The sequence below is a fragment of the Rhipicephalus microplus genome, chromosome 8 (assembly GCF_043290135.1).
Source record: "Rhipicephalus microplus isolate Deutch F79 chromosome 8, USDA_Rmic, whole genome shotgun sequence".
NCBI classification, from domain to species: domain Eukaryota; kingdom Metazoa; phylum Arthropoda; class Arachnida; order Ixodida; family Ixodidae; genus Rhipicephalus; species Rhipicephalus microplus.
This window is the reverse complement of record NC_134707.1, coordinates 71,124,978-71,197,066: the sequence shown is the minus strand read 5'-3', so window position 1 is coordinate 71,197,066 and position 72,089 is coordinate 71,124,978. Positions and strand designations below refer to the sequence as shown.

Below are 72,089 nucleotides of genomic sequence, written 5' to 3'. Positions count from 1 at the left end.
AGGAAATAAAGGCCAAGTATGAGGTCATGAGGGCAGCAGGCTAGCACGGCAAAAAAGAACACGCCGTGACGACCGGCCATGCTGACACAAGCAGTGCACATTCCAATTACTGGTACTGTACCACCATCGCAACACGTATTGCCTGCGTCGTAGATGGCGTCATAATCATTTGTAAGCGGCGGCGTAGAGACGCGCTTATCAAAGACAGGTGCGCACCTGTGTCAATGAGGGCGGTCACAGGAACATGGTCGACGTACTTCAAACAGGCTGTGGTGCGCGGGAAGCGTCAGTAGAGAATTTTCGGCCGTCATTGGTATTGCAGCTTCATCTCTATAAGCTGCAATATCTAGTTTTCCTGCTGCAGTTGTCCAGAGAAGCTCGGCGATGAAAAGCGCCAAGGTGGCGGAGAGTGGGTTGGCGCCGTAGCAGCGACGGGGAGCGAGAGCTGCGGCGACCGGACGAAGAGGCGTCAGTGTAGCGGCGACCAGGCAATGGGACGTCGGTAGAATGCTCGTAAGATGACGACGGATATAAATAGAAGGGTGCGGCGACTGAACTTCGAGGGGTCGTCGGATGCACGTGCGCCGAGGTAGAGAAGGTCTGACGTGGTTGGTTTGACCAACGGCGGTGGCAATAGTAAGAAAGGTGCCCAGGCTGGTGGCAGGAAAAACAAATAAGCTGGTCTTCGGGTGTTCGTCATTCCGAAGTGTTACGGAAGAGCTTTGTTGGAGGCGAACGAAGAGCGTGTCCTGGGGATTAAGACGGGACTTCAGGGCGAGTCAAGGGACATGCTGATGGAAGGCTGAGGTTTGCAAACTCCTGCCTCACCACAGCTACTATTAACGCCACTGACGGCTGTTGTTGGTCAGAGGCGAGCGTTGCGAAAACGGGTGGCTGAAGAGGAGCCGGACAGGTGGCTCCGATTTCCCGACAAACAATGCGCGTGACGTTGTCATACGTGAAGGACTGGCGGGCGGCTTCACACGATGAGGTTGTGGCCGTGTTGGGCAGCCGGGTGAATCGCTGAGTAATACGGCGGCTCTTGGCTTCTTCGAACCATCGCCACTCTTTAATTATGCTGTCGACGGTGGCAGCGTTGTTGTATGCTAGAAGATTAAAGGCATCGTGTGCTATGCCTTTCAGCACAAGGGCCAGTTTCTCAGACTCATGTGCTCGTCAATCTGGTGGCATACGGCGATGAAGTCGTGAATGTACGCGACGTACGACTCCATCAACGTCAGTCCACGAGTCGCCACGTGATTCCGCGCAGCGATCTGCCGTGCATCGATGTCGCCCAAAAAGGTCGCAGGTCTTCTTTTTAAAGGAGTCCCACCTTGTAATATCTGCTTCGTGCATGTCGAACCACATGCGCGGTGGGCCATCGAGGTAAAAAAAAACACATTGGCAAGCATAAGAATCGGATCCCATCTTTAGCTTGCGCTGACACGTTCGCACTAGTTGATCCATTTGTCGACGTCAATGCCATCCTGACCGGAAAATTCACAGGGATTACGAGCAGCAGGCAGAACGACGTATGTAGAAGTCACGGAAGGGGCAGGTGGTGAAGACGTTTGTTGTTCAACCTGTGACATGGCTGGACCTATGATGATGTGGTCGTTGCGGAGCTTCGTGATGAAGATAGGGAAATACCCAGCACCTCCACCACAAAGATGCTACGTAAAAATCACACGAGGCGTGTCTATTCAGAATCTTAATTTAAACTAATGCGTATCATCATCATCAACTTCTTCTTCTTCTTCTTCTTCAGCCTGGCTACGTCCACTGCAGGACAAAGGCCTCTCTCATGTTCCGCCAGTTAACCCGGTCCTGTGCTTGCTGCTGCCAATTTATACCCTCAAAGTTCTTAATCTCATCTGCCCACCTAAACTTCTGTCTCCCCCTAACCCGCTTGCCTTCTCTGGGAATCCAGTTAGTTACCCTTAACAACAAGCGGTTATCCTGTCTACTCGCTACATGCCCAGCCCATGTTCATTTCCTCTTCTTGATTTTGCTTAACCCCCTTTGTTCCCTAATCCACTCTGCTCTCTTTTTGTCTCTTAAGGTTACACCTACCAATTTTCTTTCGGTTGTTCGCTGCGTCGTCCTCAATTTAAGCTGAACCCTCTTTGTAAGTCTCCAGATTTCTGCTCCGTAGCTAAGTACCGGCAAGATACAGATGTTATATACCTTCCTATTTAGGGATAGTGGCTATCTACCTGTCATAATTTGAGAGTGCTGGCCAAATGTGCTCCGCCCCATTTTTATTCTTCAAGTTACCTCAACCTCGTGGTTCGGCTCCGTGGTTATTACCTGCCCTAAGTAGACATAGTCTTTTACAACTTGAAGTGCACTTTTACCTATCTCGAAGCGCTGCCTTTTTTCCGAGGTTGTTGTACATCCCTTTCGTTTTCTGCAGATTCATTTTAAGACCGACCTTTCTGCTCTCCTTGTCTAACTCCGTAATCATGAGTTCCAATTCGTCCCCTGAGTTACTCAGCCATGCAATGCCATCGGCTAAGCGCAGGTTACTAAGGTACTCTCCATTAACTCTTATTCCTAACTGTTCCCATTCTAGGCTTCTGAAAACCTCCTGTTAGCACGCGGTAAATAGCATTGGGGAGATGTGGTCCCCTGCCTTACACCCTTCTTGATTGGTATTCTGTTGCTTTGTTTAGGAAGCACTATGGTGCAGTTGATCCCCTGTAGATTTCTTCCAGGATGTCTTTATACACTTCATCGACGCCCTGATTCCGCAGTTGTCTGCATGACGGTGAAACTATACGCATGAAACTGATGCGTATAGCATCGACTAAGATGGAGGACAGCACGCACAACTGACAGACCACTTCTCGCTGTCGTATTCTGACCGCTGATATGTCAGCTACGTAGCAATATAAACTAAGAACATTAATAGGCCAAGTACAGAAACTTACGTGTACTCCCGAGTGAACATCCAGTGTATTGGGTATACAATCATTAACGGCAACATACTGTTTTCTTGAGGACAAATAAAATTCTATTCAATAAATGATATTGTGTTCGATGCCCATAGAAGGTCGTTTGGTTACAAAATTAGCATGCAGAACAACATCAAACGCTTTAGAAGAGTGCAAATACACTGCATCAATTTGACCCCTAATGTTTACAACTCTCAAAAGGTCATCTATTATCTCAGCTGACTGTGTTATTGTAGATAAACCAGACATGTTGATTTCCATGAAGTTATTATCCTCGAGATGCGTCATAAGTGCTTTACATAAAACATGTTCAAGCAATATACAAGCTGCGCATGTCAAAGAGACTGGTTTGTTATTATTTATTTCTAAAGAGAACGCAGATTTGTGCATGGGAATTATTCTTACAGAGCGCCAGTCACCAGGTTCCACACAGGTTTCTAACAAGTTTTTCTATATTATACATAAATACACTGATACCCAGCTTGCATACCTGTCGAGGAAAACATTCGATATTTCGTCCAGACCTGGTGAATTTGGAATGTCTGAATTGTGAAAAAGATTGAAAATGTCGTTTTTGCTTAAATATAATTCAGACGTCGGTTTAAGGAGCGTGTAAGGCTGTAAGTGTGTTCGATGCTTCCAAAGTAAAATTTGAAAGAATGCGTTGAATTCATTTGCGATGGTAAAAGGATTGTCAATGCTTATGCCAGACGTTCTCATTTTTGAGATGCCACTTCTCTTTTTAGACAAATATCGCCAGCATTTTCTTGGTTGTTCCGACATGAAATAAGTCAGCGTGCAAGAAAACAACTGGTCTCTTGCAGCCCCCACTTATTCCTGAAAAGTGCGCACTGAACTTGAAAGTACCCTCCTGCTAACACATTTTCAAAATCGCTTTATCTTGTGTTTCGGATGTATAAGAGCAAGATTCACCCACGGGTATTTTTTATTGATACGCTTTTTTTAAAGGAACTTACGCATTTCCACAATAAATATTCATGTCTTTAAACTGTGACCACAGCTCACTAACATCATTTAAATTAGTAAAGGAAGGGAATAAAATTACCATGCAACTAATGACCGAAATATCATCCACATGCGTATAGTCTCTCGCGATTGTGTCGGTAGGCTTAACATAGGACCGCACACCAGTATTAGAACACTCTCGAACTAATTACTGATAATCAGATATGCCATCCATAGCGATGCGGAGCAATCTTGAAGCGAGCCACTTGCAATTAAAAGATCAGGTAAGAAGATTTGCATATTTTGTGGCATCAGATACCAGCTGGGTTAAGGAAAACGTAAATGCGGTTTGGAGCAAGGATTCTGCCTTTTTGAATTTTTTCGCCGTCATGATAAAGGCTGCACCAGTTAATACCAAGAAGGTTGAAATCACCTGTTATGAGAATGTTGAAGCGTGAATTCATATTTCAGTCGATGTAATCATATAATCAATCTAAGTATTCCGGAGGGGCATTGGAGCACGATAAACACCTCCATGTATTATAGTTTTACCCAAATTTTAACTTACACCAAATGCTTTCGTGATCACTGATGTCAATAGGGCGAGTGAACTTAATGTTATTCTTAAGTGCGATTGTAACTCCGCCACCCCTTGATCCTCTGTCTCTACGTATAAGAGTGTACAAAAGAGACACTATTTCTGAATTTTGTACATCTGAATTCAGCCAGTTTTAAGTGATCACTACGACATGCGGTTGATAAGTCAAAATAATATGTTTGAGGCTCTGTATCTTATTCAGTACACTGTGAGCATTTAGCAAAACAGGCCAGAGCGTCTTGACGGATTCACGTTATTCGTTATCGCTTTTACGTGTGTTCACACGCCTGGAACGATAAGATGATTGTTTGGGTTGCGCAGGAGCAGTGGGTTCCGACAACGCCATTCTGCAATCACGCATTGCATCCCATGTGTACAGCTTCATTCTATGTGTACAGCTTGCAGTCGACTCTGAGCTTATCTAAACGAAGCGAATGTTAGAACCTTTTTTATTGCTTCTTTCTTCAGCAGCTGAGTGCCATAACTTCAATCGAATGTCCCGAACTTTTGCTTGAAAAATCTTCTGATAAGGCTATATCTGTGCCCTTCGATTTGAAGGAGACTGACATAACCTCATTTTTGTCTAAATAAAAAAAATCTCAAAATATCTCAAAAAATCGAAAATCTCAAAAAGTCGAAAAATCTCAAAATATTAGGACGATGGCAATGTTCATATTTTTGTACGATTTGGCGGATACGCTCTATGGAGTTAACTTCAACGCCTATATTTTTTTAATTTCTTCGTAAAATTTCCGCTCTAGTTCTTTCGAGTCCTCCAATCGATCTTTCTTTTAGTTCATACACTACAAATTTGTTGCGACGACTTCCATTTTCGAGATCATCTACCTTTCCGGCTAACTGGAGAACTAGTTTGTTCGCGCTACTGCAAGCTTCATCCCTTTTACGCAACCTTTGCTTAGATTCCCGCGGTCGAAAGTATCCATGTCCTTGGACTAAGGATTCAGGCGAACCATAAGAGTTCTGAAACTCTTGCTAGGTTGGAAGCCAGTTCTAATCAGGCATGTCACCTCATCAGACGAATAACAAACAGGCATGCTGGGATGAATATGGCGAACCTTCTTAGATTAGTGCAGACCTTCATAAGAAGCAGGAAAGTGTACGTAGCACCTTATTTAAAATTAAACCAAGCGGAGCGGGGCAAACTCCACACCATTTTCAGGAAAAGTGTGAAAGTCGCGCTCGGTCTTCCCCCAAACACGTCAACTGACAGACTTATGAAGTTGGGGGTATCTAACACGCTCGATGAGCTAATTGAGGCTATTGTGACTGCACAACATCAATGACTACTCGGATCTAAAACGGAGAGAGCAATATTAAAGAGATTGGGCTATTAGCCCACGCGTGAGCAAGTGCGTTCAAAAGACATACCTATACAGATCAGGGATAGGATAACGATACCTCCGCTACCCAGAAATATGAACCCTACCTTTCATGAAGGCAGGCGTAAAGCCAGGGGAGAGGCATTACAATCCAGGAACACCGGTCGACAGGCCGTCGCGCATACAGAAGCTGCGGAATATGAAAGCAAAGCGGCACACACGGCGGTGGCGGTCAGGGAAGATGGTGGCCTGACTGCGTGCTGCACTGTCCTTGGTGTCGAGACTATAGAGGCTGAGGAAGTGGCCATAGCTTTGGCCATCAGCCAAAAGGGGGTCAGGGTGGTCATCAGCGACTCCAAAAACGCTGTGAGAAATTATGAATCGGGAAGGGTGACGGAGACTGCCGTCCATATAATAAACATGGTAGGAGTACCCAAAGAGCAGGTTCTGCTTGTCTGGGCTCGAGCTCACCAAGGACTTAGAGGGAACGAAGAGGCTCATTCCGTCACCCGAGGTCTCACCTACCGGTAGACTCCTGGAACCTCCCAAGTTACCGAACAAAGAAGCGAGTATATGCGCACATACCATGAAATTGTCGCACACTACAGGCTGAACTGGCAAGTATACCCGAAAGCGGACAACTCACTAAGTAAGAAAAATGACGTTTTGGGGCGAAAGTTACAAACAGGGGTTTTTCCAAACCCCGCACTTTACAGCAAGTGGCACCCCGCAGTTTTCCAGTCCCAGTGTAAATTTTGTGATGAGGTAGCGAATTTCGTCCACATGGTGTGGACATGTCGAAGTCAAAACGATGGTTCTCACACTGTAGAATCCTGGAAGGTCCTGCTCTGCAGCCCAGATCACAACGTCCAGCGTGACATCATCAGTCAAGCCCTTGATACTGCCGCGTCCCAAGAGATTCCGGCCGACAGTTAGCGGCGACGGGCCATGCCTGAACAATTGACTGACTTTTTAACAAAGTTTTCTCTCTCTCTCTCTCTTGCTTACATTTTCCATTCGACACAGATTATTCGTGATCCTGATTTGAATATTTTTGACTGATGATTCTAGCTGTGCCAACTTTGTAGTCAGTGAAGCCCGAGTCTTATTTGTCTTGGTAAACTTAATTGACTGGTAAACTGTGTATCAGACTCCGAGTCAGAAGAGAGGCCATGGTTCAACCCTATGTCACCGCACGTTAGTAGCCATAGCCTAATCAGATGCAGACAGTCACACAATAAACCAAGCAAACACTGTGTGTCAAATTTGTAGTCAAGAAAGCCAGAGTCTTATTTCTCTTTCTTTTCTCTCTCAAAATTTTCTGAAGTAATTGGCTGTTTACCTTTGTCTCAAACTCCGAGTCAGAGGAGAGACAAGGGTCCAACTCCATATAGCCAGACGTTAGTACCAATAGCCTAATCACATGCAGACAGTCACACATTAGCCTGAGCAAACACTGTGAGCTTGGAAACACCGTCAATGTTACACAATCATCTATAATAGAAGAAATCAGATGATTGTCATCAACCTGTACAAACAATTGGAAGCTTGAATTGAAAGATTCAAGCTGGGAGGTCTGAGAATCATTCTCAAGAATCAGAAATACTGCGATGCGAAAAGATTATAAATGCCTGCCCGGAAACCATAACGTAAAAGCACAATCTAGGAATATCTAGCAAATGCCAGTTAAGTGGAGGTAGGAGATAAAGTGAAATATTGCGGTGATTTGAAGGTTTGAAGAAAGGGAAACGCACCTCCTTCGGTCTCCTTCCTATGTTCGCTCGGCGACCTTCGAATTGCTGCAACAAATAAAGTCTCAGGCAAGTCTTTACATAATTCTAATGCTTGTTCTTATCGTGTGGCTCAGAGCATTCTTTTCTGTCCTGTTTCTTATTACTGCATTCAATGCCAAGGTGTTATGTTTGAAGCTCTGCTAATTTGTATGCTTGTACAAATAATTTATACAGGCGGCCAGATCGTGAGGCGCGGGGGATTGAAAGGGCCACCTCGTGTACCGACGCGTCATACTGCACCTACTCCACCTCCACGTACGTATCAGTTTGGTCATTTTACGCGCGATTATATCGAAACAGATTTGTGACAACTCGTTAACGTCGAATGTGTCTACGAATTACAGACAGGTTAGTGTGGGCAAAATGTAATAATATGACAGTCAAGAGATCGCATCCATGAATATTTTACAGCGAAATATGTTACAATATTCCAAAAAGGGTAGTTTCTACCATTGTTATCTGCCGCCATCTTCGGTGTTCGTAACCACTATCGCACAAAGTGAAAAAAAAACAAAACATCAAGGACACAGAAAAATCCGACCCCGAGTACCCTTCGTGCCAGCCTAGTACTTCACCACTGAGCTACGCTGGTGCTTAGAACTCTGTGGTCAACTGACCCAAGGCATGCTTCATGTCGGGAAAAAAATGAATTATAGCGTAAATAAAATGCCTTTGAACAGCAAAGGAACAGCCAGGCCTCACACAATGCGAATTGCGTAAGAGTAGGTCGTCTATCGGTGCAACCTCCTTCACCTTAGCAGTAGCCATAACTCTCCATCTTCGTCAGCTAGAGCATTGAAAAATTTCACAAAATGTGTTGCAAGTGCGTAGCAGATACCACGCCTAACAGAGGAAACACAAAAGAAGGCATAGCCAATGCCTCCCTACTATTCCAAAATGATGATGGTTTATGAAATAGTGGGTACCCTGCAAGTGTGTTTGCAGCAGTTACCAGAATTGTGTTTAAAAAAGGGTCTGAAAGGTTGCTCTTGTACTTTTCACTGTGAATATGCAGCAGGTTCGGCGTAGGCCTGACGTTTCTTGTGTTTGTCTGAATTAAAAGAAAACGCCACGCTTTTAACAAAACTAAATGCGCAAGGTTGGACTTGAAACATTATCTGTGAGATACAGATAATATAAACATTAATTCAGAACGGTTGCAACAGGATGCGATGATTATGAATTGAACCACACAGGATTTGTTAGGTTGTGTTTATTTACAAGCGGAAGAATGGCTGGTTCACGACTGTGTCCATATTCGAACACACATGATTCGAAATGTTATTTCTGTGAGGAAACCCGCCAGTAGCATAAACAATCTGCTTCATGAAGTGCATCGACTCGGTGAACTTTCATTGAGAAAAATTTTATTCACCTACTTCAAGTGGAGAATAGCTGCCAGGGGACCGAGGTGTGTAGTCGCACCTGACATGGGCTCCTGCCCTCATTGCTACTTTCTGTGAAACCTTGCCTGAACACTGCTCACGTTTGGTGACCTGGGATTGCTCACGTTGCAGGGTATCGTTTGACACCAGACTAATCACAGTGAGTGTATTTTTACATGATACTGAGCTCGTAACATAGTTTGCCTGTTCGCTGGGACGCAACATCACCAAGGAATCCAGAGACCGCACTGCACGCGCACACCGCTGTTGCACGAGGATGGGCCTGCGAAATGAGCTGGACACCAGCGGCTCGTAGGTGCACGAGCACGCTGCTCGCGCAACACACAGACACAGCGTACGAGGTCAAGGGCTAACGCTCTCATGAAAACGCTGACGTTTAACCCATGTCAAGAGGGCCCGAATACAATGCAAGTGTACAAGATGGAGGTGATTCAAGAAAGGACATACTCGACGTTTGATGAAAATAGTGGCAAAAGCGACAGGAAAAGCACACATTGAGTGGCTACAAGCTGGCCGCAAAGGCATGTCAGCAAAAGAAGACAAGTCAGCCGAAGAAGGAGTTACACAACTTGTCAAGCCAGACGCCGAGTGTTAACCGCAGCGTCAACGCAGAACTAGGATGTGGCTATTCCCTACTGATGACTTCAAAATTGTATTCCGCCCGCAACCAGGACTAGATCTTTCAAAGCGAACACTCATCAAGGTTACACATTGCATCGGAAGATCCAGCGACTTGGCCCAGCAGGACTTCTATGCTCATGTGCGAGTGCAGGTGCAGAAAGTAGAGAATATGATAATCGCAAGCACATCCAGTACTGAACGAGCTTTCAAACTGCAAAGTATAAATGCTATACAGCTCGGTGGAGTAATATATCAAGTAAATCCGCTCATACGACACCCCGATGATGTGTGCCGTGGAGCGATCTATGGCGTCGAACCAGGAACAAGCCCCAAGGAGATTTTCGAAAGACTTCGCGTAGACCCAAGATATGACGTCCTTGGTGTGCGCATGTTGAGATCTTCCACTGCTGCAGTTATCATTTTTGACAGGCAGCATGTTCTTTTTTAGGTAATGTGCCTCAGTGGAGACTACCGATGCAAGCCTTACCGGAAGTCCAACCAATATTGTTACGGGGAATAAAGTATACACTGGCGAGCAAATGCGTACTGTCGAATATACTGTCGAGCAAATGCGTAAAACGCTGCTGAAGTCCGAGCACGTTCACATTCAGCACTTCGTCGTCGTCATCCTCAGGCATCTACTTAGCCCGTGACATTACCCGCCGGCGGCAGAAGCACCGTCCCGGAGCGATCAATTCTCGAGGCGTGAGTAGTATGGTTTAAGCCGTGAGACGTGCACTATATCGGTCGGGACTGAAGCTGGTACTGACGTGGTATAGAGTGGAGCTATCTCATAGGTCACGCTGGTGACCTTGCGTATGACGCGGTAGGGGCTAACGTAACGGGACATCAGTTTTTCGCAGAGACCAACACGACGTGATGGTAACCACACCAAGACGAGCGACCCCGGGGAGTATTGTACGTCACGGTGCCGGCGATCGTAAGCACTCTTTGAGTTCAGCTGCGAGGCACACAAACAATCCCGGGCCACTCGGCGGGCGATGTCAGCTCGGGCCAGGGCATCACGAGCATAAGCAGTCGATGAGGGGGCCTCAGATTGGAGCATGGTGTCCATGGGCAAAGGCGGGTCAAAACCAAACAGTAGGTAAAAAGGTGAAAATCCAGCTGTATTATGACGTGAACTGTTGTATACGAAGGTAACGAAAGGTAAGTGGATGTCCCAATCTTTGTGATCCTTGGAGACGTACATCGCTAACATATTCGTCGGAGTACGGTTGAGGCGTTCCGTGAGGCCGTTGGTTTGCGGATGGTACGCTGTAGTGAACTTGTGGGGGGTAGATCAGGATCGCAGGAGCTCGTCGACTACTTTAGATAGAAAACAGCTGCCGCGGTTGGTGATCAACTGACGAGGAGCACCATGACGCAGAATGATGTCATGAAGAAGGAAATCAGCTATATCAGTAGCGCAGCTAGTGGGGAGGGCGCGTGTAATGGCATACCGCGTTGCGTAGCCGGTAGCAATAGCAATCCACTTATTACCGGTCGGCGACACGGGAAAAGGTCCTAGAAAATCGAGGCCGACTCGGAAAATGGCTCATCTGGTACTTCAATGGGCTGAAGGGTACCAGCAGGTCCCAGAGCAGGTGTCTCGCGGCGCTGGCGGAGGTCGCATGCCGCAACGTACTGTCACACAGAACGGTAGAGGCCATGCCAAAAGAATCGGCGGCGAATGCGGTCATACGTGCGTGACACCCCTAGGTGTCCAGCGGAGGGGGCATCATGCAGCTGGGCCAAAACGTCTGAGCGAAGATGCACAGGAACGACGAGTAAAAGCTCAGCACCATCAGGGCAGGCGTTGTAGCGGTGCAAGATGTCGTTGTGAAGAACGGACAGTTGTAAGGAGTGGTCAGGGTCGGGATAGTGCAGACCATTGATAATAGCACGCAAAGAGGGGTCGCGGCGTTGTTCAGCAGCTATTTCGGTGAAGTCGGTAATTGAAAAAACGAGGGCCTCTAGTCCATCTTCCACCGTGTTAGGGGGATCGACTGGGTAACGGGACAAGCAGTCGGCATCCTTGCGAAGTTGTCCGGATTTATAGGATACGGAAAAAGTGTACTCTTGTAAGTGCAGCGCCCAGCGACCAAGGCGTACAGTAGGGTCCTTGAGTGAGGAAAGCCAGCAAAGCGCATGGTGGTCCGTAATAACTGAGAATGGTCGGCCATACAGGTATGGTTGGAATTTCGCAATGGCCAAGACAAGAGCTAAGCACTCGCGTTCTGTGATGGAAAAATTTTGCTCCGAGCACGACAACAGTCGGCTTGCATACGCGACGACGCGGTGCACGCCTTGTTGCCGCTGCGCCAGCACTGCGCCTATGCCGTGACCACTGGCGTCACTACGAAGCTTCGTGGCGGCAGATGGGTCGAAGTGTGCTAGGACTGGCGGATCGGTGAGAATGTCAACGAGCGACGAGAAGGCGTTTGCTTGCTGTTGGCCCCAGGTGCATGCGATATCCGTTTTGAGGAGGCAGGTTAGAGAACGGGCTACTTCAGCAAACTTCTCGACAAAACGACGGAAATAGGAGCATAATCCCAGAAAACTTCGGACGTCCTTGGCTGAGCGGGATGTGGAGAAGTCGCGAACTGCTCGGACTTTCGCAGGGTCTGGTTAAACGCCCGCAGCGTTAACAAGATGGCCGAGTACGCAGATTTGGCGTTGCTCAAAGCGGTATTTGGACGAGTTAAGTTGCAAGTTGGCACGTCGGAAAACATCAAGCACTGTGGACAGACGAGTAAGATGGTCGTCGAAAGTAGTCGAAAAACAAGAACGTCGTCAAGATAGCAGAGGTAGATGTTCCACTTCATGCGTCGAAGGAGAGAGTCCATCATGCGCTCAAAAGTCGCGGGGGCATTGCATAATCCAAAAGGCATCATCTTGAACTAATAAAGTCCATCAGGAGTCACGAAGGCCGTCTTCTCTCTGTCTTTGTCGTCCACAGCGATCTGCCAGTAGCCTGAGCGAAGGTCTATTGAAGAGAAATATTTGGCACCGCGCAAGCAATCGAGTGCATCATGTATGCGCGGTAGGAGATAGATATCTTTCTTGGTAATATGGTTGAGATGGCGATAACCAACACAGAATCTTCAGCTATTGTCCTGCTTTTTAACAAGTACTACTGGTGAGGACCAGGGACAATATGAGGGTTCGATTATGCCCTTATGAAGCATTTTATCGACTTCTCGCTGTATAATAGCACGCTCTGGGGCTGACACACGGTAGGGTCGTCGTCGAATGGGTCGAGCGTCACCGGTGTAGATGCGATTGGTTACCACGGATGTCTGGCCCAAATTACGGTCGCCGAAGTCAAAGATGTCCTGATAAAAAGCAAGCACAAGGCAGAAAGCAGAGACTTGTTCAGAGGTGAGCTTGTCAGATAGAATTGGCTTGAAAAGGTCGGAACAGGAACGTGACGAGAGCGACGTTGATGAAAAATCGGGTGGCAAATCGGTGGTTGGGGCGGAAACTGTGTGGTCGACCAGTGGTGTCAGATGCGCAAGTGACATGCCGCGAGGAATAACTTGCGCTGAGAAGCCAAAATTGAGGACGGGAAATGAAGTTCGGTTGTCCTTAACGGTAACCACCGTGTTGGGGAGTGCTATATTATGTGTCATGGCCACGTCAGAAATTGGGGCAGCAACATAATCACCATCGGGTACTGGAGGATATGGCGAGAGTTGGACATGGACTGCGGCTTGCGGCGGAAGTCTGTGGAAATCGACGCAGCGTAGACGAGGTGGGCTGGTAGAGACGGTCTCTGAGAAGAATGGTAGTTCGAGCCGAAGAAGACTTTTGGAACAGTCAATGAGCGCAGCGTGTGAAGTCAGAAAGTCGAATCCAAGGATGAGGTCATGAGGGCAATTTTTCAGTACAGCGAACAGAACTGAAGTTTGATGCTCAGAAATTGTTCATCGCGCAGTGCACATTCCAAGCACAGCAGGAGTACTGCCATCCGCTGTACGAGCGGTAGGTGCAATAGCAGGCGTCAGAACTTTGTGGAGGCGACGGCGAAGGTCTGAGCTCATCACAGATATTTGTGCATCGGTATCAATAAGAGCAGCTACAGGTGAACCATCAACGAGGACTGTAAGAAGGTTGCACCGCTGTTCGGGAGTAATCAGAGGATTTGCAGTCCGAGTCATGTATGCAGTGTCACCTCCGGGGGCTGCAACGGCTAGTTTTCCGAGCGACGTTCGTAGGGAGACCGAGAACGGGGGGGTTGGGGCGAGCGGGACTGACGACGCACGGGCGATGGCGAGCGGCTGGTCCGACATTCTGGATTATGCTCTGCACCTGTCTCAGCACGGTAGGACGGGGCATAAGGTGCACGTTCGGACCGAGGCCCCCAATCATAGAAGCTCGGTCGAGGTGATGAGGTCCAACGGCTGCGGCAATGGCGAGCGATGTGTCCTATTCGATGCACGTGAAACATATGGGCCGATCATCATGAGTGCGCCATTCAGCTGGGTTTCATCGTGGCGCGAACGTGCGGTTCGGAGTGGCAGCCGCAGCGACTGGAGCCGAGCTGGAAGTAGCAGGAACGCCCATATTCGCGATCTCTTGGCGAACCATGGCCTGTATCATTGACACAGTATCGAGGTTGTGTCCTGGCGCGCTGACGCTAGACATAGCGGGTGCCGTAGCCTCGAGTTCCCGACGGACTATTCTGGTGACGTTTTCCGGCGCTGGTGGTTGATGTAGTGTGGGCAAATCTTTGCAAGAAGACGTAGCCGCCGTGTTTGGAAGGCGGTCAAATTGGTGAACTATGCGCCTACTTTTTGCCTGTTTGGAGCGACGACATGCTTCGATGACCGACTCCATCGTCGAGCAGTCCTTGCACAGGAGCAAATTGAAGGCGTCAAGGCGTCATCGGCAATTCCTTTCAGGATGTGTCCGACTTTGTCCTCGTCGAGAATGTCCTTGTCGACCTTGCGACACAAAGCCAACACGTCCTGGATGTACGCGATGTATGACTCTGTGGATGTCTGGGCACGAGTCGCAAGCTCTTTCTTTGCGGCCACTTGACGTCCGATGGGTTTCCCAAATAGATAGCGCAATTTCTGCTTACAGACGTCCCAGCTAGTCAACTCTTCTTGATGTGTCTCGTACCATTGTTTTGCCGTGCCATGCAAGTAGAAGATGATGTTCGCCAACATAAGCGTCGGATCCCAATGTTTGCTGCTGCTGACGCGCTCATATCGAACCAGCCAGTCATCGACGTCTATGCCACTTGTGCCGTTGAACGGGCCTGGGTCACGAGGTTGCACCACAACGATCGGTCGCGGGGCTGACGGATCTTATTGATATTGAGTAGCCTGGTCAGTAATCGTGGTAGTTGCAATGCGCCGTCCGCTGCGAAGATCCAGCTCGTTGGGCTGTATAGCGAGTGGTACCCAGCCCCTCCACCAATGATGATGCGGGGAATAAAGTGTACACTGGTGAGCAAATGCGTACTGACGAATATACTGTCGAGCAAATGCGTGCAACGCTGCTGCAGTCCGAGCACGTTCAGATTGAGCACTTCGTCGTCGTCATCCTCAGGCATCTAATTAGCCCGTGACAATATTACCGAACTTGTGGCACCATATGTCACCGACAAGACATCTACCCTCAGCCGAAAGTGAACTTCTGCTACAAATGCGGCCACGACAAGGACAAAGAACCACACGACTGCCCACCGATAGGCAAGATCTTCAGAGAATACCATAAAACTACTGAAAAGGAATGCAAAAAGAAACTCTGCAGCAACCTCCCCCCCTTATTAAGTGAGACGCCAGCAGCTCGATGCACACGCGATAATCGCTCGAGTGCTCACATCAATAATTTATCCGGGTCGGTTAGCACACCAAAAATTTCACAGGCCCCCCTCTTTTCACCAAAAGTCTGACCGAAGTGGCTCTCACTCTAAGAAAAAAGGTCGCTCTGGATCCCACACGCCATCACGGTCTCACTCCGTTAGCGGAATCAGTTACGTTACCACGGTGACCAGCAGTGACGGGCCCAGTTCTCTAAATACTACAAGTGCCTTGACCATCTGATCTGCTCAGACAGCGACCATCCGGGCTCTAAAAAATAAAGTCCAATATCTACTACGAAGGATACAACAACGCCCACCAGCCAAGTGTAGCACGCTAGAACTTGACGACAGCATACTAAAACAGACGCAACCTAAAATAATGAAGCGCGTAGAATAAAGACTGCAAGCACATGAAACAAAAATGCTCGACCTCGTCGAACGACGCTTTGAAGCTATTCAGGAAGCCCTCACTGCGAAACTTCTCGCATCCATAGACAACCATTGATAAAGTGGTTACTAAAGTTATGGAAAAAGTACACCCACTGATCCGTTCATAAGCACGCTCGATGCCAAGCTTGATGGTTTCATGGCACAACAGCATAACTTCATTACATATGCATACAAAAATTTCGTTACGCATGAGCAGCTGGTGGAGCAATCAGGAACAAAGCAGAAAGAGCGAAAGACTTTAGGAGGTTAAGCTGCAGCGGAAATTCGATCGACAGCACCAAACGACCGGCATCAGGCGAAAATCAACTGACAGAATGCAGCTCCCGCACGTAGACAGTCTCAGCCACTCCCCACTCTACGAATTTGGCACTGAATTTGCAAAGCCTACAGACCTCGTTCTGCAAACTTGCAAGAATATGTTAAAACAAATATACCAGATATGATCGCGTTGCAAGACACCTACCCAGAAAAAAATCAAGCTCCCTGGTTAAGGCACTGTCACGTGCGCACGCCGCACCACAATTCTAGTCAAGTATGATTCTAACCGCACAGACCAAAGATATTGAAGATATTGACATCGAACACACCATCGTGGAGATAATCCCTGCTCGGAAGCTCAACAGAGCTTATACCTGGCCAACCTTTACAGCCCTCGGTGAAAGCAGTTACACCAATACGACCACTTCGTGTACGAGCTCCATCAAATGATTAATGGCAACTGACTCGTCTTAGTTGAGGGCTCCAATGTTCCACATGCGGCCTGGGGCTAAAACAGCACCACCTAGAAAGAGGCGCGTGTTGACGACGCTGCAAATCAACACGGTCTGACACTGTGAAATGGCTTGCTCCATCCAACCCAAGTAGGTAACAGTGTGTCGAGGGATACTGATCCTCATCTCACGTTCACTAGAGACGTGCACACCGCAACGTGGACAAGGCTACCAGACACTCTAGGGAGCGACAATCACATAATTCAAATAGAGGTCGAACAGGCTCACCGCTCACTCAAGACAGGAAAAGCTCGGCTCACGGACTGGACTATATACAAGAATGACCTTGATGATGACTCGACTATCCAAGACATTGAAGCCTGGGTGAACAGTATTGCATGTGTTTCTGACACTCATACCAAAACGAACGAGGACAATCCAGCAGTCGTTAATCATCTCCTTCACCTACGGGAAGCCCAAGATTGCTTATTGAACAATGGCAACGGCAAAAGCTCAACCGCAAGCTGAAGCACCGCATCACAGTAATCACCAGGCAGGGACAGGAGTACGCAGAAAACCTTGTGAGCCAGAACTGGCGGTCCTTCTGCGACAAACTTCAAGGGACATTGATCACAAAGAAGATTAGGCGCAATCTTTGAGGCCTGACTGACGACACCCACACCAAAACTAATTAAAGTAATACAATTCAGCAGATTATGAACAACTATAAGGGCACAGAGCACCAGTTACTCCAAGAACTTCAAGCAAAACTGCGTGGCTCTGTTAACCAGCAAGCTAGCTTCTTCAACACTTCGACATCCAGGGCGTACCGAGGAGCATCGAAGAAAGCACTAGACCAGCCTTTCACGCAAGCAGAGCTTCACGCGGCCCTCGCAAAGCTTAAGCGCAACACGAGCCCAGGAAAATACAGAATGATCAATATGCGCCTACGGCAGCTACCACCCCGGGCATTGACGGCACTCCTTCGGCACTATAACGACTGCTAGAGGAAGGGCGAGCTACTAAAAGCCTTGAAGCATTCGGAGCTGATCATGGTGCCCAAGCCAAACAAGCCAATCTCGATTGCGAATCTTCGTCCCATTTCCCTTATATGTTGCGCTGGGAAACTCTTTGAGCACAAAATAAACGAACGGCTCACCATACTCCTCGAAGACAATGGTCACTACCCGAACACCATGTTCGGCTTCTGCCAAATGCTCAGCACACAAGACGTCCTCTTGCAGATAAAGTAAAATATTCTTCTCCGCTTAGGCAAGCACAGTAATTCATCCAGCTCTGGACGTAACGGGTGCATCATTTGACAATGTGAGCCACGAAGCCATTCTGCGTAGCCTGGAATATGTCAGCTGTGCAGCCAAAACATACGCCTACATGCTGGCTTTCCTCACCAACCGCACAGCGACTGTTGGAATTGCCAATATCCGGAGCGAGCTTTTGCAACTCCTTAAAAAGGGCACGCCGCAAGGCTCAGTGATATCACCACTGCTTTTCAACTTGGCCCTCCCTGCGGCCTCCAATGTGCTCCGGTAAAGTTGAAACTGTTAGTACTTGCGACACGCACCCGGGGTAGACCACCACGCTACAACGATCCTGACCCACTAGTCTTTCTACAGGGAATCAAAATACCACAAGTTGACACGCTTCGAGTCCTTGAAATACATATACATAAAGATGGGTCTAGCTCCGCTGCCCTACTTTGGCTGCAAAACCCTGTGACACAGCTCATTCACCTTATCCGAAAGGTGGCTAACCAACGCAGTGGCTTCAAAGAGCATGAAGTATTAAAAATGGTAGAAGCTCTTCTTTACAGCCGCATAACGTACGGAACTCCCTATCTCAACCTGAAGGCAGCGAAAAACAAAAACCTAATCTGCTGATACGAAAGGCTGCAAAGCTTGCCCTAGGACTGCCGCCAGCCGCCTCCATGAGCGACCCTTTTGCATGGAAGTTCACAATACGTGGGAAGAACTCACCGAAGCACACATCATAACCAGGTCGAGAAACTCAAACTGTCATTCACAGGGCAAGCGGTCCTTCGACGCACAGGATACGAGACCACCCTAGAACCCAACGAAGAACGCAAAGGCAAAATATCGTGACAGCTCCGAGAATGCCTTGAAATTCAGCATATCCCTCGGATTATGCATCCTCCACATCACCGAGCAAGGTGGCTCGCCAGGGTTAACATGATCCGGATAAGCCAAGACAATGACCCATAGGCGCGATACGTGGACGCAGCCAAATATCCGGGATGTAACGCCTTTTCGATTACCGTCGCAGATTACAAAGGTGTGGTACTGGCATCAGTGACTATCCTCGTGAAACTTGTGGAAACAGCTGAAGAGGCTGCTATAGCACTCGCCACCTAGACGAGTGAGGGTCCACTTGTGGTCTTTACCGACTCACAAACAGCGCCACGGAACTACCTATTTAGTAGCCTAACCTCCACGGTGGTGATTAGGCTACTAAAGCTCATGGACAATCCTCCTCCCTACACATGCTTCGTGTGGATTCCGGGTCATGAAGATCTCGAGGGAAATGATGTGGCATACACCGCAGACCACGAATGCGGAAACTGGGCATTCTCGTACGAGATATGAGGCATCTCCCACTCAACAACAGAATAAGAGGTAAGAGAACCCCTACCACTAACGTACCATGCATTGCTGCAACAATATCGGCTCGGACGCAGGTCATACGCTCGGCCCCATTCAAAACTCACAACAGACGAAGGCGCTGACTACAGGCGTCTTCAAAGCAACACGTTCACCCACGGCGTACTATTGCACCGTATGAGGTCAACATCTGTCTTCACTGCAATATGGCAGGCACTCTGGCGCACCTTCTACTGCAGCGCAAAGTAAGCGTCCCAAGTCTAGAAGCAGCATCACCAGATGCGGACCAAGACCTCCTCAGTGAAGCGTGGGAGGCTGCGATCTCCCAGCCAGACCAGGTCGAGCAGCGTAAACTCGTCGCTCGAGCCCGGCGGGCTGTCCGAGCCAGAGGGTTCATGGTATAAGGGACCCTCCTGCCTTCACTCGCAAGCTTCATTCAATCAATGTTTTTCTTCCTCTCTCTACTTCGAGTACTTGGAGCCCTGTAGAACCAGCAACACATTGTCTAAAGAACTTCTACTAGGTCACTGAGGTTGCTGCTAGGATACAAGTTGACACTAAATGGGGTTCTTTTTGTCGTGTTAGGTTCACTGGTTGAGTGAAAGCGGTGCTGTGCTATGCATGCGTGAATAGCAGTGAGTGCAAGCACTTTGCCGGTCTGCGCATTGCAGAGGAGTGACGCAATAGCCGTGGCAGATGAATTATGACCGTACCCCGTGGTTCGTGCACATTGAGTCACGCTCATATCCCTGGTTACGTCTACCACGGCGTTCCATATATAAATATATATATATATATATATATATATATATATATATAGCGTAATCTTCGGCAGTATGACAAACCTATCAATAAGGAGTGCAAATTATCTGCTTGATGGCAACTAGCGTTTAACATCCCCAAACCACCATAGGATTCCGAGAGACGCCATTGAAGAGGGCTCCAGAACTTTCGACCCTCAGGGGTTTTTTAACCGGCACCCAAATCTGAGCACATGGGCTTACAGCATCTTCGCCTCCGTCACAAATGCAGCCGACGCAGCCGAGACTTGATCCCGCGACGTGCGGTCAGCAGTTGAGTGCTTTAGACACTAGCCGACCACGGCAGGGCGAAATCGCTGCTCGGCGGCGTCGAAGAGAAAATAAGCTTAAGTGATCGGATGTCGAAGTAGTTGTCTAATCGCGGTTCGGAATATAATTAACAAACAGTAGAAGACTAAACGTGCTGTGATGGCACTGGAGCTAAGGGAGTAACTTAGGCGGATAAAGCTCTTGTATGGTGAAACTTACCGAAAGTGCCATCGCGACTTGGTTCTTCGCGATGGACTTCGTAAAAAATCTGTTTGGGTATGTTTGCGACGTGTGTGAACGACTGTGACAGGTGTGAGACTTGACCTCGGTAATTACAGTCTTGCGGGAAGCGTTCAGTTTTGCGGCGCCCACTATAGCTCATTATACGGTTATCATGTCATATGTGATGTAAGCTACTGCTAGTTTTTATACAACAACTTTCGCATTTTAACAAGTCACACCACGATATGAAATTGAGAGACGCGTGATTTGTAAATAAAAATGTGTCACATTGTATTGTCGGTGCTGTTTATGAATTATTTGGGCCTCTGCAATTGCCGTCTTTGTACTGAGCATGAACAAAAATCCTGGGCAAAGTACTTATTTAATGCTCCAATAAGCAGCGTGTTAAGATGTTGCGATGTTACAGTACGACAACAGCAAGATAAAAATGTTCCGAGTAAAGCTAAACGTGGTAATGCCAATGAGCATCAAATGTCTATAAATAAACCTACATGCTAGCTGCCCTTATAACGTCGGTTAGGTTAAGGGGTAATAGCGATGCAAATGAAGTTATTGGTGTGTATACAATCAAATGCAGGCATACTCATTGTGTTTGTAGAAGACTCTTGCCAGCAGGAGGTTTTGTACTGCATTCATTTTTTCACACGAAAGGTTGGGGCTAAGTACTAAATTTAACAAAAATCACATCATATTTGTTAATGTAAAGATATTGGAGAACGTGATGATACTGGTGTAGTGCGTACTGCATGTTGTTAGCTGTAGGGAATGTTTCAGCTTTCGACAGTGAACACGAGTAAGCGCAAGCGGTAATACACGGCTATAGTGCGATGGCACAAAAATATATCATTTGCCGTAGGGCTATGGATGTTTCTTCCAAAACATTCGAAGTATAGGAGTAGTTGACGAATAAATGGGCAGTAAACCAAAAAAAAATGTTTGAACAGTCATTAGAGACGCCCACTTTGCATTTAGGCTGGACAACTGGGAAGGTGGTCCCTGTGGATAAATCTGATTATGTACATTCTCTCATGCAGCTACTACCGTCTCGTATTCTTAACATGCATTCTAGGCGAAACCGTAGAGAATGTCATGTACTCGCACCTCATCAAATTCCTTGAGAAACATGGACTGCTTGGCAAGTTGGTAATTCATCTTAACTGAATTTTGCGAAAAAACTGAAGTACAAAAGGAAAACACCTGTACACAGCACGCCTGGGAAATACAAATGGACAGTGCGCTGTGTTCAGGTGTCTTTTTTTTTGTACTTCAATATTTAGTGCAACTCAGTCAACAGAAAATTCTTTGAATAAAATCCGTTCTTTAGAATTTATCAGTGTGGCTCCCGTAAAAGTGTTTCATTCATATCACCGTTGCCGTTTTCTGCTAATTACTTGTTTATTAACGCAGAGCTTGAATCCGATACTGACTGCATGTTGCTAAATTTTGCTAAATGATTTGACTGCGTTTCATACGAACTACTCTTCTTCTGAGCATTGAGACCAAAGTACTTACATGAATTAAAGAATTCTTCTTTAACCGCAGCCAGCACGTGACAGCTAATAACTTTGGTCACCTGATTCCGCAACAACATCTGCTGTGCAGTTAGGGTCTATTTCAGGCGCAATGCTTTTCCTAATCTTCATTATTGATCTTCCTCTTTATGTTTCTTCCTCTACTGTCTGGCTACTTGCTGACGACTGCGTCCTCCACCTCAAAATAACCAGTCATATTGTGTATCTTAACATTCAACGTGACCTAAATAGCATGTTTGCATGGTGCAAGACATGGTTCATGACACTTAATATTTGTAAATGCAAAAACATGCAAGTCTCACGTCGCACTACAACCCTTTGTCCGCGTACTTATTCCCTCAATAACCATTCATTACCATCTTTTGACAATTACAAGTACCTTGGCGTTCACATATCTTCCAATTTTTCCTGGAATAAACACATGGAATATGTGGTTAACAACGCTAACAGCATGCTTGGCTATCTACGCCGTAACTTTTCCTCTGCTTCATCATCACTCAATTTAACACTGTATAAAACATTGGTCACATCAAAATTAGTGCACACGTGAGGCATATGGGACCCAACTCAAGCTATTATCATTCAATCTTTTGAAGTTACTCAGAATCGCGCAACACGTTTCATCTATTCAAATATTCACGTTATTATAGTGTCACATCCATAAAAAGCGCCCTGAACTTGCCTGATCTTTCATTGCGCCGCCAATTGTCTCGCCTTAATCTTTTCCACAAATATCATTCTAACAGCCATTTGAAAGACGCCCTCTTTCATTCACCTCGATTCATATAACCAAAGAAAGATCATCGCTTTAAAGTAGGCCTACCGATCTTTCGCACCACCTTGTGTAATGATTAATTTGTGTCAACGACAAGCACGGCCTGCAACCAACTTCCCGCTTCCATCACCTGTATAACGGGCCAAAAACTTCAAGCTCGCCGTACATGAAACTCTGTAATAGTTTTTCTGTTTCGATTTCTTTTCTTTATTTATTTAAACTTGACTTACGATTGTTTCGACCACTTCTTTCTAGTGCCTTCGGGCTTTGAAAGTATCTTTATTAAGAGAATAGGCAGATTACAAAGTATAAATAAATAAAATAAATAAATAAATAAATAAAAGGCTCCTGCATAGCTTTCAGCCGTAGAGTTCAACGTCGTAGCGATATCTCCTTTCTATAGCGAACATTTCAACCACTTCGCGCATATATGTGATTGCATTATGGTATCCGAGATGTTTATTTTGCATTACTACAATTTAATCATAAAGTTAAAAGTGGCTTGTGTCAACAAATGTTTCTTATATGGCGGCATTCTGCGTGATTTTTAGCATCCTTTAAATAACGAGCCCTAATGGTCGTAAATGTCGTACTTGTTATGAACCTAATATGTTGTCTAAACAAAATACACGAAGCAACTCGTGTGCCTTTTCCAATGAGTGGTTTGTTTCAAGCAACGAAGGTATGATAATCTGGCTTACTGAATCCCGGTGGTGAGGTATGCCAGTATACGTCCATATTACTGTAAAATTACATGTTGTAATATGAACATGCGTGTAGTTACATGTTGTGTCTGCATTTCGTGTTGTATTTTGTATTGAAAGCATCAATAATAAATATCTTGCATTTCCAAGCTCAAGAAGTCATTTTCACTCTATTTTCAAGCAGACGCGTGGCTGTGTGGTAGAACACTTGCATAACAAGCCAATAGGTTGCGTTGTATTCTTACTTAGACCAAGAGGTCGTTATCGTGTCAATTTATTTGCATCTTTCACAATGTTCTGCTCACGGACAAAATGGTCATGTTTAACGCTCAACCTACCATGACGAAGCCACCACCGAAAAAAGAATTTATGCATAACGAGCTCTTCAACGCTATTACATTTTAATAATCCAGCCTGAATACGCAGGCACGACAAGATTTAAAAAAATGGCAGCACATCCACGGAGTGAATGATGGAAAGGGGGGCGAAGCGTTCGTCCGTCCATTTGTTCTTGCTTCTGTCCATCCATGCGTCCGCGTGTGTGACGGTCCATGCGCCCATCCGCCCGTCCGTGCGTGTGTCTGTTCGTGCGTTCGTTCCTGCGTTCGTTCCTGCGTTCGTCCAGGCATCCGCCCCTGCGTCTGTTCATGCGTCCATCCATGCATCCGTCTGTGTGTCCAATCTTCCATCTATTCAACACTCCAAGTAACACCATATCGCATATTTTCATCATATATTCCCCCATATAGAAGCACCGCCATCCAGTGGACATTCCAAGGTTTAAACGAGAGGTGGCACACGCACACATTTGTACGGCTTGCGCTTCGGGTCTACTTCCCACCTCTAACCTCCTCGAGTTCATGGTATTTACTAGTTCACTGTATTCATGGCAATGTGGCCCAGCGCTCGCTGCACCTTTCTAAAACCAAGGAGGTCACGCCCAGCGAGTATAACGTAGCAAAGTTTTCCTGTCAGATAGTGCTGAATGTACAAGGCGTAGGCTGATAATGGGAAATGAGAGACAGGAGAATTCGGCTCTTACTTTCTTACGGCTTGCGCTTCATACCTACTTCTCACCTTTAACCAACTCGAGTTCATTCATGGTATATACTAGTTCATTGTATTCATGGCCCTGCGGCTCAACGCTCGCTAAACCTTTCTAAATCTAAGGAGGTGACACCCAGCGAATATAACATAGCAACCCTTTCTTGTCAGATAGTGCTCAATGTACATGCCAAAGGGTGCTAATGGGGACCGCATCGTGCGCGTTAACTAAAAGAAGAATGTTTCTGTCTCTCAATCCCCCTTAGCAGCCAGTAACATGTACATTGAGCACTATTTTTTATTGTTCAATAACGCACAGAAGAAATCTCTCACTGGCATCACCTTGGAGGTCAAAAATGCTATACTTGTTACACACTACAACGGCTACGAGGAACGAACGGGTGTCGCTATAAAAAGCTTCGCCCCCTAAAAGCAAGCACGAAATAGAAAGGACTCGGCAGAAGTGCAGATGGCTCCATTCAGATAACAATATAAAGTGAAAGCAACTGACACGCCTGACTACGAAAGGCACTAACGTTTAGGTGCCTATTCCCTTGAGGCCACGTAGTGGGCGCATAGCAAGTCTGGAAGGATTTCATGAAAAAAATATCTTAAGCTTAAAGCATGCTGCTCATTACACATATTGCATCTATATGCAAAAAATTCAGTCACAAGCCACATTGAACTTTATCGATGACATTGTAGTAATCCACAATTAAGACTTCTCGAGCAACGTCATACAGTGAAAGGTATGCGCTGATTGCTTGAAGTACCCGGTAGGGAGAGGATGTCTCTTAAACGTGAAGCTTACTGATGACACGATATGAAAACTCTTTATTGATGTCCTGAGAAACAGACGGCTCCGCCCACAATGAACCAGAAGTCGATGTTCCGTCGTGATTTCGTGGGCTTTTTATACGTCCTAGAATTGAGGGTGAACAATGCTGCTCTTAAAAGATGCATCCCACTGCTCTTTCGTAAGTTAAGGAGAGACATTACTTAAAAGCTGGGCGCCGCCAGAGCATGGGATCAACAGAACACTACTCATGGCCACGCTTGCGGCAAGAATTCCTCCATTTTTTTGTAAATGAAAAGAGCTAGTTGTACGTACAGACAACTTGTAGATAATGAAAAATGAATTATTGCAAGTATATGCCATTTGTAGAGCATGACACAGTAGTAGGGTGGAATAGCCGAGATTAGGGATAAAAAACAGAATGAGAGACACTGACACCACTGACTATAGATCGCTACTTACAATAACTTTGCCAGGAGACTAGCAGAGGTCTAACAACGAACTGCGTAAGCATCTTTGGCATTAAGGTAATTACGAAGCATTTGATAGAACGGTGAATAGAACGATGTAAATTTTGTTTTCCTCGCCCAAGACAAAGCAAGATCATATAAAGCTTGTCTGGTACGGTATACTTTGTTCCAGTTAAGACCCGGTATGCGAACTAGCTAACCTTCCTGTCCTTCCGCCTCCTCCTCCTGCATTTCCGATGGAGGCGGAAATGCTGTAGGCCCGTGTGCTCAGATTTGGGTGCACGTTAAAGAACCCCAAGTGAACGAAATTTCCGGAGCCCTCCACTACGGCGTCTTTCATAATCATATAGTGGTTTTGGGACGTTACACATCAAATCTCCTCCTCCTCCACCACCACTAGTTAAGGCCAGTGAGCTCGTTGCCAGGTGCTTGTCTGGTACATTAGATTAGCCATGAAGTGTGTGCCATGGTGTATCAATTGGCAGTTTTCGTTGAACGCACGACAGACAAAGTTTCTTTTTCTCAGTCTCACGGAACCCCTGTGAACAGGCACCGGAAGGACTCAGATTAAAGCGCGCCTGCTTCGCTATTGTCTGTTACCATCATGTGCTTGAGTGGGGGGTCGTGAATGATGGCAGCCTCTTGTAGAATATTCAGGCTGTTTTCAGTCAGTGATTGCTAGGCTAGCCTAATTATTTCTTTTAAAGAGTTCGAATGTTCTATATTTATTAGTCACTTATCCATTGGGTCTGCAATTTCCTCGGTAATTTTTCCCGACAACACGTCAGTGGGATTGTTATTTTTTACAAATATGTGGAGCTTCCCGCAACTTCTATCATGCTCAATTGTTTCCCTGTAACAGATTGAAAAAACAAATTATGCTAGGCTAGCCTAATTATTTTTTTTAAAGATTTAGAATGTTGTATATTGATTAATCACTTATCCATTGTGTCTGCAATTTCCTTAGTAATTTTTCCCGACAACACGTCAGTGGGATTGTTATTTCCTACAAATATGTGGAGCTTCCCGCAACATCTCTTATGCTCAATTGTTTCCCTGTAACAGATTAAAAAACAAAATATACATTCCTGGTGAGACTGGACTTCAACTCTAGAGATAATCGCATGCAACTGGTGATACAGGTAATGAATTAGATCACCCTTTTGTTAAAAATTTGCACAGCCCCTCCCATGTGGTCACTCTACACTGTGGCCACATGGTTGAGGTGCTCGAGTGGACGCCCGAAGGCCGCTAGATTGAATCCGATCGTGGCGACTGCATTTTCGATGAAAGCCAAGATGCTTGAGGCCGGTACACTTAGTCATAGATGCTCGTTCAGGAACTCCAGGTGGCCAAAATTCCCCCAGCTCTTCACCACTGTGTCACTCATATTCATATTGTGGCTTTGTTAGGTAAAAACGAACAATCGTTACTACTGCAGCGTGCTCAACAGCTCCCCTGGTCATTGACCGTCACATAATGAATGTTCCTCATGGTTATTTTGCCTATTTTGCGCTTTGCCTTTGCAATAATATAGTGTACATTACCTTGATATATATCTCATTACTTCCAAAAAGCCCATTCTGACAGCTGTGTAAGTGAGCACACAACCAAAAGCATTTACATGCTAACAGCAACCCCCGAAGCAACAATTTAGGTTCTTGAACAGACTTTGCTGGCTCTCTAAAACTCTAAGAGGCGCAAGGTAAGAATAAGCCTTCTTTTTGACCCCTAAGTGTGCAGTGCTTTTATTTCAATAGAACAAGTAACATAACCAGCTTTGACAAGTTAGCAGCCATTTTTATGCATTATACAACATACAAGTGTTGCATGTTTTCGAATTTCAGTGCAAAGAGTGGTGTGTTCCTCTGCTCCCATGTTACTACACAACAGAGTCTGCTCTTGCGTAGTTTCTAACGCTCCCCCCAAGTACACAACCATACTGTTCTGCCTCACCAACTCCATGACTCTGAAGTCTATCCGACTCCACTCACGCAGATCTTCAAAAGGCCTGCTTATGCATACAAGTGACCGCATTCAGTTCTGTATAAAAGTCAAACGTGGGGAAGATATGCTAGATTTAAGATGTGGTGTGTCATGTTCTTCGTTTTTCTTTTTCGACTATATTTTAACACTTTTTATTCTTTTCCGACAGGAGGAAAATCACTTGGCTGAGGAAGCAAGCCTGTTGAACACACCCAGAAACAATCATAACCTAATTCTCTCGGCAAGTATCCTGCTCACATTTGAGCGCACATTTTAGCCACTTTAATTGTAAATTTTTAGGTCTCGTCAGTCCACATGCATGATATTGTGCAAAAAACACAAAACAGTGAACGTTCTCAGAGCTGATGTGAGGCACGATACGTTATCTGTGTTAACATACGATCAGACACTCACTAGTCAGCTTCACATAAATATTAGCTTCGAGCTTTAAGTTCTAGTACGAGGATATCATCATGCAGCGCACGTAATGTAATGCTCCATAAATGTCATCTACACGTGTTCTTGAACCCGTACTGTCGAAATGCGACCCGCAGATCGGTCATAGAACATGCGAGATTCGGGTCAGCAGCGAAGCACACAGCAACTAAGACTAAGACTCTTCGGAGTAAAATTTATTCGTAAGGGGCGCATGTATTTATATAAATATTGAACTGAAAAAAGCAACACATGAATTTCAAACAAAAAAATACAAAAACGAGCATGCTAGAAAAAGACATGCGTCAGACATGCGTGGTGATGCTATCTCATCCGTACGTCCTGCCATAAATGAAAGTTCTTTGTGAGAACAATGTATTGATTCCGAGCTTGCGCGTTCGTCGCCAGACAGTCTGATAACTTCAGTCGGATTGATTTTCCTCTCTATTATATCCGGCTGCGTGCAAGAACTAAAGTGCCTTCAAGGACAGGCCAACACCAGCTTTCCTCTACATAGATGCCAAGGGGCCCCGATAGCCTTGTTTGAACTCTCAGCGGTGTTCACGGAGCCTGTCTTTGAATTAGAGTCCAGTCTGGTTCAGGAAGCTCCTACCACACATCCCTTGGATAGCGCCTACAACCCCTTTAACACAAGACGCAACCTTTAGCGTACAGTCTGTGCTGCGACCACTTATCTTGTTCAACCTGGAGGTAAATGTGCAGAGCCAGAAAGATTTCCAGCGGCTTGAAAGAAAACTACCTGAACTCTGGCAATTTTCTTGAGTTTGTGTGAAACGTCGTACTCATACATGGGACGACGATAGACCGGCTTACGCATAAACGGAAGATGGGCATGGTACGTTGTGTGGAGCCGTGTGCGTTGTGTGCATCGCTGTACTTTTCCTAAAAAGAAGTATCGCTTCTGCCATGACGCAACTACGGAAGCGGTATTATACTGCACTTCTCTGACGCATCGTTCTTTTCAGAACGTGTAATTTTTGTCTGTTTATTTTTTTCTATTTTACTCCGGGGTGTAGCTGTTTTGGTTCCTGAAAAAATAAAGAAACCAGCCGAACAAACGCATAGCCAGTGCCATAGTTAGGAATAATTGCCTTAACATAAAAAAACAGTAATATTCCGGGTCATCCTGAGTTGCTGCATCGTGCTGAATAGTCATTATTCTTTAAAAACGATTAGTTAGTCTTAGATGAGTAAACTGCGACAAAAAGTCAAGACATTCACTTTAGCATGCCGAGGGGGTGGTCGTCTTTGTTGTTTGAAAGAATGCTCAGTTGCGCAATTGTCTTTCTGCTTCCAAAACATATCAGACAGCTATTCATATTTCATTAGAATTATAAATAACTGCATATAGGGTACTGTTAGGCGAAAGTACGTGCTATAAATTTGCCGTATATTTTAGACATTGAATGAATTTAATGACGAAATAGTTTCTTTCACGGAAGCCAATAGTTGTACTAGTCGTATTCGAAAAAAGTATATCATTGGATATGCGCTCACTCTGCGTTATTGTAACTGGCTATGAATTTGACACTTGGGTTGTGTCACAGTCTTTCTGAGAAGTCATGGGAGTGCTGGGCTGTGGTCCACATTTAGTTTCTAGACGCTGCATTAGGTATTTACTGTTAGGCTACCAGACTTTAGGTCTCTAACTTTCAAGTATTAGCATGATCACGAATTAGGAGAATTAAATACTCGCAAGGAATAGAGCATTACCCCGCAAACACTGAATAGGGTAGTTTAAACTTCACGGAAAGCGAAAAGTTGTAAACAGCAAGGACAAGCAATAATATACTGTGAGCAGTTACATGTGCCCTGTACGCTTTTAAGCTTAGTTAAAATATGAGGTATAGCAGGTCATGACTGATATCCACACTTTTGTAGACCCAACGGTAGTTTCTCCGCCACAGTTTTATATATTTGCTTCCCTCCGTAGTGAGTACAAGTGAAATGTGAAGCTCTAATTTATGTATCTTGAGCCACCTACGACTGACTGTGACTTTAATTGAGTTATACCGATAACAACGCGTTGTAGGAAGCAATTTACTCATTGTTCTGAGAGTTGCGACGTAGACTATAGGTAACGTCACCGTGCGTATGGTGCAGCGCAAAGCAATGGCACAACTTACATAAGGCGATAGTGCAGTGCAAAACAATGTCACAATTAACATAAGGCTGTCGATCATACCACGCCATCGGAGCGATATGGTATTGAAGCAAATCTATGTGTTTATTTCTCACGTTGTCTCGACTGCGACTACAGCTTCGAGATTTAATAACATTTCCTACACGCCGGTGTAGGAAAGACACGCCTGTGTAGATTAAAGATCTAGGGGGTTCTAACCTGTGGCCTCTGTGGCCCTATGACACAGAGGAGCGACGCAGTGCGCATTCAAGCATTAAGGCACGTTGAGAGCTTTGTGGCCGGCACAGGGCGATCTATCTTGATCTCTCCGTGTACTTTGTGGTCGTTACAGGGTCGGCAGTGTATCCTAGCACCAGTACAGTAAAAGAGCCTATCAATCGCGGAAAGACACCGACAGCTAACGCTGCTGCAATCAATTATGCCACTGTTTCTTAATTTGTCCATTGGTGAGCTTTAAAGTTGTACGTGGATTCAAACAGGGCTACGGCAAACTCTGCAACTTTCATTCAAAGAGAAATGATGGAGACCCAAAGAAAGCGACATTTATGTTCCCTGTCCCCTGAGCCATCGTGTACTGATAATTAAAGAAAAAGTATTATACATATATATATATATATTTATATCTATATATATATATATGTGTGTATGTCTGTATGTGTGTGTGTGTGTGCGTGTGTGTGTGTGTGCGTGTGCGTGTGTGCGTGTGTGTGTGTGCGTGTGTGTGTGTGTGTGTCAAACGCTTTCAAGCTTATGTAAGATATTAGGTATTGCAGGTCATGCCTAGTATGCGCACTTATGTAGACCCCTACGGTAGTTTGTCTGCCATTCTTTTTATATTCCCTCCCTCCCCTGAAGTGAGTGCAAGTGAAGTGGGAAGCTACGGCCACTCAACCACCATGCCTGCCTATATACATATATGCACATTTCTTAAAAATTGAGTGGTAGCTCTCTTAGTCAGCGTTGTGGGAAAGCACGCAGTGCGTTAAGAGTTCACATTACTCTTCTTTTTTTTTTCAGGGACACAGCAATCATCACAACTCGCTCACTGACTGATAATACAAAAGATTGCCATGCATGTAGTAGGATACCAAAGGATTTTGTATGATGTAAAATTGTTCGTGGTAGGCATTATTCAACAGGAGCAATTAGCCTTATCCCCTTAAGAATAAGCCGTTGAAATGTTTGATCATTTTCGACGCATGCTGTGGAGCTCGCAAATAAATTTCAACAATAAACTTTTGAAATAAAATTTTATCAGTTTGTAAAAGAGCTGCGATTTGAAAGTTATTGACGAACAAGTCGAAGTTGCAGTCACTTTCACTATATTCAGAAGAAGACCAAATAATCTGTTTCTGATAAGTATATATAAACGCTTTTCACCTGGCTTAGTCACTTCTTTATAGCGGAGTATACACAAGGACTGATGGTGTCTAAACAAAGCCTTTTGTCGGTAAAAGTTTATTTTCAACTGTGGGTGTTCTATGTGTGTGTGTACACGTAGGTACAGGTAGTGGCGAAATGAAGCGCAGCTTTCTTAAGGACTTTGACAAGAACACGAACTGTGACATCTTCGCCACTGTGCACTCACATTGGTGTTTCTATCCACGTATGAGATGCAATAATTGTGTCTTCTGAACCACAGACATTCACAGATGCCACACTTGTACTCACAAAATTCCCGATGGAAGTCTTTCCAAGGCTCCCGCCTCGTGCTTCTGGGCGTTGCGTTAGCTCGCGGCAGCTCTCGAGGATGCAGCATGGTTAGTCATCCGGATATAGATAACCATCTCCTTCATCTTTGGGAGGCCCGTCGCAGCCTCACAAAGAGATGGCACCGACAAACACACAACCGCAAACTCCGTATGTGGATAGTGGATCTCACCCAGAAGGCGGCCGAGTACGCTGCCCAGCTCGCCCACTCAATTAGGTAGATCGCTGTAACACTGCCAGCAGCCAAATGTACTGTCGCAATACAATAAAACTCTTCCGCAGTCTGATTGATTCCACTCAAATTCGAGGTTAAACGCAAAAACAACTGCACTGAGCCTTTCACAATTTCCACGGCTCCACAACACAACTAGCCCTATCACCACGGGACCGATATCTTAGCACTCAGCAGGACACGCGAGGCTTCGCGTATCGCTATGGAGGCAGAGAGAACTCGGCTCTGGATTCTCCTTTCCAGTTACACAACCTTCACGCCACTCTTGCCAAAATAAGGCCAGGAACGGCTTCCGGGCGAGACAAAATTACCGTTAAAATGCTGGTAAATCTACCCGATGCAGCACACCAGTCGCTTCTTGACTGTGTAAATGCAATCAGGTACGCGAAAACGCCCCTCCCACTAGACTGGAAAACGTCTTAAGTAACCTTTATTCCAAAGCCAGGAAAACCGATCAACACTGAGAATCTCAGACCAATTTTTCTTACTTCTTGTGCAGGGAAGCTTATGGAAACTATGGTCAAGGATTGTGTCTCTCTCTTCTTGCAAGAGTGCCACCTTTTCAGCGATTCTATGTATGGCTTCAGGACCAAAAAATCTTCGCAGGACATACTCCTACAACTATACCACGAAGTACTTAATCCCGTAAAACAACCACACAATGACAAGAATATTTTAGCGCTTGACCTTAAAGGAGCCTTCGATAACGTCAAGCACGAAGTCATCTTAGCTCACCTATGTACCACCAACTATGTCGAGCACACCTTAAACTACATGCGAAACTTACTTGCTAACAGAGCTGCGTACATGCGCATGCAAAATCAGGAACACGACCCCTATCCCCTGGACACGCGAGGCACACCACAGGGTGCTGTGTTGTCGCCTCTGCTCTTCAACTTAGCTATGGCACAACTCCCGGCCCACTTGGCTGCTGTCGACGGGGTAAATCATGCGCTTTATTCCGACGACATTACTCGGTGGGCCACAGAAGGATCCCTGGGCAGCATCGAGGACAGCCTGCAAACCACAGTCCATATAGTGGATGAATATGCGGCGTACTACGGCCTCCAGTGTTCCGCACAGAAGTCAGAATTTGTTGCGTTTCGGCCGTCGGTGAAGTGCACTTTGTCCATCAATCTGTCCCTGCGTAGTGCACCTATTAATGAGGCACAGTTGATCCGTGTCCTTGGACTCCACATTCACAAACACCACAGGGTTGAGACAACACTTCACAAGCTGCATAAGTTTGGAGAACAGGTGGGCCGCATGGTCCACAGACTCTCCAACAAGCGGGGAGATCTCAAAAGCAAGGATGTGCTTCGTCTCGCACATGCTTTTGTCACTATAGTCGCATCATGTATGCGGCTCCGTACCTGCACTTACGGAAGCACGATGAAGATTTCTTGGAGGTCACCCTTCCCAAAATTGTCAAGAGAGCCCTAGATCTCCCGATCACTACTTTCAATGCAAAACATCTTGCGTTGGGAGTGGTAAACACTTATCGGGAGCTCTGGGAGGCTCACCTAACAAATCAATACATGCGTCTAGCGCAGACCCCGTGAGGCAGACGACTCCTAAATCGCCTACACATTCGGGATAAATTCTACACAGAGGAGCGGGTACGAGTGAGCGAACAGTGGAAATACGCGATTCATGTTCGACCCCTCCCCACCAATATGTCACGTGAGTCGCACGCTGGCCGTCGAGAGGCGCGGGATCTTGCTTTCCGGCGCCTATTCGGCTCTAAACAAAACATATTTTACACGGACATCTTCGGCCCTTACCGCGGGGGTTGGCATACGGCCGCCATGGTCCACCAAGACAGGCAGGTGGATGGTCTGTCCTTCCGCGTAACCAACGCTACCCATGCTGAAGAAATGGCCATAGCTGTGTCTATATCACACGACCGTTCTCAAATTATATTATGTTACTCCAAAGGAGCTTGCCGAAATTTTCAACTGGGATGAATCACACCCCTAGCTGCCAAAATTCCGAAATCATGTCCACGAGTAGGTTGCCCCTCTCTGCGTTAAATAATCTGGACTCCTGGCCATCAGGGCCTCGCAGGCAATGAAGCAGCGATCACTGCCGCCCACGCACTCATTCCCCGGGCCACTGCCTCGCCCTCCGATGACCCTTATGTTTCAGAAGAAAATGCTCCTCTCCTAACTTATAGAGAGATAATTACCTATTACCGGGACTTACACCGCCATTTTCCTCCGCCCTGCAAAGGACTCAGGAAGGCGGACGAGCGAATTCTTCTCCGGCTATTTACCAATACTTTACTGTGCCCGGCAGTGCCTAAATACTTCGCCTCTTCCTTTTCCGGCCTCTGCCAGTACTGTGCGGAAGTAGCCGACACCTACCACATGGTATGGGCATGCCAGCTCAATCCTTCTTTACCCCCGAACGCAAATTCAAAAAGAGAGAAGTGGGAGGTGGCCCTGCTCGGTTGCCAGGACCTTGCGCCTTAATGAGCCATGGTCCAGCGTGCCAGGACAGCGGCCACGACCCATGGGTTCCTGACTAGGAACTCCACCCTGCAGGGACGCTGACCCACAGAGCGTGGTCTCCCTAGCAACCTCGGTTTTTTCGAAATAAATGTTTACTACTACTACTACTGCTGCTACAGCATGGTTGAATGGGAGTGAAAGAGCCATGATCTAACATGGTTTTTCTGATATTGAACGTAAGCCGGTGCGCATTATGGGCCACCACCATTCATCAAGTGTTAAGGTGTCTGGCTGCTCAGCCGAAAGACGCGGTCTCGATTCCAGCTCTAGCGGACTGATTTAAAGGGTGAGCTAGCTTACATCGCCGCCAAATAGTTAACTCTAAACTGACGAAATTATTTGTAGCCCTGAAATAAAGCATCTCTGACTCTTTTATTCTCTTTGTGGCTGGAATAGATAGACCACTTAACCAACTGGTACGCACTATGTACTGCTTTGCAAAAGTTCGCGTCTTGATAAGCAGCACGAACGCATTGGCGTGTTGACGTCTGGCAGCGTCATGTAAGTAGTGGGCAAGTCAGGTTAGTATGCTTGCAAATATATACTATTTTGTTAAAGTACCTCACTCTATTGTCCCGTAGTCATGACGGTGAAAAAATGTACCGGCAGGCCATTGAAGATTTGTGCTGTGGCAAAGAAATAAAAATTGAAAGTGCAAACAGTGAAAGCTGTACACTAATTGCCACAATGGTAGTCGTTGGCTGCAGCTATGCTAATAACGGTAAATTACATCAATTTCTACATGAAAATTTGTAATAGCTCATAAAATATTCCGCAAAAACTGATTTATGTACGTGGCACGAAACCGACGGCGTGTTACAAGCTTTTTAAATGCATTGTTGTATCTTCATTTGAAAGCATGCGCGATTCAACAGTAGGATCAATGCAAAATGGGACTCAATACTTCGAATGTATATCGAACTATGTCGCTTTGCAGCCACAAGCTGACATCTGATGCAGTATATCATCCTATTTGCTCTTTATTACATGTATTCTCAGTGTATTACTTGTGCATTTTGGCTGCGTCATGTGCAGTGCAATTTCCAGTAATTTAACAGCAACTGCGTATCCACTGAACTGGTATTGCGTGTTTTTCTTTGCCTTTGTTGGAGCGTTCGTTGTTCCTAAATTAAACATAAATTTATGGAATTGGTGTTCTTGTTTAAGGAAGATAAGGTTTTCTGCGTGTCCAAGACACCACCCGTTGGGATGATTATGCATGTTGATTATGGTACCATGAATAGTGCATCAAATCATACAATCTACTGAGCTCGCTAGTATTCATAAACGTTGCGAAGACGCACTTTCGACCACTCATGACTAGTTCCAGCTAAATGACAGCAATTGTTGGTTACCATCATCTAAAATAACCTGCAAGAATTATTTTGCGAAGTAATAAAATATAGTTTAGCTCTACCTACACGTCGAAAACCTATAAGTTTCCCAGACGGTTCGTTATTAAAATCTAATGTGCTCTTTAAGCTAACATTTAGATTACATTCAATGCAATGCAGCTGGCATAAGTAAAGTTAACAACTTCGTGCTTTCTTCAACTCATGAAGCAAGAAGATTCAATAATTAAAGTGCCAATAAAAAATGATCAGCGAAGGCAAAACCTAGAAATGACAAGTGTTTTACTCATAAGACTTCACATCATAAATAAAGCAGTCACACAGCATAGACTGCAGTAACTATGTCATCAAATGCTGGCAGCTAATATCGACTTCATGTGCAAAGAATGTATTGCATGACTCATGGTGTTAGGCGCAGTAAGCTAATAAATATTCTAGTTAGGACAATGCGCTGCCGTTGTAAGCTGTTCATCCTATCATCTTTTACGTCATATCAATTACCCGCCTATATGATCAATGACGGTATGATGCTATTTTGCATTATGTAGCTCCCAGTAGACAGTCACACGACCACTGCTGCTGATATCGAAGTACTTGCCTGAGTCTTGCAGCGGTGAGCATAAAAGTAAGGATATCAGGTTTTGTAAATTCATAATAATAGCTATCATTTTGATTTTGTAACCACTCAGCAGTCATAATTACTATGTTCGGAACGCCACACTGCCTTGCTTTACCACAAAAACACTCATCTTTACCACATAGTCTAACTTATCGGCATGAGGCCAGACACTGACACTACCAATTGGGCAATACAGCGATGCGTATACAATGCAAGGCAAAGAATTTCTCTTCGGTTAAGTTTTTGGTGGCGATATAAGGTCATATGGGATGCTCCTGATGATACCCCGTTCCACTTACACAAGTGTCGGCAACCACAACATCCGTGATGACGCTCTTTGATGTAATGAGACACATCCATATGTTACGTCCAACCAAGAGCTTACCCTTTACCTTCCCCTGTTTTTGGTGTTGCCTGTCAAGCCAGTGATATTAACACGGCTACTCAATGTTCTAGCACAAATTTATTCCTGCCACTCGCAAACCTTCAGTCGAAAAAAAAAAAATTTTAGGCATGTGCCCTCCATTGCACGAAACAGTTGTATATCAAGCAGTCGGCGAGTGCCTGTCTGTAGCTCAGAAAACGTCACTATCACCGAAAAGAAAAGAAAGCAGTTTCATTAGAGCATTTTTCTGAAGATTAGTATCGTTAGGCTGCACGTTACCGAGTCATCGTAGTGAATGTGTGCAGCTCACATTGTCATGGAATAGATAATAAACACTGCAACAACAATTTAGTTTAGACCAGCAACCTCCAATGAATAATTTCACGCACCAATTTATACCTTATTTACATTTGTTTATTTACTTCGTTTTCCCTACCCTTTTTTACACCTTCCCTTGTCTCCAAGATAAGATATCTGAGCGCCGTTGCGGCTTTGTTTGAAGTAGGGTGAGGCTAAAATCTTCGCCCTTGATAGACTTTTCTGATGAAGATGGTGGTTACAAGCAGAGACACACACCACTACTGCACATGACGTCAATACTGAGCACTTTTAAACAGGCGCGCCAAGGACGAAGGGGTGAAACAAGATGGAGTTTGATACAATAAAAATATGGAACGTAATTCTCCTTGAGAATAAAACTGCACGTAACTTCGGTCTTGCATCAAAAATTTGGTTTATCGAGACAAGATATAAAAGCCAATGTGTATATCTGTTTATTTTGTTCTAATTGTGCTCTTCTATTGAATTTGAAGTGCCGGGTACAGTAAGCTTGTTGCAGCCCAATAAGTTCGATTGTTCACAAGAGAAAATGTATACATGCATTGCATGTGTTTATATAACTCGTTTGTGTTTTTTTTTTGCAAGGCTGACCTATACATTATATTTGCAATACCTATACTGGGCCTGTTAGCCACTTAAGGCTACCAGTGCAAATAATTTTTGAATTTCTATTCATACTCTTTTTATACAAAATATAGTTCTCTAGAGATTGATATTTTTTGGCAAAGCCTGGTCCTCTATCGTGAGTTGGTCACTTTATATACGAAGTGTCTATTGGCCACCTGGCCAATGCTGGCCACATTATACACGAAATGTCTATTGGCGGGAAGGGTACAAGAACCTGAGAAGATCACCAACATAACTTTAACCCATACGAAAGGAGACGTCAAGAACTTGAATATTTACAGGCCCGTCAGCTTACTCTCCGTTCTCAATGAACTATTTGCAAAAATAATAGCTAAAAGAATTAAGGCGACATTAGAGTTCAATTAACCAAACACCAGGCAGGATTTTGTACAGGCTACTTCACAACAGACCACATTCATACTATCAATCAGGTGATAGAGAAATGCGCGCAATACTACGAAGCCCCATCCATAACTTTCATAGATTTCGAGGGGGCGTTTGACTCATTTGAGGCATCAGCATTATTGCAAGCACTGCAGAATCAGGACATTGAATAACCCTACACAAACATACTGGAAGAAGTCTGTAATGAATCCACAGCCACCATATATACCCATAAACAAAGGTGTAAGGCAGGGAGACACAATCTCTTCAATGCTAATAACCGATAATGCAGAGGAGGTTTTCAGGGCCCTTTATTTGGAAGAGCTAAAGATTAGAGTTAATGGAGAGTATCGTAGTTAACCCGCGAATCGCTGATGACGTTACCTTGATGAGTAAATCAAGAGAGGAGTTACAGCTCATGATTACAGAACTGGACATAGAAAGCAGAGGAGTAGGTCTAAAAGTCTCTATGCGCAAAACTAAAGCAATGTGCAAGAGTCTACGAAGAAAACAGCGCATTGCGATAGGTGGAGAGATGCTGTAAATAGTTCACGAATAGGTGTGCCTAAGACAGGCAGTAACCACGAAGCCGAACCATGAGATTGAAATAACTAGAACAATGCCAATGGGGTGGATCACGCTCAGCAAGCATTCTCGAATAATGAACGATAATCTACTACTAACGCTCCAAAGGAAGGTACATAACAGCTTTCTTATGCTGGTACTTACCTACGGAGCTGGAGGCTTATAAAGGATGTGCAGCTTAAATTGAGAATAATGCAGCGAACGATGTAAATAAAAATGATAGGTGTAACCTTAAGGGACAAGAATAGAGGAGAGTGGGTGAGGAAACAAACCAGGGTTAAGGATATTAGAGTTGCAATGAAGAAGAAGAAATGGACATCGGCCGGGCACGTACGTAGCTCGTAGGCAGCATTGCCGCTGGTCATTAAGGGTAACTGACTGTATTACCAGAGAAGGCAAACCGCCGAAGAAGAGACAGAAGTTTAGAGGGGCTGATGAGATCAAAAATTTAGCAGGTATGAGGTGGCAGTAGGAAACGAAAAGCCGGGTTGACTTGCGGATCACGGGAGTAGCCTTTGCCCCACAGTGGGCACGGTCAGGCTGATGATGATGATGATGATGACTACACGACTGTAGTAGCTTTCCATAACGACGTCAGTTACCCTGTCATATGAACTTGCTGTGTTCGCTCTGGTTATCCTTTTAAGTGTTTTTATTTGTCTGCTTCCTTCTTAATTGCTCATTGCTATTGAGCCAAGGCATTTATTTACAATGAATAAAAGCCCATTGCTGATTAAATTTAAATGCAGCAAACTGAATCTATCCTGACTGGTTTTTTGTGGAATTTGAGAAATGAATTCAACGTTGTACCTTTAAGAGCAGAGCACCTACGCTCTTCGTCATGCGTTATGGTGATGCCAGGAAACAATTTTACGATAAACTGACGCAAGCTCTTCTTCCTCACCTCCATCTCCTGTTTTGCTCCCAGAACACGTGCGCTCATTTGATTGATGAGCATAGCACCTACCGAAACTCCGATATGAGGAGGTGCTTTCTGAAATTTGTACAACAACGGTGTTCTTGAACGTGCACACAAAAATAAATACAAGAGCTTCTATCTAGCCTTCTACATTCTATTTCAGATGTGATTTCCGCAGCCAGGATTCAGTCCCGTGACCATCGGGTCCTTAGTCAACCACCATTACTAATACTCCACCACGGCCGGTGGGCTTTATAGATATAAATTTTACGTGATCCTGGTGTGATTTTCTCAGTGATGCACTTGCGCCGTCGTGTTCTCGCACAGGTTACGGCGCTAGGCCACAAATTCAGATAAGGGTTTGATGGCAGTTGGTCACCGGTACACATTTCGGTAAAAGAAAAATGTTGAAGGATCGTATACATAAATAGGAGTGCAGGTTAATGGCTTCAAGTGATCGTTTGCGGAGCCTTTCACTACACCGTACTTTGCTCTTGGCATGGAAGAGACAGATAATATTGCTATTCTTTAAAATAATATATTATTATGTGTATTATTGTCGTTAATACTAGCAGTAATAGTAGCTGTAGTAGTAGAACTAAATATTAACGTGGGTTCTCCACATATATCACTTAATCCAACTGTGTCCACACACCCGTACCATGCGAGGAGGAAAATAAACAATGGTATACCTGAAACATGTGTCACGTTTTTCTTGTGATAAACTGTTTAGCATGTTCATTATACACTCGTGTCTTCGAATGACAGTCTTGAGATGAGTAACTTTATTTGCCTAATGGTTGCAATATACAATTCAGAAGGTGGCGGTAGGAGCACAGACGCCTTCGTGACAATACACATTGGTAGAAACAGTCGAAGTATCTTTTGTTCACTAAGAAATACTTTGAGTTTTTAAAATGCGGCACGGGCACATCGCATGAAGACTTCACATAAAACTTGAGCTGCCGAAATGAGTGTTCAGATGAATTTCAGACGAATGAGCCGCACAGTGATTTGCAGGCTGCATACTAAAATTAGAAAAAATATTTGTAGCAGACCCAGATTGCTGCTTCGCTAGAGTTTGTGTAAGCAAGCGGATCTCTAATTGGACTGCGACTTGCCCAATATTGCCCGACTAAGCAAAAGCCACATCGACCAGTGAGGAGCGCGCACGATAGGGAGCTTTTTGGGAAACATATACAAGCTTGAGAATGTATGCATACTCTGCCTCGTTTTACAGGTAATGAATTATGGAGAACGTTTTTTGCCTTAATATTTTGCTCCTGCTGGTCCTATTGTCTTTTATTTCCACCTTCAAGCAAGGACCATCGTTCGCGGTGGCAATAACTTCTCTACAGTCCGGTACGTACATTTTGTCATGCAACATGAATAGTTGTAAGTGAAAGCTCTGTTCATGTGTGAAATCTTATTGTCATATACATTAGCTTTACAAACAATGTTACGCACATGACTACAATCAATGTTCAGACAAGTGGAGTCGTATAACCCTAGGAAGCCACTGTCCCACTTGCAGTCTTAAACAACGTAAGACCGCATGTCCGAACATCAGCTTCAGCGACGCTGCATGACAAATTTGTTTTACGTTTTAGTTTGTCTCTTCCCCTGAATGTTAGCATTTTTTTGATGCGACGCATTTCTTGGCGAATATCGGCGACTTTGAGCACCTATCAAGCTAGCCGTTTACGTTTGGGTGCTCTTCTGGTCACCCGCTTACCTTGGCGTGAACCAAAGCTAGCATGGGAAGGTGACATGGTTGTAGAATATGACGCACTAGCCAACAGATGAATAATATCACAATCCTGTCGCGTCCGTCGTCAAACACTTCCAGCCAGACAGTGCCTCATATCCACAGTGGGTATGTGCCCCTGGCATGTGGGTACGCGCCACAGGTGGTTGACACTTAGTATCGACCCCAGAACGACGAGAACACACGTGGGCAATTTTAACGCGTGAGCGTTTATCAATACCCGACATTAGTGGCGTCGACCAAATGAAGGCATATAATATATGTCAGTGTTAACTAAAACTGAAATAGGCAGCGTTGACCCATCGACGAGTGCAAATAATAAATTACAAGGTCCCAGCAGGAACTGAACTCAAGCATTCTGCGTGGAAGTCAAGCAATCTGCCACAGAGCTACGCCAGGTCTCGCCACTAGTTTTCAAATTGACGGTAATCTTCGTCAAACGTCAATAGTAGTTGCAGTGCTGCCTGCCCGATTTCGCAAACTTTACATATGTCCTTTTTTTATACTGCCGTCTTGTCGGGTTAACGTCCATCGTAGTTAGGTGCCATGCGCTGAAGTTGGTTTATGTAGGAGTGTCCAGGGCCAGCTTCTTCACGAGCATCAGCGCTTCATATCAGCTTCTGGTGTTGCTAATACGCATGTTCCAGTTGACATCGTTGCTCAAGTGCGAAAAACTGGTTATACCAACATCTGAAACTCTTCAACATATATGTCTGTGCGTTCAACAATTGTACATATATTTAGCGTCATTTGATGACATCCGATTAATAAAAAAATGCAACACAGTCACCTTCGCTTCGCATGCTTCGCATAACGTCGATGCTCCAGGTACGGCTCTCAATTTTTTGGGGGGGATGCAGAATGTTCTAACTTCTGGTTCATTTAAATTAGTTAAACAATTCAGTACTGCGTTGCACATACCATTATCCAAGCTGCCGCAGCTACTAATTGCCAAAAGATTGAATGAGCATTGCGTAACAAGAGAAAGCTGCTCCCTAATGCTCCTGGTACCCGGCACAATGTGACATAGTACCCAGCAATACTTTCCTCATAATTCATTACTTCAACTTGATGCAATATTTGAAGCTAAATATAGCAGTGTACATTTATTGCAGACTGAAAAATAATGCGTTATGGTATATTAGCGAAAGTTGGGCTAGTTGGTGGTTCATACTTGGGAAGAAAAAAACTTCACGAAAATATGTGGTTACGGTTAGAAAATTGTTGCTCTTCCATAATGAGTAATTAGTGGGGTTTAACGTCCCAAAAGAAACATCTGATTATGAGAGGCACGGTAGTGGAGAGCTCCGGAAATTTTGACCGTCTAGGGTCCTTTAAAATGCACCCAAATCTGAGCACACGAGCCTACAGCATTTTTGCCTTCATCGAAAATGCAGCCGCAGCAGCCAGAATTCGATCCCGTAACCTGCGTGTAAGCAGCCGAGTACCTTAGCCACTAGACGACCATGACGGGGCTGCTCTTTCATTAATTGTGAAACTTAATAAGATACGTGAATTGTCAATGTAACTATGAACAAAGTGTAATGAAGGGCAGTGAAATAGCGGCCCATGCTGTTTACTACTGAAGGAAGGAAATTTTGAGACATCGTTTTGTTGTTCTACATAGCATTATTTAAAACAAGCAGGTAATAAATCTAAGCAAGGCATATAAACTCTAACTGATTTATTCTTGAGGTTGTGGTTTTGTTATAGATGAGAAAAAGAAAAATGTTGACGAAAAGGTAACTTGCTTCTGCCAGGTACCAAACATGCAACTCCCGAATATAGCGCCCGAGTCCTTCAAATATGAGCGACAGCGATGGTGCTTGAGCTACTGCGGCGGTATTTCGGTGCATGGATTGCGCAAGTTTTCGAGAGCGCAGCTCGTAGCCATGATGAACTATGTGGAAGACTCCTGACTAACTCACCTGACGTAGCCCGCGAAACATTTACGAATGGTCCCATTACAAATACGCTTTTGTTTACTACCTAAAGGTATAAGCCCTTCAGGCTTTTTGGTGATGAGCACGAACTCATTTTTACCAGCTACCACCATATCTACCTTTTGCGACGTTGTGCGCCACCTAACACAAGTCACAGCGTGACTACTGACTGCGGCCCGCCGCGGCAGTCTAGTGGCTAGGGTACTCGGCTGCTGAACGGCAGATCGCAGGATCGAATTCCGGCTGCGGCACTGCGTTTCCAATGCAGGCGGAAATGCTGTAGGCCCATGCGCTCAGATTTGGGTGCACGTTAAAGAACCCCAGGTGGTCGTAATTTCTGGAGCCCTCTCCTACGGCGTCTCTCATATTCATGTGGTGCTTTCGGGACGCCAAGCCCCACATATCTATCAATCAATATTCCAATCAATCAATCAATTTACTGCTGACTGCGTCATCAGCTGTGGACAACGCTGTGGTGGCCAACGATGCATTCTTAGCACTCGTGCACTTTTCAAGCCACGCACATGGCCTACTCTAAGTCGGAAACAAACTGCTCAACCCTGCATATGATGCCAGTGAATTCCGGTTCAATAGTGCACCGGCAGGGGTGACGACTATGTAGTGATAACTGCGTAGTAGCAAGGGTGTCTTTTTGTCTGTCAACAATATTCGTCATCTGGCTTACCTGCGCTTCCTTTTTTGGAAACTCAGCACTAGTTACTTTCCTAAAAGTGCCGGAAACATGGCGATAATGCACAAAAGGAATCCTAGATAGATGCCAATTACTCTTGTGGTAAAAAAGGACACCCTTTTCACTTCATAATTTGGTAGAGTGAAATGACAACTGCATTTTGGTTTACCCAAATCAGGTTTACTGTCTCCAGCGGAGCACATATGGGGGGGGACGCGAGCACAATACCTAATAAACTCTGTTGCGGCCCAATGTGACAATCTAATCCAGAGCTTCACAATAAACTACTCATATGCTTACGAAGACCTGTAAAATGTCCAAATTTTCTAAAAGATGCAATTGGAAGGTAGACGAATGGTACGTTTATTGGTTGCACATCGGACATACTATAGGCATATCACGTTTACCACACTTGAAAAAAAGTAAAAGCTTTAAAGAAAATCACCATTACATGTACATGCCCCTCGTGGTATTTACGTCGCAGGAACAGATGAAAAACAGTGTTATGCTGATCTGCTTCTTAAGATAGTTTACCAGTGCCATCCTCACTTCTATGCTGCAGAGCATCCATTATTTCCAGCTGAAGTGATCGGTATTACAGTGCAAGTGAATGTTCATGCAGTGAGACTCAATTGTATATTTTATGCTCTGAAAAGTGCATCAGGGTTGCCAGGGTAAATGGGGGCTCTTGCAAAATACTTTCTGCGATGTATCATAATCACAAACGCGCGAGCGTGCAGCTGAAGCGATAATATTTTGTTCTCTAAAGGTATCAAGTTAGGCTTGAAATGCAAACTTTGTGGTCTCAATGCTGCCTGAAAGGAGTGCCTAAAAGGAGTTGCCTAAAAGGAGTTGCCTAAAAGGAGGAGTATTCTCTGATAAACACGCAAAAATGAATAGATTTAGCGAAATTCGAAGGAAAGAAAAATGCTGCTTGTACTGAATACGGTTCAGTTCAGTTCACAGATGCTTGCAGCCGTTGAGCATGTTCGCAGCATCAAGTCACCTAGAGTGTTGAAAAGAAAGTTGCGCGCTGTAAAAGGTGCTGATATACGTATTGAGACACAAAATATGTGAACTTCATTGGCATTAGGGCAAATTCATTAACCTTTTTTTTTTGTAACTCTAGAACTTGGATCCCCATATGGCCCAGCTGGAGGCAACGTACGAGTTATGCATATTGCAGTTCACGTGTTTTACATTGCAACATTGCAAATCTTATTAGAAGCCACAAAAATGAGCCCAGTCAGAAGTTATTGTTGATAAAATGCAATATCTTTCCACGACAATTCAATGAAGTTTAAATATCTAGAACTTTAGCATGTTTTCATGAGCTCTAGCAACTCGGCCGATATCACACAGCTATTTAAAACCCTTCAGTGTGTAAAGAAGGCTGTTAAACTAGGCAATGCGAAACAAGATCTGGTGATGAAGATCCTGTGGGAACCCATTGAGAGAATGTTTACGCAGTAAATATGCCAACGTATGGCAGTTCATTAGTGCAAAGAAAATTCTGAATTAGTTGTCAGCAGGCCGCTCGAAATTATGACGGCAATGATATATGAGTATTTTTTCATATAGAACGTTAGATTTAACGGCTGATTATTTATTGCCGCAAAAGACGTACGACCGCGAGAAGAGAGCTACTGTTTTATTGCAGCATCTGTGATTATTCAAGAAAATTTAAGTCCGCTTTAAAGCAAGTGAGAATATGCAAGGCTAGGCTACTGAAGTGATGTAGAGCTGCGGGAAAAGCTGCCCAAACAAAAAAGAGCAATACATTTGTTAATTTGTGCCTAATTAGCGAAGTAAAAATCACATCATTGTTTTCTCTTCAGTAATACGAAACAAGTACTGTGGTTTATTATTTGAAGAAATGTTACCCCTTACACCTACATGAAATTCATGTTCATTGGTGGCACAGTTCTAGAAAAAATATTCTTTACAGCTAATAACTTTATCATAACCAACAAGTAAATTTTGTTGAAGGCTGCGACTGACAAATTTCCCACTTCTAGTTTCGTCTACATAACTTTCATTTTTGTATGCTTGAATTGCCCTCTAGCACCAAGACTCTGGACTAGGCCGAAAATACCGCCCCCTGCGCCGCCTGTTACCAGTACGTATTTTGCTTTTGTTCTGCCCATAACTGCCTACCTTACAAGCAACTTTTGGTAAATATAAGTGAGAGGATTCATTTTAGCATTTACAGTAATAAAGGGTCTCACGAGTACAAAATGTACGACTTCGTGGCACTTGAGCACAAGCGCAGACCTACTACAAACGAAATGCCGTGGGGTTGATTTGTAAAGGAACGGGCTGTGACAACGTGATTCGTAACTGGTGGAAATAGAAATGTTGCCTGTTAATATACTGTCAAGAAATGAGAAATGCCCGGCTGAAGGCAAAATAACTCAGCAGGGACTCAAAGTAGGAAACTATACAGCCTTCTGGCTGCGCTTACTTCAACGTGTCTCTATATTGTCGATAGCGAACCTTGTAGCAAAAGCAGCAGTTTTTTTGTTGAACGCTGTGAAACCGGCATCTTCGTCAATGACTACTTCCGCATGCGATAGATGTGTTTTTTTATATTTCAACCTGTTTAGAAAAAAAGTTCAACGATTTCAAGTACTTCGTATTAAACTATGGGAGAGCAGTGATCCGTCCTGATTCTCACAAATGATAAAACCAAGCAGGTTACGCCAAGCAAGTTTAACCTGGCGACTGGTCGACTGTGCGCTAAAGAAGGCACATGCGAGCACTGGTGCAAGGACTAAAAAATGTTTTGAGCTGTCAACCTGTCGTTGGTTTCGCCTTGGAAGTTACCGCATTTACCACTCCTCTCACAATGTTTCCGTGGAACGTTTTGCAGTGTAGGGTTGAAAAAAGGGTCACATAAACGACCTTTCATTCTAGTTGATACACATCGGGAATGAATTGCGTTCTTGGTTAGAAAGAACAGGTTTCGTGATGTCGAGATGCTCGGAACCATATGACCTTCGCAACCCTGTTCAAAACACGAGCAACAGTGCTCGCGTTTTTGCGTAACACGTACAAACAGGCGAGCTTGATAGCTTTTCCACCACCGAAAACGCCTTCCTTATTAATTACGTAGACGAAATCGTCCATGGAACTAATCTGCAACGTTGCCCTGCGGGCGGGCAAGCCGAAGTTTACGTGACTGAATGTATGACAAGCTGCTTGTGATGCAATACATGTTATCAGCATTGTTTTATAGCAAACTAACCGTTCAGCAAGCTGGATCATGGTTGCTAAGAGTTCCTACCCCTGTCACCAGAGTAGCTAGGAAGTCCGCAGAGCCAGCACGCACAACCCTGCATCCAAAATCATGATACCCATCTGATGTATCCCACTGATGCACCAGAAATTCCTGCAAAAGTAGAGAACACTTCATCTTTCCCAAAGCTGGTATTTCTATCGTGAGCAGACAGAAGTATTCTTTAGATGAGTGTTTATGAACTTCTGATCGGTGAAAATTAAGGATGTCCGTGCTTCAACGGTGGCACAGGAAGCTGACAAATAACGTCTAACATTGAGTTTCCCTAGGTGGTGCAGGGAGCTGCTGCTCATGACGAAAATAATGCTTCTGGCCGCTGCTGTTCGTGTTGGTTACTCGAACAAGCGGTAATATAAACAAGTAAACGTTTCGAATACCATGGTCAGAAGCAGTTTATTAATATTGAAGTCCTGGGTCGCTAGCGAAAGGTACGCGGGTCACGCGTTTATAACTGCGGCTCTTGGTGAATGAGGAGATAGGGTAACTTCCGTGTCACCTGAGTTCGAAAGGGCGTCTGCGATCATCAAAGCACGCACATAGCTAGTTGTTTGAAATTGACCAAAGGCGCTGCTATTTTCTGTTTTGCTGGAAAGTGCACTGTTGCGCCGCACGACTAATTCACCGCGAACCTCATAATAAGCATCTCAGTGCGACCTTTGCTAGAGAAAGAGCACTGAAGCACATCAACCGAATTATGTGCCTGCCCTATATATTAAAACTGTCATTTCCTTTTAGTAATCTTTAATCAGTAAGTGTACAGTGAAAACAGCTACAGCTAGAACTTTAGAACCCGTACCACAGCGTAGTTCATTCAGTGTATTACCGCACTGAACTTACGTTTAATTGTGGACGCTTGTATGGTCTTCGCAACAGCCCAAAATTATTACCCATGGTTGCGGAATGCTAAAGCAAGGGTTAAGAAATCCTAAATATATGTGTCATAAGTAGACGCACTAAGAGCATACTAGAGAGCGAGAAACACCTTTGTAGAGTGCAAGGGTGCATATAAGGAAATAACGGAAGAATGGTGAATTAAGAACGTCAACATAGAACAAGTATACTTAACAGTGAATGAACACGCATTATATAATTTGAAAAGAATAGTCGCAAGTGAAGCTGCTAAGGAAATTAGGATGAATATGAAAGGCCCTAGATTGATGCTATATGATCAGAGCAATGTTTTATTGTTAAATGAATATACAGGGTGCTCCCGAGACAACATACTCGGCCAAATACTGTGGTCTTTATCGCACAGACCATTTGGAGTGTTTTAATGCAGCGCTTAACAGGCATTTCACGTGGAAGTTTTTAAAGACGATACTTCATTGCGATAACTTTGGTCTGTCTGTCTCTCGAGCCTTCGGCTTGTCTTCCTGTAAACCACAGGGATTCAGCTACTAGGCTAAAGTTCATCCACCTCTTCAACGCTCGCCCATCTAGATCTGGTTTTCGTGTTCATATTTGTGCGCATTGCTCAGTAAAACCAAGTATTGTGCATATCTGCGGCACAAAATCAACGCGTCAATATTCTGTAGTGTTCTTTTTTCTACTAGAAAATACCTACATAAATACTTTTAGGAACAGTAGCGTTTGCTACGCTGTGCTGACAATGCGAAGTCTTGCACAAAAAGGCGGATGTTTCCTACACTTTCCTAAGACGATACTAAGTTGCAACCTACCCTTGGCCTTGAATTCTGCGAATTATGGCCCCCCGAGATGGCGGGCGCATGCCGCACACTCTCTATATTGGGGACCATCCTTTGGTTTTTCAAGATTACTTCAAAATGGCTCTCAGGTCAAGCGCAGGCACCCCACACGCTCTCTGTATCGGAGGCCATCATTTGCTTTCTCAGAATTACATCCAGATGGCTCTTTTTTCTCACCCAATGCTTTGAGAATCACAACCTACAATTTTCTCGCACAAAAAATCTAATCAACAATTTATTCACTCTCTCCATGCGGAAGATTATCGTCTTTCGACGACATTTCAAGCGGAAAATGCAGAGACACGGCCAACTTATTATTTAATGTTTTACAAGCATCTGCAATAGGTAGAAAAAAAACCTAGACTTAACATATATAGCCAGAAACTTCTAAACCGCATGTTTTGCCAAAAATTAAAATTTTTCCTATAAAACTTTCGACTACATTGCTCACATAAAAAACATAGGCCCGAATCTACATGTTACACTGTAAATGTCGTCAAAAGACGACAGCCTTGCGTCTAGAGAGAGTGAACAAAACGTTTATTTGATGTTCTGCGCAAGACAATCGGTGAATGGTATTCTGAAAGCGCTGCGCTAAAGTGCCTCGAGCGTGTAACGGAGGCGAACAAGCGCATCTAGGCACGTTAAACACCAGCGCCATCTGGCAGTTATCTTCGAGAACGAAGGCGTGCGCGACCGCGGAGAAAGATGCGCTCCAGTCACGGAGGCGTTAAGGTGTAAAACGCAAAGCGACGGGCAGGTGCCGCCAGCATAACGTCGTAGCAAAGCGTTGGAAACACCTTCTTGAGCATCGCGTCGCACTGTCAGCGCAGCGCCCTAAACGCTACACTCCTTAGAGTTACTTGTGTGTGTGCCTCTTCTAGTATAAAGGCGGACACACAAATCATAGACATGTTGTTGTGACGCCTCAGATATGCGCAATATTTGCTTTTTTAATTGAAAATCGCACAACTATGAACGCTAAACCTTGACCAATGTTGGAGGGCGCTATGAATGGGGTTGGCCGTTTGATACCGTTTGAAGTATTGTTAGAGCAGACAAACAGACAAATGTACAGACAGACCGACAGACCTAAATTTTCCGTGGAAGTTTCCTAAAAAAGACTATCGTCTTTAAAATGGTAAATAGACATGCCTTATTACGCACTTAAGAAGAACACAGCGAGTAGTGGGAGTGCTACATACAATAATAAGCAACATGCACTCTGTAGCAGGGCCAGAGAGTGAGTAGGCATGTTTTTTTAACCCTGTTTAAATATAGATAGGGGGCGCTGTTTTGTGTGGTTTCAAATGAAAGAAAGTCTTGCCATAATTTCAAGGTGAGAACGTGCGCGGTGTTTTTTACCCTAAAAAAAAGTTTCTGATTGGCATTTTGTGCAATTGCCACAAATATGTTGCCACCCTTGTCAGGTACAGGCAACGGACCACGTAAGTATAATGCTTTTCCCATGCCATAAGTTGTAAAAACAACAGGTGCCATACATGCACAAAAAAACTCCAGTTGCAAACAAGCTAACCATGCAGCATGACTACAAACACGTTCACAGGGAGTTAGCAGCACCCGTGAAGCAAGCGAAGCATCACTACAAAACTAAAAAAAAGTAATTGCGAAAAACGGTTTGATTTCTCGCGAAATATATATATATATATATATATATTCGAAGGTCGCAGGTTCGGATCCTGCACATGGCACGTTATGTTTTCCCCACTTTTCTTTCTTTACATTTACCATAAAATTGGCTTAATAACTTCCCCAATACTTTCCTTGGCATTATTGGCTGTTATATCTCATTAATAAAGTGTCTAAACCCGAACAATGAGCCCTTAAATCTACAATTGTTTCCCTTAATAACGAGGGTCTTGTACTGGCAAACTTAGTTCCTTTAGGTTGTATTCGAGGGACTATTTTTATTCAGCTGCCAGCTGGTAATACGTTCACGTGCTACGTGACACTAAACAGGCTCATAAAAAGTGTTCCACACTCGCCGCCATGGCTACAGATGGCACTGACTGGCACTCCCACGTTTAAATTCACATTGATACCCAATAGAGTGGCTGTCGCGGTAGCTCAGTGGTATAGCATCAAACGTGTTATTCGAAGGTCACAGGTTCGGATCCTGCCCACGGCAAAGTATATTTTCACCCACTTTTCTTTCTTCACATTTACATTACAATTGGCTTGATAACTTCTCCTATACTTTCCTTGGCGTTATTGTCAGTTAGATCTCATTGTTGTTGTGTCTAAAGACGAAAAGACGAGCCCTTAGGTATACACTTGTTTCCCTTATTTATTAATGAGGGTCTCGTACTGGCAGACCTGGCGCCTTTAGGTTGTATACGAGAGACTATTGGTCAGCCGCCAGCTCGTAATAAGTTCACGTGCTACGTCACGCTAAACAGGCTCATAAAGGGTGTGCCACACTCGCCGCCATGGCTACAGATGGTGGCGACTGACACTCCCACGTTTAAATTCACATAGATACCCAATAAAGTGGCAGGCGGGATAGCTGTCGTGGTTGCTCAGTGGTAGAGCATCGAATGTGTTATTTGAAGGTCACAGGTTCGGATCCTACCCAAAGCAAGGTGTCTTTACGCCCACTTCTCTTTCTTCACATTTGCATACAATCGGCTTACTACCTTCCCCTATGCTTTCCTTGGCGTTATTGTCTGTTAGATATCAAAAGACATTAAAACAAACCCTTAAGTATATGCTTGTTCCCCTTATTGATTTCTTTATCTTTGAAGTTGTGACAGCCGTACCGTTTCCTTTAGAACAGCTAAGAATGGTCTTGAAACTAAGGTTTCGAAGTTGGGGGCTTAATCATACGCCTGATCCTGCTAAAGCGTAATTGCACGTAAGCCTGTCAAAAATAGAAGGTGTTGCTTCAGCAGTGGCGATTGTGATAATCTCTAGCTGTTTACTATTTAATGTTGTTGTAAGGAGGAAGAAAAACAATATGTCGTAGTGGGCCACCACCGAGGGTCAATGCCCCGAGAGTTTGATCTGCAGCCGCTGGGCGCCACATCAATACCAGTTATTTTCGCAGCTCCTCCAAGCTCTGGCAGAGGGGCTAGTTCACACACGGTCCATAGATAGCTCTTTGGCCAGCAGCATCTGGACGGAATCGTCGTCTATGCCCTTCAAGATCCGTCAAATTCTGTCTCCCTCGGCCATCGAATGATTGAGGCGCTAGCGCACGTCTAGCACATCTTCGATATCGCTTATGAAGCCTTCTCCCAGCAAGTGCGCACGCCCCTGTAGGTGCTGTTCAGGACAAAGCTTGCGTACCTCGAGACTCCGAAGACATTGACAATCTGTTGTTTGAAAGTATTCAAAGTCGCGAATTTGGTCCAGTAGTTGTTAACCAGAGCCTCACAACCTATTTCAGGTAGAAGATATATTACTGCAATTTTCTAGGGTGTAACTCGTCTCTTTTTGTCACTTCGTCGTCGTTCTGATCTCGTACTGGGAAAATCGTCATGTCGTACCAACTAGCCCGAACCACCACGCTCCTAACTTATATTTGTGGGGTCGTTCCACTTTGCTCGCTTCTATCTTTTCAAAAGAGGGCAGGCAATTTTCGACTTCTTGTTCATCGCTGCCGTTGAAGAAAGGTGCCCAGCTAGCACAAGTGGGATATAAAACTCGTTCGAAGCGGATTAGCCAATGCGAACATGAACGTCTTCTAACGTTCGTTTTTGGGTGCTTAAAATTTGTTTATTCAAATGAAGCAGTCATATATCTCCGCTAATGTCCGGCATGGAGACAATAATAAAAGGTTCCGCAATCCTTCTTTTAGCAAGTCATAAAAATCTGTTCTTATAAACAGGTATTTGACGACCACTGTAAGCCTTGAAAAGTAGGGACAAAAACCTTCTACAACCCGGACTGTAATGTCCGTTTTCCTTTTATTTTTATGTCCCTCTCTAGCCTTCTTTCCCTTTCTCATGCTTCTTGATTTGATTGATATGTGAGATTTAACGTCCCGAAACCCTCATATGATTATGACAGACGCTGTAGTATAGGGCTCCGGAAATTTCGACCACCTGAGGTTCTTTAACGTGCACCCGAACTGAGCACATGGACCTATAACATTTCCGCCTCCATCGAAAATGCAGCCGCCGCAGCCGGGATTCGATCCCGCGACCTACGGGTCAGCAGGCGGGTACTTTACTAGACCACCGTGGTGGGGCTTTCCTTTGCTTCTATAGTTTGTCGTTTTGCTATCCTGAAGATCCACTTTTTTTCTGGTACATATTTGAGGTAGGAGAACGAGTGACTGCCGGTAGGTTCTCCGCACCTAAATGATGCTTGTTTGCAAAAAATAAATGATGCGATAGGCACAAGTGCTGCAATAGAAACCTTATTACATCACAAGTCAAATTACAAGAATGGCCATTAAAATCACGCAAGTGTTGAGAGACCATTTTTCACCGCAGGAAAAATACGGCAGGTCTGCCTGGATTTGTGCAAGCTGTACTGAGCTTATGTGTGGAATATCGTACAAAAGTGATACGACTCGAGTAACGGGGGAGAATGAACTTACAAGCTAACTTGCCATAAATGTTTATCTATATTTTCAAATGTTAGTGCACAGGTGCATTCTTCACACACATTGAAAGTGCTAAAGCGACAATCAACGAGAAATCGTGTTGCACAAATGCTGACCCCATATTCTATGCTGATTTGATGAAAAATTATCAGAAAACCAAGTATTGAAGCAAAATACAGAGATGCAGGTAGCAGTTCCCCGAGAAGACGCTTATCAGTAGAGGCAGCGCAAACCTAGCTATGTATAAGCATTACACAAAAGAACAATGACAGTGGTTCAAATAAATTGCTAATTTAAGTGATAAATGCCAAAATGAATGCCCGAACTACACAAACAATGGCCGTAAGGCGCATGTCTTAAGTGTTTCCAGAAGAAATTTCACACAGCTTCAAATAAGGTACGTAGTTAAGTGAGCAGAGATATGGCCATCTCGCTAGCACTCCTTGCGGATGACTTCACGTGAATACCTCCTAAAGAATGGTGTGTATACTCTACGACAAATTACAAAGCGCACATAACTGGCCTAAAGGGCTCACCAGGGCGCTGCGCAGGTCGATTTATCAACGTTTCTAACACACACAGACACTCGAAAAATTCCAGACCTCCTTGAGACCATCATATAGACCACACAAGTTAATAATGTAGAGTGACGTTTCTAATGCTCAAAGTTCCCCAAGAAAAATGAAAAAAGACTAGAATGTGTCAGCATCTCTCTTTATTTCTACAAAAAACAGCAAATAACTTCCATTATAAAGATGTCATAAAATGGTTGCAGTAGCGCTTGTTTATAGGCATCTTGGGTAACTACAAACTGTCAAAAATAGAAGCAAATAGATTTTTTACATCTATCAGTACCTTACTGAATATACCGCGTTAAGAGGAGAAACTAGAATTCGCTCTATGACGACAGAAAGTGAGCAAATCATAGATGGGCAGGAGTGAGCAACGTGTTAGAAAATATTTTGATTCTGCATGAGGTGTCGGCTTTAAACAGAAAAGAGGAGGTCAACAGATAATGGAAAACATATGCCACAAGATTAAACAAGCGCGTCTATACGGTTAAAGCGAAGTGTCATCATAACACTGAGAAAAATACCGAACTCCCCCTATTAAAGATCGCCTTTGATTATAATGCCCTGAAATTTTCGAAAAAGAAAAGCGCACCCAGGCGCTCATCATATGCATATGATGTGTGAGAAACATCGTTAGCAAGGTTATCTTAAGCACGAGTCTGTTGCAGGGACACGAAAAGTACGTGAGGTATACGTGTGTCTTGAAATTTCTTACGTGGTACAAGCAGCTAAATCTAATTTGCAGATATATGAAGTAGCTCTACCAAGCGGCCAATGAAGATTATATGCGTTCAGTTTAGCGAGCGCAGGTAAACCATAATAAAAATAGTTAAGTTCATGTGCGTTCAAACATGAATGAAAAGTATGACTTACAATTAAATTTCAACAGCTGAATAAGTTATTTAGTATAAATGAAGCCGTTATACACTACTGAAATATGTCGTGCAAAGTATTCACGATACAACGCAATACATTTATTTGGTTATTTTATCATCTTTAGCGACTCGAACAAAGAGTACAACGCAACGAAAATCGCTTACCTTCAGATATGAAGGTAGCCTGTCGTTTATATCGAAAGCATCAATTCAAAGAAAAGTAATCGCACATCATAGTATCTTCTATGAATTTCCAGTATAGAAGAAACGAAGTTCTGAGAGCACATTCACTCGCAAAGCAACCCGTGGCCTTTCCATTGGGAATCTAACGGCACTTGGTGTAACCACCCGTCGACGTAAGAGTCACTCCACAGAAACTTACTTGCATTCGATCGCGCCCATAAGTTTCACATGGAGGGAAGGAAGTCTTTTTCGCAGCTGCGTCTGTAGCCTTAATAATCATGGCACAAGCATAAAGTAACGTAAAACAGAATACAACTGACGGGCGCGACCGCACATGCTGAATTAACGAGCTTAACTGAGAATGGCATTGCAGAAGCCGTAGGAGGAGCGCGGATGGATAAAAGGTCAACGCCAGAGTTTGCGAGAAATTAAGTTAGGTGGTTATCTATGCCAGTAAATTATGTAAAGTTTCCGAAGCTCTCAAGATTGCTGAAGCACTGTCAACACCTCACGCCTTTATCATTTCGCGCGTTACTTTTTCTATTGCAGTGAGCGATGGCATGCGCAGGCTCGGTTTCAAGTGCCATTCACGGCGGTTCATACATGTCCGTGCAATTCCGTGCATGCATGAACCAAATGAAGTTGATCTGCTGCTTGGCGGAAAAACGGGTCTTAAAAATTCTGTATTATTGCCGTATTTGAAGTTCTAGTTATAATCTTACTGAAGTCTACTTCTAATATCCGTATTGCTGATCGCTAAGAAGATATACTTGTAAAAATACAAGCTACAAATAGGAAGATAATTGTAAGCGTCTTTAAAAGACCGTCTCATAGCATGATTTTTCGTCTCGATTATATTCTTTCTTAAGTAGGCTTTCTTTAAGTCCGTTAGGACAATATATCCCCTAATAAGATGGATTATTTCTATTTTGTGCTACCTGGGTGGGTTTCGCACAGGTAGCATGGTAGGAACAATGACCATCACAGGCTGAGTCTGGGTAATGCCTTCTAACTGGTAGTTTTCATCGGCCATTTTTGGGCGAGCTGGCATTCTCCTGATGCGGAGTTCCAGGCTGAATACACCTAACCACAACCACTCGGAAGAGGATGCTATTGTTACAAACGAAGAAATTGAGGAGGAGGCCTACGGACGCTGAGAGCAGCCGACCACAACCAGCATACGAATCGCAGCACGAATCAAAACAGTTGGCGCTCGGCTCTTCCGGCTAAGGTGGTGGCCCACTACGGTTTAGCAATCTTATTTCTCCTTACAGTTAGCAAACAATTATTTCGTCACTTGTAATACCAATTAGTATAGTTGAGCCCTCATGACGTGGGGATTCAAATATGCCTCTCTCACAACATATCTTCATTTAAAGAAATGCACAACTTATAACAGTTTCAAAGATATACCCGGTCAGTATTTCGCAGAATGCACTTTATTTTATTTTAGTATTAATACTACTATCCCTGTTCAGTATTTTCGTAGGTTGGGAAGGTAAACAATGCGTGATACAGTACAACGAAACTCATGGAATAGATGGTATCTGCAATCGGGTCGCATATTTTGAGTGACCAAAAACAGGAACTCTTCCAGTTCAATACTTCAGTCATGATAGCCTCGCTTTTATTTCTGTACCTTGTTCAACTATTCCCAGCTGGTGCTCTTTCATAGTGAACTACTTCTGTGCTGTGCTAAGAGCTCAATCGAATTTTTAATGAAATTTCCCCTAGGACCAAAAAGGAGGCGTCCACCTCTCAGGCCGATCTTCGCGCCACCTGCACCTCCAATAAGTAAGTATTTTTGCTTGCTCAGCTGTATCTTTCTGACAATACAAAATGCACTTAAATATATTCCTGTGTAATTTTCGCCGAAAAACTAGCTGCCACATTGTCAGGATCACTTTAAACAATTGTGTTCAATGCTTTTGGTGCGCTATGTGCCCTCCTTACCTCTTTTACGAGAAAACAATTTTTGTCCCCCCCCCCCCCCCCCCCAAGAAGTGGTTCATATAATGCTGCAGTGGACAAAACCTGGTTCCCCAATATAATTCACAACAAAAGCAACAGTACTTGAACCGAAATTTTTATATTACAAGACCCGCATAGCCAAGGTGTTTGCTTTGTCTTCGTTGATTGATTTGTGGGGTTTAACGTCCCAAAAGCTTCTCATGATTATGAGAGACACCGTATTGGAAGGCTCCGGAAATTTCGACCACCTGGGGTTCTTCGAAGTGCACCCAAATTTGAGCACACGGGCCTACAACGTTCCCGCCTCCATTGGAAATGCAGCCGCCGCAGCCGGGATTTGATCCCGCAACCTGCGGGTCAGCAGCCAAGTATCTTATCCACTAGACCACCGCGGCAGGGCACGCTTCGTCTTTGGTGCCTTTGGTAGTAAGTTAACTGGAGCTTTGCCCGAAATACGTATACGTAAATTTGTGTTGGGCGAAGCGCTCAAGTTTGTTTTTTGCGCAATCGTAAAGCAAAGCTGATCTCACAAGTTTTTCTCGAACATTGTACATTTTTGTTTTCCTCACTGAATATTGTATGTTAGAATAACCACTATTAAAGATTGTCTGTACAGTGACCGCAAGTATAGCAGTTTTGTGCTGAGTCGCAAGTAATGATGATGTGTACTTCGTTAGAACTCTTTTTTTGCCGGGTAATTGAAACATCTGGTTTAAACTTTACCCTTTAAATCTATTCTCCTCTTTCTCTATTTTAGGATTGCCTCCGACGAATATGAAAAGGCCTCTAGTGGCAAATAAAGGTTTTGTGCGTCCACTCCATCCACCACCATCTCCACCAGCAGCAATGCTTGGTACGTGTGTATTCAATCAATTGATTATTTTATTTTCCACTTCAGCAAATAGAAAGCATGACAAGAAAAAAGCTTCTGTGAGCTTCAATAGGCTTCCCTGCCGGTTACAGTTGAGCAAGCAGTAATAACATACAGAAACTGGCATACGCAAGTGAAAGCACAAAGAAAAACATACGTTTTTCTCATGCATAGTCACCGAAAAGACACTACACGTACATACACTTCAGGAAGAAAAAGGAGTACAACATAAAAAAAAAACAAAGCACTAAATTTACCTTTCAGTTATCTCACGAAGAAAGTATGCAGCGAAGCATAGAAATTGAAATACAAAGATCATTTTGCGACAAAGAGTATAATACAGGGGGCAAATCTATTCACAGCATTTGGGCCCCACAGTTTGTGTGTGGTGTTTTGTTTCAAACTTTTTTTACGAACCATAAGAGTACCAAGACGCATATTCAACTAACTCTTCTAAATTGACTGGCATTGAAATATCGTTCTTTATTTCATACTGATAGCGAAAACAAGGCTCAAGTTATAAGTTTTGAATGCCGTGGGGATATCAGCAGCTTGTAAGAGTTCTGCGGAAGGATGATCTCTGGCTAAGTTGTACACAAGGCGTAAAGCCTTTTTCTGCAGCATGTATTAGCACCTTCTTTCCAATTCATCAAGCAGCATACGGTTGAAAAAATCAGGGCTCATGCATCCATTGGCGCAACGGTCTGCGATAATGTCTTCAACTACGAAGTGGTGATGTTTATTGTGGGAACATCATTTTATAGTCGGTCACGCAGGAAGCATGTTTATAGAGAATTATTTTGCACTGAAATGAATGCCGCAATAGTATGGTAGCGTTATTTATGCCATAGTTGTATGAATAGAAGAGTGCCGAAACATTTAGTAGTTCACGCTTTCGCTGAACCGCTTATCTGACGTGCTTAGTTTATATTGAAATGATGAAAACATAGAAACCTTTTGCGCAATAAATGAAGTGGCTCAAGAGCGCTTAAGGCATTTAGATAAAATTCCGTTAGGTCCCCTGTAATTATTCAGTTTAAGTTTAACCAGCTGCTCCTAATCTGCGAAGGAATTTCGTTTTATTCCGGCTGTCAAGTTAGTTTTTATCAAACTTGTTTTATGGCTTACCACACTTAACATGCATAGGTATATTATCAACACGTAGTTTGTTGTTGCCCGATCGCATATGTATCACAGCCGACGTATGCCAATAATACTTCCACGAAAAAAGGCACCCAATTCTGGCTCTAAGAAATACAAAAAACCCTGTAAATAGCATCATGTACGAAGGGACCTTTTAGTAGTGTTTCTCAATAGTTCATAGGAAGCCTAATTTGTTAAACAGTCTTTTCATCAATCAACAACCGTGACACGAGCTTAGTGTACACTTTAATCTACAAAGTTGACCCAAATTGAGACTAACTAAACATTAGCTGCTGTCAAACCTCCTAAACCTTGTTCATATAGTCAAACTTTTTCTAGGCACGCTATGCAAAATTTATGTCTTATGTGGTTTATTACAGTTGACCTTTGTTGCTACTCTGGTGATGTGTCTTAAACTTTTATGAATGCTAAGCGAAGACGGTTTATAGTTAGCAATCTATTTGAGAATGTTGATAACCTTAGCTTTTGTGAAACAAGTTAATCTAGCCAACTTGCACCCTGGTGCCACAGCAGGCATCACTTGGGATTTTTAAACCAGCCGTCAGATGCAGAGATGTTTTGTCGGTGTAACATTCAACGTGACACTGGGCGAAGATGCTTTGACGAAGCACCTGTTAAATAACCTCTCAAGCATTCAGATTTATAAACTTTGCGTGTGGTGTTGTTGTTCTGTGGATGTCCACCTATGTGTTTAGGCGGCGTAGGTTTTCGCATTTGATAAACGTAACGTAGTGCATGGTCGTCTCGCTTTTTTCTTCGCTACACTGTGTTCAACGGCTGGTCGCTTCATCACTATGCAGAAAGGCCACTAAGCGCATGTCATTTATAGCATACAAACATGATACGTTTAGTAGAGTTAACGCGGTAGGGTGCTCGCGGCATCAGCAAATTGGGCATCTGGCACAATGAAGGCCGGTGCGGACCGCAGAGAGGCATTTAGAGGAGCGCGACAGCGTCTGTTCGTGATTTGCTACCTTCTAGTAAGGTGGTACTGCAGCAGTCAGGCTCCGAATAAGCGCAGCTGCGATACCCTCATGGCAAATACATGACACGTAATACCTGCAACCTTTGCGCTCAGGCAGCTGAAGGGTCGATTGATTGATATTTGGGGTCTAACGTCCCAGAACCACCATATGATTATGAGAGATGCCATAGTGAAGGGCTCCGGAAATTTCGACCACCTTGAGTTCGTTAACGTGCGCCCAAATCTGAGAACACAGGCCTACAGCATTTCCGCCTCCATCGGAAATGCAGCCGCCGCAGCCGGGATTCGAGCCCGCGGCCTGCGAGTCAGCAGCTGAGTACCTTAGCCACTAGACCACCACGGCGGGCCAGGCAGCTCAAGGAAATTGTGACACTTTGAATGAACTTAGAATATGCGGCGCAGTAGAGCCTTGGCTTCAAACGATGTGTGTCGGGATTTGTCAATGGCCGAGGAGTTTCATAATCCCTCATGTTTTGTACATGCTATCATGACTAAACGCACCCTTTCTGTTCGTTAGATATTTTGTATGCACGGAGTGCCACTTTGGTAACAAAAATGAGTTTTTTTTTTAATTCAGAGGCCCCTATTGCATTTCGGCAAGAAAAAAATGAACAACGAATATATTGAACAGTTGCACGTACAGCGTGATTGATTGTATTGGCAGCAAATATTGGGAGGATTGCATTCATAAAAGAGCAGCGAGCTTCTCAGTTTCATTCTGTATGAAAGAAGTTTCATGTTTTCGCGTATTCTGGCTCTACAGGTTGGTTTCGTGCTTTTTACACTATTGAAAAGTCCTGCCCTATGATGTGGTGGCAGTTGAACCTGGATCAGTTTTTTTTTCTCGACAGCTGTGAATAATTTATTAGCGCTGAATACTTTTTGCCAATGAGTCATTGTGTTCTTCAGCCTACCACTCGCCATGGGCGGCATTTTTTTAGGTGTAATAAAGAAATATAGCCTAGAAAGTGGCGACAACCTATTTATTTCTATCTTTATCCTATCTCTTCCCTAATGCGACCATACACCGGCTACCAAATTATGAAAACTACTGAATAAATCACACAGTTAAAACGTACTTGGTATCCGTTTCCATGGTCTCATGCTGTCTTTGAGGCTTTCTGAACGCAGGGCTACTGAAGTTGATAGCGTAACTACAGGTCATTGTATTTATAGTCATGTTATTGGGTTCCTAATACTTAGTATGTTTTCTGCTACCTATATAGTTGAAGTTTATTTATTGCAAAATATCTGGTTGACAGTCATTGTGTTATATGTTACAATGAATGTGTATGTACTGGGAAAGCTTATCTTAAAGGTATTTCAATTTAAACAGGGAAAGTAACTTCTGCAATCGTTTCAGCGTGATTTGCGTTCCTATTTGAAGAGGTGATATTGGCAATGCAGCAAAAGTCGCTGTAAAAAGAAACCTCTAAGATCCCAATAAAGTCACGAGCACCATAAAGGAAACCATGCAGTTCCCCGCATCAAGCTTTTATGTGGATGTACTTGCTTAGTATAACATCATTTCTTTTAAGATATATAAATGATTCATAGGCCAGGGAACAACAATTCAGGTTGCTTTTTGCTTGGCATCGTGCAAAAGCTAACATTGCTATTTATAACTCTTACAGCTATCCCGACCGTTTCAAGAAAGTAACATATTGGAGCTGGTGGCAAGGTGCATTGAAGTAAAAATGCGTTGAAATAACGGAAGTGTGTTCTGGCTATTTCTTTAACAAGAATGATTCTCTCATTTGACCGACCGTTGCACTTAATATTGCACCAACTATGGATTCTGTTATACAATGCGATAAAATATCTTCAATGCATTATTTTTCTTGCCTTTCGCGGCACATGAATCTTTGTGTAAGCTGTTTCCTTTTTCCTCCCTTGTCAGGCTTTGAGAAAAATATCCAGTGCTCACTGGAGGAGAAAAGGTAGAAGTAATATATTCGCACAAAAGATAAATCAATGTAAATGGCAAGGCCAAACACATCAGTAGTGACGTGACGGCGTCTGGCGTGGACTAGTTGTCATGACTGGTTTAATGAGCATACGTAGACATACAGTCGAAGACAGAAGGGAGATTCCGAAGTAGAGCATCAGTCTTTGCGTACAGGCAGCCTGAAGCATACGAACGTTCTTGGTGCCTTGCGCCACCAGCCATCGGCGCTCGTCATATTTTTCTCTAGCTGGCTGGCCTCCACTAGCGCTATACCACAGGGGCTGCCCACTAATAATGTTACGCAACAACAACAAAAAAGAAATGTAAAACGTTTAAGAAGAACATATAAACACAATGTACTTGTGCGGCAGTTAATAAAGTGTCCCCTGGGAAGTTCAAATATTGTCAGGGTGGAAGGCGCACGGTGAAGTTCGACTGCTCCCGTGGGCGGCAACCACGCAACGCGGAAGACCCCGATGATTGCGCATGGAGAAGTTTCTGTAGTAGTGCAGGGAAGGCTATCAAGCCAAAGTGGGCATGTGCTCCCGTTGTAGATTGCAAGGCCGCAAATGGAACCGTGTTTTCTGCGTGCAAACAATAAAGAAGAGCGTTACTTTCAACTGCGTGCTCTTTATAAAGAAACGCTTTATGCACCGAGGAGGTATTCATATCTGTTATCACTTTCCCAAGAGTACTTCGCGTTTTCGCGCGTCTGAAGTCAAAATGGCACCTTCGTCTATAGGTAAGTGCGCGTGGCCCTCCAGTAATTCCGTTGACTCGCTCAAAGAGCTTGTGTCAGATTTCTTCTACAGATAGCTGTGCAAGCAGATGTATCAAATTGTGCGCAGTGGTATTGCCTAAATAGGGCCGTCATTCGAAACGCGAGGCGCACCGGACTACATTGTCGAAGTGTACAGGAGCAGTAGCTCCACCCCCGCAGCTTTCTTTTCAGCTCCGTCGTGGTGGTCTAGTAGCTAAGATACTCGTCTGCTGACCCGCAGCTCGCAGAATCGAATAACGGCTGTGGCGACTGCATTTTCGATGAGGCGTAGACGTTGTAGGCCCGTGTGCTTAGATTTGGGTGCACGTTATGAACCCCAGGTGGTCAAAATTTCCGGAGCCTTCCACTATATGCGGCGCCTCTCATAATGACATGGTGGGTTTGGGACGTCAATCCCCCCATATCAGTCATTATGCTTTCTCTTCACTGCCACAGAAAGTTGTCCCCGAGTATAGCAGCAGCGAGCAATGCAGATGGGAGCGTTGGAAACGCTGGTGGTGGAAAAGGCGCAAATGCCATGGTGTGCGTAACACAAATGCTCATGCGTTGACGCTTCTTGATTGCCAACAAGAGTGCATCTCCCGAAAACACGATGCGTGTTTCGGGCGAAGCACGAGTCGTGCGCTGTGGATACACGGCATGCAGCCTCTCCTGGCTAGATGACTACACGACGGTGATAATGAGGAGTGGCTGTTCAGGACACTCAGTATGTCAGTGTTATGGGTTGGCAATAGAGCATGGGGATTGGCTGCTCAGAAATATCAGACGAAGTAGACGCAATCACGTCTTGAAAACCATGGCTGCCTCTTGATGCGTTGGAGGAAAAGTACTCACCCAGCTGGCAGTTTGCATGCGTTAGAGCAGCAAGTGCCACTGTGTTGGGAAAACTCATGGCGTGCAGCGTGACACCGGGCTTTCTGTCTATGGTTGGATTGTCGAAGGCTTCCACAGGTGCTGCGGCAGGCGGTAAGTCTGCAGGCAGACTATCTCGCTTGGCTGGGATCGTCGAATTTTTCGGAGCTGAATAAGTTTCTGCAGCTATTTCAGCGGTGCACGAGGCAGTGACCGGCATCGAATCAGCGATGGAGAGAAGTGAAAATGGCTCTGGTGTCATAACCGGAACATCGAAGACAGGAGCCATGTATTGCAGGTTTGAGGGTGTCTCCGTCGACGGGTTGATGGACGGGGGAGGTTGGCCTACGTCACCTGTGTGGCCCGTTGTCGCCAGGGGAATCGTCTATACTGGTTGTGGTGCTAGATGTGTCCCGGAAGGTGAGGAACCATATGCCGCGGTGTTGTTTTTGGAAAAAGGAGCTTGTTAGATGCCCTAAAACTGGAGCACGTCATCTCGCAGATAATTATAAGGGCCAGGGCTCCAGGAAAAGTACTTAAGGTGACGTTTGAAGTCATGTGGAAGGTGATATTCCAATACTTTGTACTTGGACTCTTGGATGCAGATGTTGTTGCAATCTAAGGCCACCGTAAAATTCTCGTACCATCCCTCCAGGTCAGAGGTCCAGAATGGTGGCCGTGGTGGGTCGAATTGTGGCTGCCAGGCTTGCGCTGGCTGGAACCTGGCTTCGGGACTTGGTGGCAGTTGTAAAGCATCAGTCACTTGTCCGTTTAGCCAATGTCACCAATTTTTAGCGACGTGACGGCGTCTCACGTAGACGTGCCATCGTCGCTGGTTTAAGGAAAGGACGACTGAGGGAGGAATCGAGATGCCGAAGTAGAGCAGCAGCCATGGCGTCCAGCCAGCCAGAAGCATACGAACGTTCTAGGCGCCACGAGCCACCGGCGCTCGTAATCTTTTTCTCTAGCTGGCTGGCCGCCACTAGCACTATGCCACACAATATTTTGTATGAGAGGCAATGAACATAAGTAATGCAGGAGTTTTACTTGAATGCGTTCAGTTCGGTACTCTACACGTGGCGAGAGAAGATTACGAGAGTAAACAAAAGAGAGAAAGAACGAGAAGATGCGCATTGCACACCACTCACTATTCAGGGTTTCAAAAACCATGACTCAGTGATGCTGCCTTCAAGAATTGTAAGAGGGCTCGTGCGGCTTTCTGGGCTGATGTACTGTGAGACAATACACGCAAGATCTGTTTCCCTAGTAAAGAGCAATCATCCAGCCCCCTCAAGGCAATCTGGAGATTCCGGCACTCTTGTTCAACGTCGGCACAGGACGTGGTCAAGAGTTTCTGTGCAATAGACCCTTTTAGAAATTCTAAAGCTAGCATTTTTGTTACGCAGTACGAACAACTAATGGCGACCAGTCACTTACGGAAAACAGTTTGTTCAGGCAAGCATTGCTTATGCTATGACGTGGTAAATGTGGTCGGCTTTCTCAATTTGAGCACCCATGGAAGAGAATTCTCCGCACGTTGAACTAGCACGATGTCATCGCTTGAAGCAACACAGGTGGTGCCGTTGCTTGGTCAAATAGGCAGCGCAGAGAAGTGCACTTGCGAGTTACGAAAAGGGGTTGTTACTGTGACAACCGTTGTGTGAGTCAGCCATACCGCTGTGACCGCGTAAACATCCAAGGGACTGCATACTAGCTCTAAACGTAAGAGTGCACGTAAGAAAAGCGACACGTTCCTATATATTCAGATATTGAAAATTGATTGCCAGCATGGTTATCATCCTCAACAACATCATCTTGTTTTATTAAGCTGGCTTGTTTTCTTGGTTTTCTAACTACGATGGTCCCTTTTGTCTTAGTCCACATTACCCTGCCAGTATTCCGCATAATAAACAAATTAAAAGGCAGGTGTATTAAATTTTAGATACATTTACGTATTCACGCTGGCGTAATAATGAAAGTTATGACTGAACCAGTTTACGAGGGACTTAAATTCATAACAAGCTCTGTTTATTGCGCCGCAAGTTCAGAAGATATAGAAATTCTCCTCTGTATTGAGGTCATCTGTCATGATATTCTTCTTAGTCTTTTCTTCGGTATATATATTATTTACTTTTTTCAACTTAATGACAGTAACTTATGTCTTTTCAATGCCTTGTTTGACCATAATTTCACTCAGCATTAGACGATTACTGTATTCTGTGCCGCTCCGTGTAGAAGCTTTTTTATATTTTCACAATGTCATGACAATCGCTTATATCATTCTTCATGTCACTTTCAGTGCATGAATTTTCGTAACTCCGGAGGTGATGATTTATCGCTCTTTATGATGCTGAGATTTTTTTCGAGCAGTCTCGCTTTACAGTCCTTATCCCCTGACTGCCACTGCTATAATAAGAATTGTCGGATGAGCAATTGCATTTAGGATTCTTCATATTTTAGGCAGTTGTCTCCTCTTTATTCAGACATCCGTGGTTTGAGACGTTCAGGATATGTTTCGGTTAGGATTAACGATGGTGGTTCTTCTATATCTTGAACCGTCGCTTTATTTATATACCAGTATTGTCATGTATATCCTAGGAATATTCTGGAACTGTGACTCATCCTTTCACTGAGAAACTTTCCAAGAACTGCATGTCTTAGGAAAATATTTAAAAGATAGAAAAAGAGAATATTGTAAGTGGTTCTTTGATTTAATTTATTCCGTCTTGTTCTCCTTGTCCGAAAGTAGTGCGTTTAACTTTATGGGCATAGGTAAACTTGTGAGCTCATACGATTTGTAAATATTGTCACGTGGTCATGACGTTGACAAAGGCAGCAGTCTGTGTGTCCAAGATATACTGTTAATTTTGCAGAAAGCGTGGCCGCGAAACAGAAAGTACGAATACAACGATACACACTGGCACTGATAGCGGTGAACAGAGCGCCGGCCGTCGATCAACTTACATGCGGCGAAGTGCGTCAGCATTTATACAAGTGCTATCGAGTATTCCCGCCATGTCACTGGCCGAGCCGCAAGGTCTCAAATTATGCGCGCATTTTTACCAGAACAATCTGCAATAATCGCGAACTTTCTCGAACAATCAGGCGTGGTTTGCCTTTAATATTCCTGACAGGCTTTCGGGGTGAAAACGGAATTAAACAAGATTGAAAATAAGGAACACGCGTGACAATACGGTAACGGTCAGAACAGCTTCCGCCCCCGCAATGACCAGCCTAGTTATTATAGCCCTTTATTGTCATTACCTCATCTCGGTTTTTTATTGCACAAAATGTAGTGGACTATACGGAAAACGCAGCCCATCTACTGTATCCGAAGTTTTAGTTGCTGTCTAGAAATATAAAGGCAGAACGACAATCTATTAGCCTGTTGTACAAAGGCTGCGATTGACAACCAAACTTAAAAGACTTTTATCAAATGACCGATGTCGTTGACACTAATGTAGGCAAAGTATTTGCTACTTTACCAAAATTGTTACAATTGTCACAAGGGTATGACAAACTTCATGGTAATGAAAATACCGCGAGTTATTACTATTTTACAGTTATTTGCATAATCAGGTACCGGGTCTCGTACTGGCAGACTTGGTGCCGTTAGGTTGTATACGAGGGACTATTGATCAGCTGCCAGCTCGTAATAAGTTTACGTGCTACGTGACACCAAAGAGGCTCATAATGAGTGTGCTACACTCGCCTTCATGGCTACAGGTGGCACTGACTAATATTCGCACGTTTCAATTCTCATATAAAACCCAATAAAGTGGCTGGGGCGATAACCACCGTGCTAGGTCAGTGGTAGATCATCAAACGCGTTATTCGAAGGTCGCAGGTTCGGTTCCTGCTCACGGCTAGTTATCTTATCACCCCTTTTTCTTTCTTCGCATTTACGTTACAATAGGTGTAATAACTTCCCCTATACATTCCTTGGCATTATTATCGGTTAGTCTGTTAGATCTCATTATTATTGAGTCAAAACACGGAAAATACGAGCCCTTAAGCATACACTCTTTTTCCTTATATATATATATACATATATATATATATAAATATATATATATATATATATATATATATATATATATATATATATATATATATATATATATATATATATATAAATATGGGATATGGCACAACGGGAGCGTTGTCAACAAGGATAAATATATTTATTTCCCAACAGTTTCGGGAGGGGACCTCCCTTCATCAGGGGATGAGTTATACTGACATGAGCTTCCAAACTTCCTTGCGGCCGCGTCCCTCTCGCCTTGAAAGACGTTTGCGAGAGTGAGAGGGAACTGCAAAAAAAAGGGGGAGAAAAAAGGCGAAAAAAGAAAGAAAAGAAAGAAAGTAAAAAAGAGGAAGAACCACTGTCAACACTGCGAACGAAGCCAACTGTCCGTCTACATCCACCTACGGTTCATATCACGTGCTGTTCAGTTCTTGGCGTGTGTCGGGCCACCCAAGATTGTCGCCGCGGTGCCGGGAGGGTCCGGCACCGCGGCGTAGGTGGATGTAGACGGACAGTTGGCTTCGTAGGTGGATCCACCGTAGGTGGATGTAGACGGACAGTTGGCTTCGTTCTCAGTGTTGACAGTGGTTCTTCCTCTTTTTTACTTTCTTTCTTTTCTTTCTTTTTTCGTCTTTTTTCTCCCCCTTTTTTTGCAGTTCCCTCTCACTCTCGCAAACGTCTTTCAAGGCGAGAGGGACGCGGCAGCAATGAAGTTTGGAAGCTCATGTCAGTATAACTCATCCCCTGATGAAGGGAGGTCCCCTCCCGAAACTGTTGGGAAATAAATATATTTATCCTTGTTGACAACGCTCCCGTTGTGCCATATCCCATACCTTCACGAAGACTAACTGGCCCATTGAATTATTACTCCCACTATATATATATATATATATATATATATATATATATATATATATATGCAAAGGTTGACAGTGCTTATATTGAAAATTCAACGTGGAATGTGGTGGAAAATTGAAAAAAAATACATTTAGTAGTACACGTGGAAAAACACAGTGAAAAATGACAGGTAATGTCATACAAATAGGGCTTCATCTGCTTTTCGAGAAAATAGGAGTTTTCGGTGCTAAATGTCAAGGGTAAGACACTAATCTGGCCTCACATTTTAGATTTGAGCATACGTTTCGTGCTAAGAAATTTATAGCCATAAGACGTCATTACGCAGCAACCAAGTGTGACACAATATGCCCCGCCGTAGTGGGCAAGTGGATAAGGTACTCGGCTGCTGACCCGCAGGTCGCGGGATGAAATCCCGGCTTCGGGGGCTGCCCTTTTGATGGAGGCGAAAATCCTAAAGGCCCGTGTACGCAGATTTGGGTTCACGGTAAAGAACCCCAGGAGGTTGAAATCTCTGAAGCCCTCTCCTATGGCGTCTATCATAATCATATCGTAATTTTCTTATGTTAACACCCACATATCAATCAATCCAGTGTTGGCACAATAGGAGGTAACTCCAAAAGCTCTTATGTTGTTTGTTTAGCAGATGAGTCCTAAATGTGACTTTCGACAGAGTGACAATACGAAAAACGAAACATTCTAATCGAAGTTCTGCACAGTAGTTGTTTTGCAATCACAGTACCAGTCGTGCAACAATTTCATATAATATTTCATATAATAAAGTATTTATATAATATATAGGGTTTATACTGCATATTATTGAATATAAGTTAATATTGTTGTTGGGTGGGTTAAATTTCATCTAAGCACTCGCCAACATTTATACACGTGTGTAAATTGATGTTCAACACAGTAGCACAGCCGCATTGGTGACACAGTTTATACTTGGAAAAAGCCGCAATCGTCGCTCCATTGTAGTAATAACACTGCCAATGCTCATGGTGCGCATTCCCGGATGATGAGTCGAGCACTGCTCTTGAAGTAAGCAGTATAATTTATCATGACGTGTGTCTTGACTCATGCATTCACATTAGATTGAGACCGCGGACAAAGTTGTACTGTGTTTTAATACATGCCTCTCAGTCAGAATATAGACTTCACAATTAGCTATCGTCACGCCGTTCGGCAATATCATGCAACAGCTGGGGATCTAGTATGTTTCAGAAGATATTTCCGATACATTCCTCACGCTAGATACCAAGACTCTTTCGTAGCAGTGCAATTATTTCATTCATAATTCTACATCACTATGTAATGTGATAGGAAAATTGATCTGCGTTCTACACCGCACTGTAAATATCATGACTCAGAAATGCGGAACATCATGGCTTCAGCGAAATCGACAAAAATTGTCTAATTTGTGTGAAGCCGGAACCAAACACCATCTCTAAGCACAGCGTGGTTGAGTTTTCCAATCTGACTGCAGCGACAAAATGCAGAGCCTGGTGGATGTAAAACGCGAAGTTCAGACGGGGTGGGCGCTTCCTCTCTACTTCAGCAGCATAGGAAGGCAAAGCTTACACACGGGGCGATGCTTGGCACGACCCTCCGAAAAACGAAAATGGGTCTTGTCGGTCAATCGCTGCTCCAGCCTTGTTCGTCACCCACGCTCAGGCGCTTTTACTTGTGGGTAGAACATAGCAAACCTGAGCGAATGTCAATGGTTTGGACATTATGCGGAATGTGACATTGGAGACGATGGAGATAGTGACAGCACAAAGCCGTCGGAGTGCCTATATATTAGTTATCGAAATAAAATATCTAAGTCATCATAATACTTAGCTGATATATGCTTCAACAAAGAATAAATGCAATGTTTGACGCATCTGTGAGAGCAAAGAAAAGAAAAGTTGCTTGTTCCAATAATAGGTTGATATTCTAGTCTTGTGTAATAATTTTCATCCATTAGTATATATTGGAGTGGTGTCTGCTGCGTAATACTGTTCCCGTTAAGCGGTTAGCTGAATCTTTTTGCTGATGTTGGTGAGTTTGGGTGGGTCTTGGGAACATTGAGGCAAGGCGTAAGTATATGATGATTTTGTTAACTCTTTGCGTCATATTCATTTCGTGTCCTAACTATATGTCACCCAGTTTAGAGATTGCTGTGGCATGTCGTGGATCGTGTAGCTCCCCCCCCCCACCCCCCGGGGTCACAAGAAACTCTGAGTAGTTCATCAGACCGCTTACATGCTGTAAGATCAATGTATGGGAATGCAAGTACTACTAGACTGGCTAGAAGAACGACAGTAAAAAAATGCCCTCCCGCCCCCGCCCCCCCTATGAAGAAGATGCCAAATGGGCCTCATATGTACATCCGGTTTTAAACTCTAACACTAAAATGTAGACTATAAATGGCTGGGGAGTTTGTTTTATAGGTATAATTTATTCTCAGCGAGACATATCTCTCTCAAACATGCTTACATGTAAAGTTTGCCATTAACAAAGGCCCAACTGACAGCTACGTGTACTATATGAGGCAATATTTTTATTCACTATCTAAACAACAATGCCGCAATTTTATCTAATTGTTTGGGTAGATGTTTTTATTCTTATGACGGCCTCATAGAGATAAAGCTCAAAGATAGTCGCGTCATGACACGGTTCCGCTGAGTTGGTTCTGTTGAAATTTTTGTAAAGGGCAAATGTCGCATGCTGATATTCACCTGTTTTGAAGTAAACTTCATAAATTGAAGGTTTTTATTTAAGCAACAGAGCTAACTACAAAAAAATTCTGCGCTTGGAACTTTTTCTTTGTGAGTTTTATTCTAACAGTTCAAGCTTCTAAAGATT

The 72,089-nt window shown here is 44.2% G+C and overlaps 1 protein-coding gene across 2 annotated transcripts; it reads left to right on the top strand.

The window, feature by feature from the left end:
- Positions 1-36,864: 36,864 nt before the first annotated feature.
- LOC142768596 (uncharacterized) lies at positions 36,865-62,487 on the top strand. Of its 2 annotated transcripts, XM_075870599.1 has the most exons (7): positions 36,865-36,943; positions 41,417-41,538; positions 45,708-45,749; positions 46,644-46,697; positions 57,520-57,579; positions 58,514-58,609; positions 62,411-62,487. In XM_075870599.1, exons 2-7 carry the CDS (start codon positions 41,427-41,429, stop codon positions 62,434-62,436), a joined length of 390 nt encoding a protein of 129 aa, XP_075726714.1. In that variant the 5' UTR covers positions 36,865-36,943; positions 41,417-41,426; the 3' UTR covers positions 62,437-62,487. The 2 variants fall into 2 exon arrangements, with proteins under 2 accessions (XP_075726714.1, XP_075726715.1); XM_075870600.1 differs by lacking the exon at positions 45,708-45,749.
- The last annotated feature ends 9,602 nt before the right edge of the window (positions 62,488-72,089 follow it).

Excerpts from the sequence above, each read along its gene's own strand:
- LOC142768596 (XM_075870599.1), top strand. The coding sequence starts at position 41,427 with ATGGAGAACGTTTTTTGCCTTAATATTTTGCTCCTGCTGGTCCTATTG. Across the intron at positions 45,750-46,643 it reads AGCTGGAGGCAACGTACGAG|CACCAAGACTCTGGACTAGG; the intron begins TTATGCATATTG and ends ATTGCCCTCTAG. Across the intron at positions 57,580-58,513 it reads GCCACCTGCACCTCCAATAA|GATTGCCTCCGACGAATATG; the intron begins GTAAGTATTTTT and ends TCTCTATTTTAG.